Genomic DNA, 72,089 nt, shown 5'->3' with positions numbered 1-72,089 from the left:
AAAAGTAAATCTGTTAATAGGCCATAAATCTAAATTCTAAAAATTAATGTTGTATGTTAAAAATATTATATTTAAAAAAATAAATTTATTCTGAGATTAAGGAATTATGGAAATGCAAATAAGCCCAAGAGCAAAAAAGAGAGAAATCATTTTAAAAACTGATACCATGAGTCTTTTGGTTCATCTTACTCACCATAGAACTTTGTTCTATTTAACCCTAATTTTTCCCTGATCAGAGGCACTAGAGTTATGGTCTGGCTCAGCTGCACTTTTGCAGTATCATAAACCAAGAGTAATTCTCAATGTTAACAGGACACGTCTCATACACATGCAGCTGAAGTTTGCATCTCTCTGATTCATTAAGCTCATTTGTTACCGGATTTTAACTTCACAAGTCCAGAACTTTTAGTACCTCTTGCCAAAGTAATTCATATGGACACCAATCTGCCCAGCAGTTCCTCTGCAGGCTATGTCTGCATAATACTCTCCGTTCACAGTACAGCTTCATTCCATAAGCTGAAGGTCTTCTGAATCATTATGAAGATGTGTCTGCTGCTTGACTTCTCCTTTAGGAACTTCTAGGAAAGCTTCATAATGCCCCATCATTTCCAAACAGAAATAAATGATAAGCCAAGAATACAGACACTCCAGTTTCCTAGGATTTCAGTATTATATAACCACTATGTCTTCCTAAATTCCTTCTAGACAGCCAGCTTTAATTCTTCCAGCAATCATCTCCTTCACTCATTCACCATAACTTAGAATCTTCTACTAATCCTAGGAAATAGAGAAATATGGTCATGCCATATGTTTCTTTACTGGAAAAAAGTTTTGATGAAGTAATTCTATTTTCATTCTATTTTGCACAGGTGGCAGAAACCATGATTGTATTTTTTTTCTTTTTATGTGCCCTGTTAAGACTTGGAAAACAAAGATAAAATCTGAGCTTCCTGCAAGTTTTACCTACTCAGCCACTTACTTTCCAGGATCCTTCATCATGAAAACAATTGTTATGGGGTAAGAGATTGGAGTTAGTGCAGGAAACAAGAAAAGACAAAACTAGAGCCTCGCCAAGGGAACAGCCCCAGACCAGGTATATTGGGGGCAAGAGGAAGACGTTAAAGATGAAAAGGAGTTTAAAGACAAACAAGTTTTAGGTGCACAGTGACAATGCAGTGCTCCAAAGCCAGGCAAGTATGACATAACCCATTAAAGTTTCTCTTGCTTTGGTTGTTAGGAAGCTGAATGTTATATGTTTATCGTTTATTACCATAAATATTTCTGTGTGATCTCTCTTCCCAGGTATACAAGATGCATGGCAGTGGTGGTTGGAGAAAATTGCCATGGGATTGGCACATGGATTGGCACTGAGCACAGGGATATGAAACTTCATGCTCATGATTGCAATTCAGGAAGCCAAAGGGCAAAGGAAGTATTGTATGGGGTTTGTGATCTAAGTATCAAGAAACCAAAATGCAAATACTAATAAATATGGAACCAAAAAGACTTTATGTATGGAGCAGTGCAAAGCTGGTACAAGAGATGTGAATCCTCAAGAATGCAACCTCTACTGTGAGCATGCTGGAAGAAATTAATGATGCTAAGGTGGAAAGTCCTGCATTTTGAGACACTTACTAATTTTCCGCTACCTTTCATGGGATTTTTTTTATCATCTATGCCATGCTGTACCAGGAAGCAAAGGGAACTTTCATCTACACTGTTGACAACTTCTGTGCATGAAGTTGGCAACTTGCAGCACCTGGCAGCTCCTAGTGGCCCTGACACATTGAGCCCCTGCTGGTCCTTGCTCACGTACTATTTCAACAGTTTGTCTCTCCCAGCAACAACCTTCCTGGTGTTCCAATAGCTCTCATTTTTTAATGTAATTTTTCAAAACTCTTTATTATCAGCCTTATCAAATAGTCAATATTTTCACATCAATAGTAGACTTGACTCTCTCTAGGTAAGTTTTCGGCTGTTTTCCTCCCAACTGTTCATGTTTATGGACATCTATAGAGCTGTGTTTACAATCACCTTTAACCTAAAATCTCATGACTACTATTGGGCCCTACCGTAAATATTTACTGTTGATTAGGATGTGGGATGCTCCAAGCCCAGAACTCCGAGCTTGTAAAGTCATGATCCGGACAGCACTATTTTGAACTGAATAAGGTCATTGATGATTAGTGCAATTATAATAATAATATCTGCATGATGTTTTATATTTTATGAAATACTTTTATAATACTTGTGTCTCTTGAGCTACACAACTTACTAAGGTAGTGGAGCACAAATTTGTATTAATTTCTATTTACAGGTGGGAGAAATTGAGGCCCTACAAGGTTAGATGACTTGCTCAGGATCAACAATTTTTAAATGTCAGAGCAGGGATTCAGAACCAGGACATATGACTCCAAGTCTAATATTCATTCCACCATGTATCACCGTGGCCTTTTCCTGTCTTGAGCCTACATTAGAATTGAAGTCTCAAACTAAAGGGCACTCACCATTTTGCTGGCATAACTGAGCAGCTAAATGTCACTCTTGATGCTTTCAGTCTTGCGTCTTTATAGTTGTTTCACAATTGCCTGGTCTTTACATCTCCTAAATGCCTTTCATATATCTAATAAATGTCAGAGACAGTGGTTGGTCATTTTCATTTGACTTCTTAATGATTTGATGAAGAATATACAAGTGGCCTGTGTATACTCGCTTCAGAGGTCAGCTTGAAGCAGCAAGTCACTATAAAGATAAGCATTTAGCCATTATAGTCATTCATTTTAGGCAAGGATGGTAGTTTATCATTTACTCCTCTTCTTTGGAGCTGATAAAGAGATGACTCCTTGGGCTTAATTATCGTGAAAGAGGGAGATATTGTCCCTCTTTATAGGAATCAGAGCTGTATGTCACAAGGGCTGTGAATAAACTACCTACTCCAGAAAGTCCGAACAGGTCCCTAAGACTATCTCCTTTTATGTGTATTTAAGACTGATTTGGGGCCACCCTTTGAGAAGGCTAGGATGAGGATACTTCATTTTACATCAGACTTGGGCACTCAGGGCTCATATTAACTCCAGCTTCTTCCAGTACAAAATGAAATGAAATATATTGACTAAACACTGAACAGTTCTCTATTAACCACCTCACTTTCATGCATGTCCTCATTCCTCCAAAACATCTTTCCTCCAGAGTAGATGACAGGGTATGTTTTTTAATATAAAGACTTCTTTCCAATTAAGAAAAGGAGGGGGGGCTAGGCTCCCACATGAAAATAATTATAATTTTTGGAATTTTTATATCTCTTCAACAAGAAAATACAGAATAACAAAAGGCTTCTGTGAATTCAATACAGTGTTTAAAAAGACAATTTTATGTCTTATTCACCATGATATTATCAACACACTTTTGAGAAAAAAAGTAGGTAGTATATTATGCAAGACATATTTATGTTTCGTCTACATATGGATTCACAACCATCCTCCCACCCATATCTCCTTCCTCCCTTGACTCACAAGTTGGAAATAACTGATCTAGATATTTTGCTTCTCAGACTATTCCATTTTCTGAGCAGTCTTCACAGCCCTTCTCCAGGTAGAGGGGCAAACCTTTAGGACACACAGAGCGAAGGGCATCGCCTGGGCAGATGGAATAGTTTGAGGAGCTTTCATTCATCTCTTTAGCAAACGCTTCAAGCACCTTGAAGTGCCAAGCTAGGACTAGGTGGAGGTGATTTCTGGGGACTTCTCTACCTACTGATGTCTGAAATTGCACTAGTCAAAACCACATTCCTTTGCTATAAAGTTTAGATTTCTCAACGTTCCAATTTCCCTGACAAAGGTAATGGTAAGTTGTTAGTTGTTTCTCAATTCTAGCTACACAATAAAATTACCTGGGAAACTTTGAAAAGACTAGCAGTGTCTGAGTCCCAACCCAAGCCAATTAAATTAGATTCTATGGAAAATGGGAACCCACACACTGTTTTTTTGTATTGTTTCATTTTGTCTTTAAGTTTCCAGATGATCTAATGGGTTTCCAGATGATCTAATGGGTTTCCAGGTGAGAACGTCTTGTTTCTCAAAGTCTCTAAAGGACTTAAAGGAGGAGAAAGGTAACAAGGAGAATGTGGGGAAAGCCTGTAAATATGAACAGGCCCTGGAACTTGGATCAGTAGAGCAGGGTAGAGGAGGAAATCGTGAAGGCAAATCTCTTCAATCTCATAGCTCCACCCTCAACTTGTGGCCCCTCCCTAAACTGAACATTTCACTTAGGATATTTTCGTCCAAACACTTTTCCTTTGGTTGAACGTCATTTCCTCATTCATTTAATAAATACTTGTATGTGTTGGATACCTGACATTATTGAGTATCAGACATTAGGCAAAGTTCTCTTCTCATAGAATTTACATTCTAACTGGAGAGAAAGACAATAAATTCACAATAAATTTTGCATCGGCTTTGTGCCTCTGCTGATTATTTCTTTTCTTCTGTTTGCTGCCAACTTCTAGGTACTTGGTATTACTCTGACCAGATGTCAATGTCTCTCATATTGGGTTTTTTCCATGTCTTCATGCATATGTATCATGCTGAGGTTTTTTAAAAGAGTATCTACACTTGCATTCCACGGATGTATGCCTGAGATGACTAACTTCCATTCCACCCTTAAAACATTGAAGAACTTTGGTTTCAAATGTCTCTGCTTACAGGCAAAATTTGGAGTTAGGGTGGAATCTTAAGTCAGGGGACCTGAATTCAAATTCCGACCCTGTCTTACTAACTGTGTGATCTCAAACCAGTTACTTAACCTCCTCTTTAGGTCTTAGTCTTCTCATTTGTGAAATGAGGATAATAATATAAAAATCAAAGGTTTAAATGAGAAATAAACAATATATACCATCAACAGGGATCCACATAGAGCTCACACGTAAGACCAGTGGCCAAGATTGAACTGACCCTGTGACTAAGACCACACTTTCTAGGCTTTCTACTCCCAGCATCAAAAGTGAAGAAACCTCTTCCTCTTCACTAACAAACACACTCCTTCACCACCATTATCTGTCTTGATAACTGCCTCTTGTTTCTATGTATCCCTATTTATGTCAGGCACCACAAAAACCCCTGACTTTCTCTCTTCTCACACACTCTGTCCCCTTAAAGCTCTATACATACCCTGTTCTGTCAGCTAAACCCTCCTTCCACTGGTTCTGAAGCCGACCCATTGGGCCTTCTGAAATCCATAACCATTATTTGCAAAGCCCCCTTGTATCATCAATAGATTTGCTGCATAGAAATTTACTCCAAAGATTAGTGGCCTAAATCAGAAATAATCATGTACTATATAACATAGTTTTCACAATTGAAAATTAGGTAAAGCTTGGCTAGACAATTTGGGCGTGGAGTCCCTCATGAGACAGCAGTCAGATGTCTGAGGGAGCTGGATTCATCTGAAGGCTTGACTGGGAATGAAGGATCCACATCCAACATAGTTCACTCCCATGCTGGAAATTGGTGCTGATTGCTTTGGAGGAGGCAACTCTCCCTCTCCACTGGGACCTCTCTACAGGGCTGAGGGAGTGTCTTCATGACCTGCTAGCTGGATTCCCCAAGAGCCTGTGATCTAAGAGAGTAAGATGGAAGCTATAGGGTTTAATATGACCTTGTCTCAGAAATTACATGCCATTACTTCTGTGGTATTCTTTTGGTCACACAGGTCAGCTCTGATTCCATAAGGGAGGGAATCAAAAGAGGCTTAAATACCAGGAGAGGAGGGTCATTGGGTATCATCTCGGTGGCTGGCTGCCACACCTCTATTTTCACAAACCATGCCCTGAACATTCCCTTCACCTTTTTGCTCTCATCAAAACTTGACTTTTCCCTGAGAACACATTATCAGCCTCCCAAACTGGAGAGTGCCTTTCCTTTTGTAGCCCTCAGATCTTTGAGCCTGAAGATAGCCAGGTGTCATTCTTGCTTCTCATTGCTTCCCTTCCTTCTCCCTCATCCCCCATAATACCAGCTTTGAATCTTACATCATCAGATTATATCATGAACCAGTGATGCATCTGCCATTCTCCTCATTTCTCTGGATTCTGGCTTCTGGTTAATAGTCATACTCACCAATACTATTCTGTCCTAATTCCTAGGGCTATGGACACACAGCTAAACCATCATGCCCAGGCCTCTCAAATCCATGAATTTCTGTTCCCCATTGATCATGTCAACCATTCTACCACAGCCTCAAATCCCATGGTCATAGCCCAGCAATAAATGCAAAAATGCATTAGCAATAAAGGCAACATTTATTAATGTTAATTTCATGCATTGTACCCTCTGGCCAGCATTTCCAGTCTTTTCTTTCTACTCTCTCTGCTATCCTATCCCCAGTTCTCTTTCAAAGTCCCTGGGACCCCCAATCCATTGATCTACCATCATTCCACTGTCCCTCACTTCTTGATGTTATCATTCCCCTACTTATCAAGCTTAAATTCCATGGCCAATCTTTATGATTATTCCCTTACATATACCTTTGCCTCATTTGTCTCCTTTGGATTTATTGTACTTACTTGGAAAACCAAAATTCTGGTTAAAATCCAACTCTGTGCCTATGTCAAACCTCCACTAAACAACTGAATATTACCAGAGAAAAATATGCAATTATGCTTAATGAGCTCACTTCCAATTTATGAACAGATCCTAAAATGTGCTCTTAATGCTACCAGGATATCATACTTAATTTCCCAAGACGATTCACTTTCCCACTCTCCTGGACAACTGTTTTACACTTTCAATCTTCTAAAATACTCTAAACCTTTTTCTTGTCCTCATATTCCTACTTTACTGAAAAAATTAAAGCAATCAGAAGAGAATTTCCATAGACTTCCACCACCATATTTATTCACCTACCAGCATCTTCATCCACATACTCTGCCTCCATATTTGTTACTATTCATGATGCTACCCAAAGCCAACTCCTCCTCTTGTATACTAAATCACACTAAATCCCTTCCCCTATAGTCTACTCAAGGACATCACCTATTCCAACATTTCTCACCTCTTTCTCTCATACCAATTTTTCACTATTGGATCATTTTCATACAAATACAAACAACATGTTAATATTACTCCCATCTTTAAAAAAACTAAAGACAAACAAAAAATAATTTCTACATATTCCACTTGCCCCACTAGCTACTGTTTCATTTCTCCCCTCCCTTTTGCATAAAAACTTCTCCAAAAAGCTATCTACAGGTGCTTTTTGTATTTTCTTTTCTACCATTCCCCACTAAAACCAGTTCAATCAGATTTTTGATTCACTACCCCATTGAAACCACTGTGAACAATATGAATAATATCCACCATGCTGCCAAATCCAATAGCCCAGTCCTTCCCTTGCTTGTCCTATCAGCAGCATTTGGCACAGTTGATCACTTTCTCCTCCTTGATACACTTTCTTCCCTTGGCTTCCACATTATCCTTTTTCTCTCCTATATCACCAGCTGCTTCTTTTTAATCTTCATTGCTGGTTCTTCCTTTAACTCTTTTATGTTGCAGTGTCCCAGGGCTCAGTCTTTGATCCTGTTCTTTTCTGTAACTACAATTACTCTTTTGGTATCATAGCAGTATTGGGGCTTTCAGAACCAGTGATATGCTACTGACCTCTAAATTTACAAATCCAACTAGAAGTTGCTGATTTGTATGTCCTTGGATATAAAATAAGCATCTCAAACACAGCATGCTCAAATCTGAATACTTAATCTTACTGCCAAAACCTGCTCTACCCTCAGCCTTCTCTATTTCATTGGATGGCAACTCCACATTTATCAGATGAAAAACCCTAGAGTCCTCTTTGACTTTGCTCTTTCTTTCACAGCCACATGTAATTCAACCACATACCTTGCTGGCTGTTCTTTCAAATCTATGCAGAATCTGAATGCTTTTTACCACCTCTCTGCTGCCACGTGGTCTAAGCCAGCATCTCTCACCTGACTACTGCAATAGTCTCTGAACAGTTCTCTCATTTCCACCCTTGCCCCTTTACAAATTAGTCTGAACAAAGCATCCAGAATGATTCTTTTAAAACATGTATATCACTCTTCTGCTCAAAATCCCCTACTTTCTCCCCCATTCACACAGAGTAAAAGACAATGGCTTACGAGACCTTACAGGCTGACAATACCACCTCACTCATCTCTCTAACCTCATCTCCAACTATTCTTTCCCTTAATCACTCAACTCTGGCCACACTGGTCCCTTCCTACTCCTGGAACATGGACCAAGCAGGCGCCAGTTTAGCCACTATGATTTATCTGTTCTCCAATCCTGGATGTGATTTCCAGCTTGGTCAACTCCCTCACCTTCTTTTCATGTCTTTGCTTAAATGTCACCATAGCATGAAGTTTTTCCTTCACCACCTTTTTTATTACTGCAGTGACACACTGCAACAACACACCTGTACAAATACACACACACAACACACACAACACCCATACACACGTAATGTCAATCTTTACTTACCGTATTTCATTTCTATTTTCTGTGTCATTTATCTTCTTCTAAGATAATTGTTTATTTATTTATTCCTTTGCTGTCTACTCACCATCTTTCTTTTCCCTACCTCCCTATCCTATAATGCAATAGAAAAGCTCTTTAAGGGCAGGGATCTTTGTAATATTCATTGGCCAACTTCAAACCTACAAATTCATGTAACATGTTCAACAAATCAATAAACAATGTCCCCTTGGAATTTACAACCCACAGATTTCAGGCACAATTTCAGCCTGTATAGCTAATCAGAAGAGCTTGAACTCAGACATTCTGAATATAAATTCATTAATCTTTCCACTATATTGCTCTAACTTTGACAAGAACCTTTCTCAAACCCTTGAAACACCAAATACTTCTCAATATTTTTCAAGTTAATAAAATAAAATACGTTAATTTAATTTGGTCATTGATTATTAGCACAGATAAACACTTTTTCATGATTCTTTGCTAAATTAACTGTGAATTGATGGTGTATTTTGCACCTCCAACACTTCTGTTCTGTGGCTTAGAATCATTGCTTTCGTAGACCTCTTTACTTTCTCTTTACTACAATTAGCAACACTAGCAGATGATTTTCTTTTATAGCCCATTTTACACAAAGAAACAAAGTTTTTATCACTTCAGGAGAGCTAGTGTGCATGATAATGAGTGTAGAACAACACAGCCAAGTTGAAATTCAGAGACTGTTGCTGAACCCCTCCCTCTTACTTCTGTGAGTCATTCCAGACACATCAGTATTGCAAAGCCTGCAACCGAAATTCATTCCTCAGCAAAATTGCAAATCATTACATGTTAAGTTGCTTGAAAATAGTCAAAACTGCAAGTGTTTAAGCCTCAAATCCCAATAATCTACTGTAATTGGACTCAATCATTACAACAGACATCCATGAAGCAGGGGGTAGGACACAGATGAAGAAGAAAAATATATGGAAATCCAAATAACTAGGAGCTTAGCGCTTAGAGTTAGAACGTTTTCTGCTTTGGGCAACCCTCTACTCTTCCAGGTGGTGGCAGTAGGAAGGTAGTAAAAACAATGAAAACTGTGACAGCAGAAAAAAAAAAAAAAAATTAAATTAAATTAAATATTGTGACTATGACTTTTAAAGTGTGTCAAAATTTACATAATTTATCAATAAGGGAACCAGTAGGATGACAAAGCTCCAAAGAGTATTTGGAGAACTAAACAGTTACAGAAATTGAAGGAAGAATGTTGCAACAAGACTGCTAGGGTAAATCTATAATTGGTTGATAGTTTACAGAGCAATAAAACCATAACCTTTCGGGTTATATTATTCTATTAAACAGAAATCATTTGCTTCTCTACCAGACAAAACTCTATGCATTAACATGTAACTTCACAGAACCTGGGCCCTAATCAATAATAAATCATCTGTTAAACAAAGGATAATCTCCCAAAGAATTAAATAATCCTGCTAGACAGTGTTGTAGTCTGACACAGAAAGGACACTCAGCCATCCCTTTGCCTTATTTCTAATTTGTTGATACTTTTTTTAAAGAATTAAAGTATAAGAGCCTTCTCTTTGAGTTGCCTTTGGAGAAACACACTATTCTATTACATTAGAAATGTGTCTGGTCTGTTTTGAAAGACAAATTCCTCCTGGTTCCGAACTCTAATAAGATCCCTTCATACCACAGCCTATTTTAGTAATAGAGTATTTTGTTTGAATAGAGTATTTCTCCTGTAAATTAAGAACACAATTAATAATTGAATGAATTCCCTATTTCAGTCTGATTTGTAAATTCTCTGCATTCAAAGAATTCCTCAACTGTATTTGAGAAATGGAAAGCAATTTAATGAGGGATCTTGAAATAAAACAATGTCCAAAAGGTTAAGCAATTTGCCCAAGGTCACATTGTGAGTCTGAGGCTAAGCTGATAGAGAAATTTGAAGTTAAAGCAGAAAAGCATAGGGGGCTCCAACAGCTGGAGAAACTCTAGCTTCCTGTGGTTGGTCTATGGATACCCTTGATCTCATAACCCTCAAGTAATACTGTTGGGCCAGAATACAGGCTTTGTAGCAAGAACTCAGGTTTAAGGATTGTCAGGGACATTTTTGACTACTAGTAATTGAGAGAAAAAGTAAAAACCTTTCCTCTCCCATCACAAGGTTCATGGCTAACACTCCTGTAACAAAACACAGATTAACCAGGGAAAAGCATAACAAATTTATTTAATATAAGTTTTATGAGAAACAGAGACCCAAAGACCCAGGGAAAACTGTAATTTTGTGCTTAGGTTTGATGAGGAAAGGACAGTTATATAGAAGTACGATTGGACAAAAGAGGATATGATCTAATAGTAATAAACTCAGAGAAATTTAGCAAGGCCTGTTTCAATTCAGATTCTTCTCTGATTCTCTGTGTCTTTGTTCCTTTCCTCCAGGTATAGGGCAGGACACCTGTCACATGGGGGCCTCTCATGGAGAAGGGAGGGAGAAGGTCAGAGAGTCACCTTCCTGCCTCTGTGGTTTTTCTCAATTTCCATCAGCTTAAAATACTCCATATGTGAAGGGCCCACAATTTGAGGTATCATGTTCTGAGTCCCTATAGTAATTTTTTCCAAGAAGATGTACCCTGAAAAAAATAGGCTAATTCAACTGCAGTAAAGAGAGAGAGAAAGAAGACTGAAGCTTAGACACACGCTATTTAAATTGGCAAGTCTGAAATTGTTTTATCTTTTATAACTTAATTTTCTTCTTTTCTAATTTTTTTCTCACAAGTTTTTTTTCAAAGAGAAATCTGCCTTGAGAAAGAGAGACACTTTCACTTTAGAAAATAAGCCTCCAGTTTTAGAAAAGATAGAGTATACATTATGTACTATGAAACAACAACAAAAAAAAAAAACACAAGAGAATTTGACTACTGAATAACTTCTGACAGCAGATTAGAATGCATGCTATTCCTCAGCTTCTTTTTAATTCCTGTTTACAAATTGAATTTTAAATACAGGATGGCCTGATAGTGTTGAGAGAGGCAGTTTCGTTACTTATTTCAAAGTCTTTATGTCAGCCACAGTAATTATGTTTGGGCAATAGTATTCTTCTATTATTAACTTGTGGAATTCTGATTCTTCCCCTATCAAAGTACCTAAAATTATTCACTTAAAACCTAGAATTTAGGATTGGAAGGTAAGCCTCTATGAGTGTTTAAAATTGTTTGCTAATTGCCTTCTGGATTCTGCAATTCTTAAAGCATGTCTGAACAACAGACTTCACACAATTTAAATTAATGCAAATCTACATTAATTTAAAATAATCCATGTTTTTATTGATGGAGACAGAGAAAAGCTGTCAGAAAAATAGGATGAACCAAACTAGAATATTGAATTATGAAAAGTTTAGCAATAGCTGAAATATCAAGAGTACACTCTTTCAGTTACATTTCAAGTTTTAACCCCACATTTTCCTATAATTAACTTAAATCCAAAGGGCATGCATAATACTTACTATCCAACCTAAATAATTCAAAACCTATTTATTAAAATATCCTAAATATCCTATCCAAAGTACTGAATAAAAAGCTTTTTAAATGACAGCTGGCCATTCCTGTTCTGCTCTCTCAAGGTTGTTAATAAACATTCACCCTTTTTTTTTTCTTTTGAGACACAGTCTTGCTCTGTCACCCAGGCTGGAGTGCAGTGGAGCAATCTCGGCTCACTGCAATTTCCACCTCCCGGGTACAAGTGATTCTACTGCCTCAGATTCCCAAGTAGCTGCGATTACAGGCATGCGCCACCACACCCGGCTAATATTTGGATTTTTAGTAGAGATGGAGTTTCGCCATGTTGATCAGAATGGTCTTGAACTCCCGACCTCAAGCAATCCACCCACCTTGGCCTCCCAAAGTGCTGCGATTACAGGCATGGGCCACTGCCCCTGGTCAAACATTCACCTTTTAAAATACATGAATATATCCAAATACCGAACTACTGAACAGATTTTTCAATATAACTTGGAAAGCTTAAGCTGTCCAAAGCAGTATTTCCCAATAGTTTTCTTGGCACATTCAAATAATTTTATATTCTCCTTCACTCTGGCTAAATGTAAACTAAACAAAGAGAAGTATGACTGGCTTGACACAAGTGAGGGACCAGCGTTGGTGTCTTCTTGGAACTGACCTTGTGTTATCATATGACAAACCAAAGCCTTCAAACGGCAGGGATCCTTATGATTGAGAAACCACCCCTGGAATAGCCCAACCCATTCTTAAAAGCTTTAATCTTCTATGAGTAGTTATGAAAGAAGGAGGTTTAAATTACTATCTGCCACCCCAGGAAGCAGAAATACCTAGTCTCTAGAAAAATTTCTGTTACAAATCAACTTTTAATTATATTTTTTCTCTAAGTTGAGAAAACTCCAGCATCTCCATTACCCTAGAATTAAAAAGAGTTTCTAATTGTTCTTAAAAATATGACAAATGAACAATAGTTCTGTTCTGTTTTTTTCAGCATCTGAATTAACTCTGTGTGTAAGGGTATGCCTGTGAAAAACAAGAGAGCTGAAACTCACCGTGATCCCAAAATCCAGAAATCTGTTTTTTTAAGTGAAAGTCACAGTTTCAAAAATGTCCTTTGGTCATTGAATCATCTCTGTGTTCCAGCTGACCTTTTTCTTCCCCCTTTAGACCTTCTTAAAGTCACTAGAAATTTATATCTTGAGAGATATGTATCATTTTTAAAATAAAATGCCTTACCGGAACTCAGATACAAGGTCACTAAGGTCGTGCTTTGACCTACTCTAGTGAATTGATAGATTGGGCTGACTGTACCAAGCTGCTCTTCCCTGGTACTCCTTGAATTTCCTACACCGAGTGGTTACTTATACAGATTTAAATGTGAAAGCTGGTGGAAATTAGCTATGATTTTCTGCCAAGGGCACGAAAGGCCAGCTAAATACTACATTTGAACATTTGAAGGTTTTGTTGTATCCACCAGCTTCACAAAGAAGATGGAACAGAAATGGCAAAGAAAAATAGTTTTTGTTAAATAAAGAAAAAAGCTCTAAACTAGAAATGTCAAAGATAATCTAAGCCAAGGAGATATTCAAAAGCCAAGGGTGACATCATCACCTTTCACCTTACTATTATATCAACAGACCCTGGATATTTTCAAGTGGAATTACATTAAAATATGTTTATGTGATTTTAAAAGAATAAAATATTACTATTTCAAGAGTTAATACTATTTCCCAAGGTACATAAGTCCTCAAGGATTTTAGATTAGAATATGATATGTGCCTTACATATCTAAGCAAAGTAAAAAAAATGTTAGCTTAATGACAAAATTGAGCAAATACACTGGGAACATGACATGCCCTAAAGTTCGCTTATAATGAAAAGAAAAATAATCTGAAACCAAATACTTTGGAGAAATAGGAGGAATAAATTCATAATCAAGTAGACAGTCAATGGTGAAGCTAGAAATTGAATTTACGAACACATTCTATGCCCTGTTCATAATAAGTTCCAGAAGTCCCAGGTTTCCATATTACGTTTAGTGTTTTTATTATGGTTTTTATTGTTATTTTAATGAATAGAAACATTTTATATATAAAAGAAATGATAAATTAATGAGTATAACCTATTATAACAATATTGGTAGCACATGTTCAAGATAGAACATAAATCATTTCGAATATGTTTAAACTCAAATTCTAGCTTTGAAAAAAATAGGCCCACAGCAAGGAAAACACATAATCATACAGGAAGATGTGGAAAGTGGTGAGTAGTTTTAGGTAGCCATGTACACACCTTGTTCCTCCGCAGCCTCCCAGGCCCAGTAGGTCTGTGCTGTATTATTCTATTATTCCCTGGGGAGGACTGGTGTTCTCGTTTTTGTAGTTCACATGTTGCAAACTCAAGCTTGAATCCACTTGACGTTTTTTGCTTGTAAGAGGCAAGTCCCCTGTAACCAAGGCAACTGATATTAGCAGTGGTTACCTATTTCACATTGGTGTGCTGTCCAAGGTTATATTTTCAGCCATAATGTACATCTTTGATGACTTCAGAGCTCCAACCAATATTGAGAATCTTGGGAAGGCCTTTTCTAAGTGAGAAGAGATTCTTTCTCCTAGTGTCTTGTTTTAATTAAATAAAGTTTTTTATTTTAGAATAATTTTAGGCTTGCAGTAAAGTTGGAAAGATAATACAGAGAGTTTCAGTATACCCCTCACTAATCATTAATATCTTACATTACCACAGTACATTTGTCAGAGCTAAAAACAAAACAAAACAAAACAAAAAACCACCAACATTGATACGTTATTAACAAATCTCCAGATTTATTTGAATTTTACCAGTTTTTCCATTAATATTCTCTTTCTGTGTCAGGATTCAATCCAAGGTATCACATTTCATTTACTTGTCATGTCATGGCTTGTCTTCCTTGTCTCCTCTGGTCTATGACAGTTTCCTGCTTTTTCTTTTTCACGACCTTGATAGTCTTGAGGAGTACTGGCCAGGTATCCTGTATAATGTCCCCCAGTCTTGGTTTGTCCGATATTTTTCAGAACTAGACTGGGATTATACATTTTTGGAAAGAAAGGTAGAGAGAACTGCCCTCTTATTTCACCTTATCAGAGGATATGTGATATCGACATGACCTCTAACCACATAACCTTCATCATTTGGCTAAGGTAGTGTTTGCCAGGTTTCTCCATTATAAAATTACATTTCCCTCTTTCCATAGTCTGTTAATTTGGAACTACTCACTAAGTCTAGCCTACACTCAAAGAAGAAAGAGTTCTACTTCCTGGAGGGGGTGAGTATGTAACATATACTAAATGGAAGTCTTTTGTAAGTAAGATTTGTCTCCATTTATTTATTTATTCATCTGTATTTATTTCTATCAGTATTTATTTCTATATATCACATATGTTTATTTTATACTTTGGGTTTTTGATATTATGATTATACACACACATACACAGACACACACACACACACACACACAGATTTTCCTCCACGGTTCCTAGTTCATAACTCCCATAACCTTTGTTACAGTCCTTTGTTATAATGTTGGGGCACTTTAGGCCTAAGAAGCAGGCCTCAGGAGATAAAATCTTTCTCTCTGACCTTCTTCTGCCCTACTTTCACCTGCCCAAGGCAGAACTGTAATCTGATTGTGGGTCATAAGACCCTCATTCCAGAGAGGGTCCCTGCTTTGTACTCTCAAGGAAGGAAAGTCTCACAGAGAGACCACGAGGAATGCGAACAGACAAGCCTCATTGTGTTTAGAAAAGGCACTTTTTGGCCAGCCACGTTTCAACAAGGTTGTCCATGAAAAGACAGGGTTCTGGGAGCTTCCAGAGAGCTGAACACATAGAGGCTGACAGGAAGGTGAAGAATAACTCATCCATGAGCTGGGAGGGTGGTGCACCCCAACTCCACAGGGGCAGAAGCTCCTGCACTTGGGACCCCTTTGACCTTACCCTATGTATCTCTTCATCTGACTATTTATTCGTATCCTTTAAAATATCCTTCTTAATAAAGCAGTAAACATAAGTAAGTGTTTCCCTGAGTTCTCTGAGCCACTCCAGCAAATTAATCAAACCCAAACAGGGGTCATGGGAACCCCAACTTGAAACCAGCTAGTCAGAAGTTCCAGAGGCCTGGACTTGTAACTGGTGTTTGTGGTGGGGGGGGTGGGGAACAGTCTTAGGGACTGAGCCTTCAACCTGTGAGATCGGATGCTATCTCCAGATAGATGGAGATAGTGTCAGAACTGAATTGGAGAACACCCAGTTGGCGTCTGCTGCTTGGCATGTGGGGAAAATTCCCCCCCACATTCGGTCATAGAAGATTTCTGTGTTGATTGCTGTGGTGTTATGCCAGCAGAGAAAAAACACGGTTTGAGAGTTTTATCCTATACAGGGTTAAAATCCAATACTATGTTATCTATTTTATTACTCAAATTGTTCCAGATCTTTCAGGTTGGCACCTGTATTGCTTTGATGTGACCCCATTCTACTACTCAACTTACTTTATTTCCTTGATTTAATCTTTTGCATAGCAAACCATCAAACATGCTGTATATTTTGCTCATTTGTCTTTTTATTGTCTAGGTTTCCCCTTGAGAATGTAAGCTGCTAAAAGCAAAATTTTTCCTCTTGTGTTCATTTCTGTATCCTCAATTCCTAGAACAATGCCTGCCCTTTGTAAAAACTCAAAAATGCACGTTGAATATGTTTATTTCCCCTTGGTCATTTCAGGATGTCAATTCAGTCATTTCAAGGCTCTGGGCCTTCCTCCCTTTTCCCTGGGAGCTGCATTTTTGTTCTACTTGGACATATGTAGAGTCATGGCAACAGGGGAAAGGGGACCTGGTCCATAGTTGTCAGACATGATAGTCATAAGGCAAGAGGAAGTAAATAACAAGAAATACCTGTGCACTCATTATGATTTCCAGTTGAATAGTCTGTGCACTTTGCAGCCTCCTCATCCCTGTTGTGCTGTCCTTTTGGATTTTCTCGCTCTCTGCCCCAACTCCCAACACCATCTCAGAGACCAGGAATGCTCTGCTGCCTAAACACAGGAAGCTGCCTGCAAGCCCATTTTGCTTGCAAAGGCCTCACTGCCGAGCCACCACAGCAGCCCCTAGCCAGCCAGTGCATTCACAGAGAAGCTGACAGTCTCCTTGGGCTACACTTGAAAAGGAGTCACATGCAAATTTTTTTCTGTGGGATCTTCTATAGGATCTTCATGTAGGATTGTGATCACCCTTGCTGTCTTGAACCATGGAGAGTTGGCACATAATCAACTCTGGGAGTTTCTTTTCCTCATCTTCCATGCAGAAAGGGATTTTATATCTCTGCCTGGGGGAGGTAGAGGTGGGTGGTAATGTTATCTCACATTTGTGATTAATGGACCAACTTTACGGAAGATTTCCTTTGATGCTTGAGGCTTAAAGTGAAGATTATAGAACTCAAAAAAAAAATCCTTTTTCTCTCAAAAAGCTCTTGCAAACCAAAAGCACCGGGCTTTCAAGATGTAGTTCTACCAGAGATTTTTCAATGTATTTAGAAAAGTAAATAACTTTTTCTTCTTTCCTTACTCTTCTGTGTGTGGCCATGCCCAGGGCAAATGAATATCTTGAAGGGCTTTGGCTGGGTGAGGGAGTGGAGGGGGAAGGAGCAGAGTGTAGGAAGGTGGAGCAAACCCAGGTCAACAAACCCACCCTAATAGCTCCAGAATGTGTTCTGCCACGCAGAATATGCTGCTGGAAGTTTTATAAAAACTCGGAAATGCAGGCCTAGCAGACCTAACTTGTCTCTAAACAAAGCAGCCAGATAGAGCTTCTTGTATCACACCTGGAGTCAGGAGATGAGGCAAACCTGGCTATGGCTTACTTGCTGAAGGGCATGGCAGCCAATAAATGGCTTCATTGGTTTATCTCAGGAAAAGCTGTAGCAACAAAAACGGACCTTTCAGGAACTAAGTGCCCTGGAGTAGTGGTCTCCAAAGAGGGGGCACACAGTGCAGGCATTCTAAAAAAAAATACGATAAAAACTGTATTTTGATTATTTCTAATTCTATTATTTTTTTATTTTTTTATTTTATTTTATTTTATTTTATTTTATTTATTTTATTTTCGAGACAAGAGTCTCGCTCTGCTGCCCAGGCTGGAGTGCAGTGGCGTGATCTCGGCTGGTCTCAAACTCCTGACCTCGTGATCTGCCCGCCTCGGCCTCCAAAAGTGCTGGGATTACAGGCGTGAGCCACCGCACCCGGCCACATTATTATTTCTAATTCTATTCTATCTAAAGAAAAATAATAAAGTAGATAAGCTTCGCTATTATTTCGTGTACCAATTCGCCCCTGCACCCTGCCTCATTCTGTCTGTCCAGTAGCCATGAGCACATTAAATTCCTAGTGTCTTGACGGAAGGTGGGAGAATCATGAGGTCGGCAGTGGTGCCTGAGTTGTTTGTTTGCCTCCGGCATATTGTAATATATTGTCATTAATCTGTGCCTGATAGAGCAGCCAGGTTGGTCTGAAATTTGCTGACGTGACTATTCAGTAAGGAAATCGGCCCCTGGAAATTAATGCAGCACCGTATGTCAACCATCACAGAAAGCAAACTCGAGTCTCAAACAAATGGATAAATCCTAAGGTTTTACCTGACTAGCACTCCAGCCATGTTCCACTGTATCATCTTGTCTCGTTTTACCTAAATGAACCCTCAAATGTTGGGCAAGTGAGTTAAAGGAGTTGCCACAAAGCAAACCCGGATCAAAGATGACGCTAATAAGGCAAGCAGGAGTAAATTAGAACGTGGCAGTGGTGACACTTGGAAGAGAGCTCTGATTCAGCCGCATGCAGACAAAAACAAGCAGAGTCTTAGGCAGAGGCTACCAGACTTTCACAGTTTGTAACGTTCTTGGCGTCTCGGTAGTTTTTTCACAGCTCCCCTGGACAAAAAGTTTTAAAATACTCAACAGTTTCATTTATTAAGGAGTTAAGTTCAAATAACTTGTTAAATACCCACGTCCTGACAACTGAGTAGCCATTTAAAAAATAATGTACATAAATTGGAAAAAAAACGTATGTTCTTCTTTAACAATGACACACACTTACCAATAGGATATATGCACCTGTTGGGGACTGCACAGCTTCTCAAACCTTAGAATCAAATTGGACACACCACCTTCATTTTCTGTTCTACAGTGATTTCCGGAGGCACTTGGCTTTTATCCCAGTAACCACAAACACCTAATGCTGCAAATACGTGCCATCACTGAAAATATTAAAGTGCCACCTAATGTTGAAATGGGAACTCTCTTGTGCCAGTAGTTCATTGCCTGTGGACAGATATTGAGTATTGCTGTGTTCCGCTCAAAAATTTGAATATCTCACTGAACCCCTCTGAGTCTGTGGTAGCATCCTTGAAGAATATCTGAGTCCAAGTCTAGGGCAGAAATTCATAAGATAAGCCTAGAAAATTTTCTTATACCAAATTTGTGTTGGGGTGAGGGGAATCTATTAAAGACTGCTAGAATCATATCAAAGTATGGCATGGAGAGGGCTAAGATGTTAAACCCAAAATTATAATAGAAAATACTGAAATTTTGACCACATACAAATTTTAAACTTTTGCAGAAAAAGAAATACCACAAAAAACTTAAAAGACAAACAACAAATTGGAGAAAGATATTTGTAACACACATATCAGAAAATGAGGTAATTTCTTTAACATTTAAAGAACTCATAAATCAGTATTTAAAAACCACTGCAGTAAAAAATGTATGAAGACATGAAGCATCAGTTCCCAGAAAAACAATTACAAGATCTATTGCAGCTTTCTTCATAATAAGCAAATTCTGAAAATACATGTTTATTGATTATCAAAAGAGGGAAACATACAGATTAAAATAAAATTAAAATATATATCAATCAATTAGATTGTGTGGACATTATTTGAATCATGATTCAAATTTAAAAATTTCAAAGAAAAACATTTATGGAACACTGGAAATTTGAACATTGACTGAATATCTGATGATGATAAAAGATTTGTGTTAATATTTTTGGCCTGATATCATCGATGTTTTTAAAAGCACTTATCTTTTTGAGACTCATGCTGAAGTACTTACTTATGGATAAAATTAAATGATGTCTGAGATTTCCTTCAAAATAAATAAGGAGAGAAAAGCATAGAAGAGATATTAATGGCTAAGTATTGATAGTGGAGCTGGGTATTGAGTACATGTTGATTCATAAAATTCCTCTACTTGTTATTGTATATTCAAAATTCTCCTAATAAAATGGAGCTTTCTGTTTTGTAAATAAAAGCCATAGAGTAGGCAGTAGAGTCTGATATAATTTTAGGAGTGAAAGCTTCAGAGTCAACTGCCTAAATTCAAATTTAAGCTTCATGGAACAATTACCTGAGCAGACATTTTCTCAGTTTTCTGATCTGCAAATTGGAGAAAATAATACTCACTTCATTGGATTGTCATAAATATGGCTTTGAGATAAGATCCAAAAATTGGCCAACATAATGCCAGTGACTTTGATTTCAGAAAATCATGACATACAAGTAATTCCTTTCATTACATACATTATTAGTTCTAATTTTTTCCCATGTCATACCTATCAGTACAAGGAAGTAGTCTATCAGAGTCTCAAAATAGGAGGCGATATTTGAACAATTCCACATGGAAATTCTGTTACACTTGCCATAGGGAATCATGCTCCTGCATGAGACCATCACTCAAGCTGTTTTATGGAAAGGCCCATATGGCAAGAAGCCACATGCCAGCTATGTAAGTGAGCCACTCTGCAAGTGGATCATCCAGCCCCAGTTAAACCTTCACATGGCTGCTGCCCTAGTGAACAACTGACTCAACCTCAGGAGAAACGCTGTGCCAGAACCACTCAGCCAGGCCACATTACTGATCCACAAAAATAATGAATGCTATGTCAGATCATAAGTGCTTATTGTTATTTACAGACACAAAAATGTTGGGGCAATTGATTACACAATAATAGATAACTAATACACATATAATGTGAAAATTAAAATTCAGCTATAAAATGCTACCCTGGTTTGCAAAATTCTCAGAAAAATATTCTGAAATGAACTTCAGAGAAGTTTCTTGACAAAATCAGTACTCTTCATGGCAAATATATGGACCAATTAATACAGCACAGTACGTGTTGGCCCCAAAAATCTTTCTTTTTTGGGATATATAATTTACTTGTTTGAAAACATAGTATGTTCTTGAAAAAATGAACATTTGGTTAGAAATGATCCAATGTAAAGCATAAGATGTAAAATAGATTGTCACCAACAAACTGCTCCCCATGGCATGTGTATTTTTGGTTTGTGGTTAATACTTTTTTCTCAAGTAATCCTAGTATTTTTATTGGAACCATTTGGCAATATTATTTTCAAACATGCATTGGAAGTCCCAGTATGGAACTTTGCATGATGCTATGCAAATGAGGTCAGGGGTGGTTGGAGCTATAAACTATAATTGATGAACACTTTAGTTGAACAGAAGGTCTTCTATTGGCCAAGCACAGTGTTACGTGTTTGAAACAGAAAACTCATTCATGTGTGCATTTTAAAAAAATTCAAAGAGTCTGAGAATTCTTTTCCAGTAATTAAATGTTTGATATAAGGGACTGATCAATTCAAGAAAGATGGGAGGAGGACCAGAATGGAAATCATGGGCCACAGAGAACCAAAATGATCAAAGAAAAAGAAAAAGGCCAACCAAGAATTACAAGACTTGCCCAGTGAAAAGATACTGGAAGTTCAGTTAATTACATCGCAATGTGTATTACTTTTAGATTTTCTGTAGTGTAATTATATTAATTCAGTAAACTCATTAAAATTAAAAAAGAACTATTTAGTAAATGAACATATCCTAAACCTACTAATTCCCGTTCTAAGGAGATACCTCAGAGAAAAAGCTTGCACACATGAACATGAATACATGTAAAGAATGCTCTATTGTTTATAACAAGTAATATTAGAAACACTAATGAGACAATAAAGCATGGTTTGTTTCATTACTCTTTATTCCAGCATTTACCTAGTTGTTCTTCTTTTGTTTATTTTCCAAATTACCTTTAGATTCCACTTGTCTAGCTCCAGGGGAAAAATTCAGTGGCAGTTTGGCAGGGTAGTGGGGAAAATCCTTAAATTTATATATTGACTTGAGAAGGGACATTTCTGTGAGGTTAAGCCATTCTATCCAAGAACATAGAATGTCCTTCCACTTGCTTAAGTTTTCTCTCTTTTGCTTTTAGGTTTATTTTGTTTGTGCTTTTGTTTTTTTGCCATGGAGTTCATAGAGCCATCCCTCTCTCACTGTCAGACCAGTGGTGTGGGTGGGTTTGAGACTAATCTGATTGAGGGGAAAGAGAAGGTATTGACCCAGGTTCTGTTAATCAGAGTAACGGTGCTGGGTTCAGGAATGGATATACGTCCCAATCTGGACCAATGAGCATCAACTTAAGAGCTGTTTCTGGATGTAGCAGAAAAGAAAGATACTTCAGCTGGTGTTGCTAAGATGGTAGATTATAAGTGTTCAGCTGTTCAGAAAGACCCTAAAAATAAAGCCAACACCAAGCAAAAAACAAGTCAAGTTAATGGAGTGAGTCAGGTTCTTGATAGGAATCTCTGCGTAGAAGGATCCAGCTTTGCCTGATCATATACCCTGGAGTCAATATTTAATTTTCTTTGTTTAAGATAGTGCAAGTTGAATTTTTACTACTTACCACTGAACAAGGAAACAGGACTAATATAATATTTTGTATTATTGTCTTAGAATCATTTCTGTCTCCTACCAGACTGAGTCACTCTCACGTCACTTCATCTGGATTAAAGTCTTGAAGTAGGGGAAAGATATAGTAGGAAATATCCAAGCCCCTTCCTTTCAGAGACAGAACTCATACAAGCAGTCCAAACATGTCACTTTCTCTGGAAACTCTTTTGCCTATAGCTGGATGAGAGGGTCTCTGCTTAGGGTCATGAAATTAGTCTTATAGTAAGCATTTCCGTTCGGGAAGAAATAGCCTATCTGGATCTGTCTCTTTCTACCTACTACACACCGTTCCATATGCATAAGATTCCTGATAACAGTGTTTCTGACATGTCCCTTTTTTTCTGAACATAAAGATCAGCCTCCTAGTTATTGCTTTACAAAGCAGAGATAGGCTTTCTAACTGATTAAACACATATAAAGGACAGAAAGTATGAACCTGGAGCTACTGTTTCTAAGCAGTTTAAATATGTGCAACCAAAAGCTATATCTTTAATATACTTGTCCTCATTTCGCATATTCTGCTGCTTATTGCCTGAACCACAAAACCCAAAGAGCCTAGCAATACAACAAGCCCAGCAAATGTGCAGTACACCATTTCACAGCAGGGGCCCCAGCATCTCACAGCATGTGGCTCTGCCTCTCAATGATGTGAAAAGCCTGTCTCAGACTCACTTTCGAGCTGATGCTGCAGCCTCCTTACACTCTGGATAAGCAAGTTCTGTACTATTATTCTCTCACATGGATTCCAGAAATGGTTAATATGAATTTGGCTCAAACTCGCCATCTGAAATTTCAGAAGAAATGACATTTCTATCCCTGGAAATATAAAGTAATTTTTAAATGTATTTGAGGATTTTGCTTTAAATATTTTGTTACATATTCCAGCTACATTTTGTCTCTTGGCAATTAATAGCCTTGTTTCTCTTCATTCATTCTAAAATGGATGTTATGTTTACATAACATATATTCTCTTAAAAAGTATCAGAATCTCTAGAAAACTCTAAATCATTACTATCATCCATTCCTCGTCTTTCATTATTAAGCATTTATTATGTACTACTAGACATTTTGAATTGTGCACTAGTAATTCCTTCTTTATTCTGTTCCTCCTCCTTATTTCCCTCCACCTTTTCATTACCTCCCTCTTGTCCTTCCTTTTATTAGGCAATGTCCTTTGCTAGGCCCTGGATTAATTTTCTGTATGTATGTATATATATTTAATAGAATTAAATTAATCTGTTACAGGTGCATTGACTTGACCCTGAGGTGTGTTTACTGAGGGGTTTAGGATATCTCCACATATGTAAAAGAATGGTGGAGCAGGCAAGCCAAGATTCTATTTGCTGCAGGAAAAATAATTACTTTCCAGAGGAAAAAAAAAAAAAAAACTCATCCTAAGGGAAGAAAAAGTCAATATGTACGTTTTGGTTGTAGGATTAGGGGGCAGTGAGTCCTAGACAAAGGGGCTACAGTAAGAATGAGAAATGCTAGAACAGCCAGAAGTTTGGAGGAGCAGAGTGGTTAGCACTGAAGACATCCGCCTCAGCAGCATAAGAAGATGGCGCCCTCAGTACGCATTATGCATGCTCTCATAGCCCTGGCTGCCCTCAGCCCAGGCTTAGGGACAGACCCAGCTGCCCACTAGCACCCTCTGGCAGCCAGGGACATAGGTCCGTGGAATTGCCAACAAGAGAACCAACCAACACTGACAGACATCAGTGGGTACTCCCAGAGGTGTTGCCATTTGGGGCTCCAGCAGCAACAGGAGCTATCACAATATCCAGGGACTAGAGGGAAATCTCTCTCAGTACTCATTCTTAGAAGCTGAGAACAGGATTCTGCCTATCTTAAATTATTATCCAGCATCTAACACAGTACCTGACACATAGTAGGAATGTTTATAAAATGAATGATTAAACTAGAAAATATCCACATCACTGGATATACCTTTTCAGCCATGGGACTACACACCAAAGGTGGTCTTTAAAAATGTATAAAGGGAATGTTTGTGAACACTTAAAATTCCAGTCAAGGTTACTGAGAGAAATTTCAAGGAGGCAGAATGGGCATTTGGTCGTAAGCAGAATCCTAATCAAGCATATCAGACCTGAATTTGGAAGAAAAAACACATGAATAGAAGATGATCAGCCACAGAAGCAGGGGGAAAAAACAGGGTCCCAGAGGAAGAAAATGTTGACAAATAATTATGCAACTCTTGCCTAGGGGAAAAAAAATTTTGCTTAAGCACTAACATTTTGAATTTCTAGGCAACACCATCCCTAGAGTACCTCAATCTGTTTTAGCAAGGAGACACTTCTTGAATCAAATCAGTCCTAATGTTCAGATTCCTTGCTCACCAAACCTCTGCCAGTCCAGGCATTCTCATCTCTTGATGGTTGTATTGCTCTCTAAAATTTAACAAATGGGTCCATAGGAGACAAGCCTCTGAGAGCTAGGTTAATCCAGGCCCCGCCAAAGGGATAGCCCTGTCTTGGTATGCTGATGAAAGGAGACTTCTGAGCTCCAGAGCAGGGGACTAGCTACATCCTGATGGTGGTGTCACACTTCCAGGATGAATGCCACAAGCTACGGACAGTGGCTGTTAACTGGCTAGCCTCCCAGAAGTCACCTCTCTGCTTTACCGTGTGCCTTTGTAAGCATCACTGCCCCCACAGAGAGCCAGCTGAGGAGAGGAGGAAAATGGCAGATACCACTTGAAATCAGTGGTTTGTCATAAATACAAAAAAACTCCGGAGTCCCCCAGAAAGGTGTGAAGAATTTTTAATCCTCTGGATTTATCTACAGAGCAAATAGAAGCAGGACCAGAAAAAAAAAATCCATTTTGTGTCTGTCATTGTGACTATGTTTTGTTGGGCCAGTGTCTCTGGGTAACTTTGTTTATACCATATTTATCATAAACCTAACAACATTCAAAGTCACTTACTATTGGTTTTTATGCATTCCACCCAGTCACCAATAGCCTCCAAATTACCAAACTTGTCTTGTCTATTGATTCTCTTGGTGTCTCTAAAGGATCTGACATTGTAGTTCACCAGTTCTCTTCTCTCATTAGGCACAATAATGTGGCAATATTAGAGCTCACTTCGTATCTACTCCAGAGCCTCCTTCACTAGTGCCCACTTCTCCTGATCCTAAGTGACTTTTCAGTCTTCAGATCTCTAGTCTCCATCTTATCTTTTCCCCCAGCAAGTCCCAACCCATTCTGATTACTCAAAACACACTCAATTGATATTTACATATTGAGCAGCTCCTGTGTGGCATGCTACCATCTCCCTCCATGTTACTCAAGCCCATCCTCAGTTGGTGTCCTGAACTTTAGATGCACGTCCATAACACAATTGCCGAACATGTACATGCTGATGGCCTACCATCGCCTCCATCAAAGCACAGTACAACATTTGTGCTTTCTCGCAAGTCAAAACAGCCTAAACACAGATGACAATTATTAACTCAAGCCCAGATACAGAGTAGATTTCAGGATTCTGGCTTCTTTTCTATCTCCCTCAGCTCTGCTGTCTTCCATGGGTTGCTTTAATTCTCAGGCAGGCTTTTTCATGGTAAGATAATTGTTGCTGTAGTTCCAGGACTCAAATGTGCATCTCAGACGATGGAAGAGAGCCTTTCTTCCACAGCCACTGAACAGAAGCTAAGGGTTTTATTCTGACTGATAAATTGGGGCCAGTACCTACCCCAGTTTGCAGATGTATGATCCCTGTGATCAGAGAAATGCTATGAGCTGTTGGGTTACGGCATGGCTACAGGCTCATTCCTGGACTAGTTACTCTGGCAGGCAGATGTGGTTATCATGAGTAGCTTAGGCCAAGCACAGCCTATGTCTGGAGCCAGAGGTGTGGTCAGTCCCACCAAGAGCATGGCTTCTAAATAGTGGAAGAACGGTGGAATGGATACTGGGAAGAAACCAGTAGTTTTAACTATAGGATCTTGTTTATTTGTAACCCAGTGAAAAGGAATAATTCTCTATAGCTAGGTTTTCTAGACAGCTAAGGGTTCACTTCTTATGTTTTTTAACCAGTTTGAACAATATAGTTGAAAAGTGTGTTTTTTATATTTCTGACTTTTAAAAGATATATACCAAATTTAATTTGACCATTTAATGACAATTTGAGGTCATCAAGATATAAATGTATTATTACATCAGTTACAATGCAGTGACTGACCTCAGGATTACTGAGCTGTGCGTGACTGTGCCCATTAAATGACCCCAGAGCACTCTTCACTTTAAAAAATTATATCTGCCGGGCGCGGTGGCTCACGCTTGTAATCCCAGCACCTTGGGAGGCCGAGGCAAGCGGATCACGAGGTCAGGAGATCGAGACCACGGTGAAACCCCGTCTCTACTAAAAATACAAAAAATTAGCCGGGCGTGGTGGTGGGCGCCTGTAGTCCCAGCTACTCGGAGAGGCTGAGGCAGGAGAATGGCGTGAACCCGGGAGGCGAAGCTTGCAGTGAGCCGAGATCGCGCCACTGCACTCCAGCCTGGGTGACAGAGCGAGACTCCGTCTCAAAACAAAAGAAAATTATATCTACTTTTTATGACTTTTCTTTTTCTTCTCTTTCTCTAAATTGCTACTTCTAATCTACAGTGGTATTGAGAACCAGATAATAAAGCTTTTAAAATTTCATATAAATTTAAAGTAGAACTGAAATTGCCTAGGAAGAAATATGCAAAAGTGCAAACTATGCAGGCAAAGTGCATATTGCCTCTGCATAGGGACATTAACAGTTTTTGTTTGGTTGGTTGGTTGGTTGGTTTCTCTTTTTTTTCCTATAACGATTAAGAATAACTTTATGATTACATACACACACACACACACACACACACACACACACAAGTGAATGAAGTAAATAGGATTTGTGTGGTGCCTTCAAGTTCCCCAAGTGGAAAAATGTTCTAGCTATTAATCCTTGCAGTCTGTGACAACTCTCCTAGCAAATTAGAGGCCTTGTTGTTGAATTCGTGGTTGCCTGGTCTGTTTGGAGTTAGAGAGCAGAAGTGGTCATGGAAAAGCCAGAACATATCAGGAGGAAGGTCAGCCGCCTATCTACCATGAGGGCTTAGCAGGGAGCCTTGACCTGGTAGGTCACCCCCAGGCAGAGACTGGACTGCAGTCTTATAAAGAGAGAAATTCAGTCTTGCCTGCACCCCAGGGTTGGATAAATGGTGAGAGTGATGACTCAACACTGTGGAAACTCAGAAGTGACAATTTAATAACAGACAATGTAAAGGGATCTGCTACTCACAAGGAATTTTTCTTCTGCCCTAGAAACTACATGAGGAACCAAAGTATAATTAGAAGGTAGATTTGGTTAGGATAAAATTAGAACACATGATGAAGTGGCATAAGGTTAAAATAGACTGGTGCATCCATCCATCAACACACTGGGCCACATCTGGCAATCACACCAGACCTAAGCTGCATGCCACTAAATGGTGCTCTTGTTGAACTGCCAAATTTTGTCTCCATGACTCACCATTTTCTTTATTTCACTACCAAACAATTCCTTAAGGAGCCATTTTTTTCTTTACATATGTTAAGACAATCCCAGGCTATGGATAAAGGTCATTGTTCTTAAAGTTACTTTTCATACTTCTCTTTATAGCTATAGCAGTTTCTGAGTTCCAGGGCAACCTCATGGTTACATCCCACTCTACATACTACATTCAGCTTCTAAGAGAGCTGACAGCCAAACAGAAAAGGGCTCAAATACGTATAAAACTAAACTCATTATCTTCTCCGAAGCTCCTCCACTGAACAAAAGCAGTTTCCCAAACTCACTTTTTAAAACATCACTGTATGCTCATCTTTCACTTGTCTCTCTCCGTTGGTGCCCCATATTCTTGTGGAGGCCAAGTCTTATTTATTATTCCTCCTTCTCCATGTCTCTCCCATCCATCATTTTCTTTTCACTCCCATTGCCCTACTTCTTTATCTCATTCTGAAATATTGCAATGGCCCAATAGCAGGCATCTGTCTCTTCTCTTTTTCGCTCATCTGCATATTATTGCCCTGTTAATCCTCTAGAAGCTTTCTTATTCAAAACTTTTAACAACTCTCCATTTTGCAAAGAATCACATGCAAATACCTTGCACTGGTGCTCAAAGCCCTGCCACATTTGGTCTTCATGTTATGTTTTGGCTTTACCCTCTGTGAACCGTCCACATGGGTGCTCTGTATCAGCCTTTGTGTAATCACTATGGATAAATGAAAAAATCAAATATAAGCAATGTTTATGTTTTGCAATGCAAACCTATGGAAAAGAAGTCTTCGAAATTAATACCAACAGATGCAATACGCAGATTTTCATTTTAACAGCCCGTTCGGATTTTTTCTTTCTTTCTTTTTTTGAAGGAGTCTCGCTCTGTCGCCCAGTCTGGAGTGCAGTGGTATGATCTCAGCTCACTGCAAGTTCCACCTCCCGGGTTCATGCCATTCTCCTGCCTCAGCCTCCCGAGTAGCTGGGACTACAGGCGCCCGCCACCACGCCCGGCTAATTTTTTTGTATTTTTTTTAGTACAGATGTGGTTTCACCACATTAGCCAGGATGGTCAGGATCTCCTGACCTCATGATCCACCCGCCTCAGCCTTCCAAAGTGCTGGGATTACAGGCTTGAGCCACCGCACCCAACCCAGACTTCTTTTTTAATTTTCTGCATTGACTTTTATAGACACATACATACATTTATAGAACTGTGGTTGGTTATCAGGTAATCTACAGGCATCTATAGCTTCAGTCATGGTTTAGAAAGAAACCTGAAACTGTCCAGTGTAGATCTTCATCCAATGACATCAGACAGTCATCACATAACTCACATTAACTTGAGTCTACCATCATTCAGAAATATCATGGAAGGTAAATCACTCTGACAGTTGACTTGGTAGAAACCCTGCTTATTCCTCACACAGGGTGTGTCCTTGAGGAGCATAATATGATTGGGCAGATTTGGCCACCTCTCTAAAAGGACCCAACACAAAAAGTGATTTGAACAATAAAGGAAATATATTGACTCATTTAACTCAGAAGTCCAGGCATGGCTGTTTGCAAGTGTTCAAACATGGTCTTGGGAAGCTCCTCTGTATCTTAGCTTTTCATTTCTCCATGCTTTATTCCCTAGAAGAATTTTTCTATATGGGAGCAAAGATGGTTAACAAGGTTAGCATCTCCTAAGGATGCTAAGGATGTAAAAGGATGATGACATTTTCCTAATCAGTCAGTAAACATCCTACAGTGGGTTCTCATTGGCCCAGCTCAAGTCACATGTCTATTACTGAGCCAATCACTGTGTCAAGGAGCGGAGTCGGGTATGATATTTTTATTACCCAGGACCACCTCATATACTTTTGCTCCCTTCTGAAGCCAGAGGATAGGATCAACCCCATTGAACTACATGGACTGAGAATGGGAGCAAGGTGTTTCTCCAAAGGAAAACCAAGGTGCTGTTATAAGAAGAAGACAGAACAGAGAAAACAAACAAGTGAATAGTAGGGGCAGCTTCTTGCATTTGTGGACATGCCTATTACCTCTTACTATAATATGTTCATTAATGAGACCCACAACTTTATATTCAAAATTTAAAATAAACTTTGGCAATATGCATCAATATTTTTACATACACTTAAGCCAGCAATCCTATTTCTAGAAATAATAATAATAGCTATGCTAATTAAGTGCTTTATTATGTGGCCAACACTGGCCTAAGCAATTTGCATAGGTTATTTCAATTAACACAGAACAACCCTAACATGCAAGTGATATTGTCTCTGTTTTTAAGCTCAAGAAATTGAGCTTAGGGAAGGTAAGTGATTTACTCAAGGTTGCACAGCTAATAAGAGGCAAAGCCGAAATTCAGCCTCCAAAGTCTTAACCACTATTAGTAACTTTTTTCAGAAGTCTCAGTGGCAATACAGTCTTATTGATCTTATTCTAAGAAAAAATACTATAGGTGAGAAAATATGTACATCCCAGGATGTTATTTATAAGTATTTGGTCACAAAACTCAAATGTGAAATAAAGTATCAATAAATTATGTCAACCTACATATGTCCCCCCATTATCAGTAAATACATACAAAGTTCCTACTTTATAAAATGATAAAAAATTAATGACTTTTTTTGTAAGGCTGTGAATTTGCAAGTTTGTTCAAACCAGCTGCCTAAGCTACAAAAGCATCCACGGTCAAGGTTAATCAAACACAATATGGCCTTGTGCATTGTTTCAAATCTAACACAATGTTAGCTTATTATTTAGGAAAAAATTGAATACTTAATCTGTACAATCACTCAAAATGAATCTGTATATGTATTACTGTCTTCTATCAGGCCAAACGGAGCTTTAGGCTAAAGTAGTTAACCTTGGTGATGCTCAACACTGAATATTCCATCAAATGGGAACGTGATTGACTTGAGAGACCAGAGAGCTGATGATTTTAACCACTGTACCTAACATGAGAAGTTTCAATTAACAGTTGGAAACCTACACTCTGCCGTAGTCCCCAACTCAGGGCAAAAGACAGACAAAGCAGGACAGCAGCAGCCCTGAAGCTAATAAGGAGCTTAGACCACTAGGAAGGTCAGCTGGAAAAATAGCCATACTACTCTATACTTCTGACACTGCCTAGGCTGGCTGTGGGGAAAGGGAAGCTCAAAGTGTATATGTCACTAATCCATTATTGCCACTTTTTTAAAAAGATGGATATTAATGTAAACAAGGTGAAGTTCTTACTGGACTTCAGATTTTTTTTTTCCTTTTAACCTTTAGTAATACTTAGATCAATTAGTTTATAATCAGCTTCTTTCCATCATGCCTCCATTTCTCATTACCTTCACGAATGTATCCTCAGCAAATATAGCCCTAAAACACTCCTGAAAAGCACATGAAGGAGAAGCTCATTTGCACAAGAGTAATGATTTAGTCCTGTTCACTTCTAATTTGCATAATCCCCTTTCCTTTCTCCCTTCATAACTGTCTTTGATATTTTTTCTCCAAATGACATGGGCTGGGAGAAAAAATTAAGCAAGCATCAAAGTTCTGGTGCCTGTGTTCTCAGCTATTACATTAATCTTTAAGATTTTCTTTCCTGTTTATTAAAATCAGTGACTCATCCAACTTTACACATAAATCCATATCAAAGTTAATTAGAATCTCGGAAGTGTAATGTTTGTCTCTGTCTTTATTAATTCCTGGAAGCTTGAAGTCAAGGCTCTGTGTGTGATTGTGGAAGACAGGAAAAAGAGAAGCCAGTAGACACGACCTGCCAGGATTAACCAGCAGTGTTTGCATGGCAGGTTTCAGAATTTTGCCCAAGCCCCCTTGGTGCAAGGAAGGACCAGGCCTCTAAGCAGCCCAGCTGTCAGGCCAGCCTCCTCTGAAACTGGAATTAGCCCTGTCCCCAACTTGAAACAGGGAAGATGGAGGTAAGAAGTAAACAATGAAGAATAGATCCCCGCTTGCTGACTTATGTTTCTCTCCCTCCTCCATAATCAGAAAAGCAGCCAATTCTTATAAATTAACTTTCTCTCCTTTCATCATGAAAAGGTTAAAAAAATGTATCTCACACAAAGTTGCAAAACTTCTACTGGAGCAGGAAAAAGAAAGTGCAGGAAATAATGTGGGTACAAGGTGGAAATTATCATCATATAGCAAGACATTTTTACATTTGGTTTTCTCAAAGTATACCTGGACACAAATGTAGGCGAAGGTGCATGAGTAGGACAGGGGATTAGGTCTAATACACTTATTAGTGAGAAACTGACGGCAACAGCTCCAGCACCCAGGATTTTATTGCATATTGATTTTGCTTTAGGAGGTCTGTGTGGAAATCACATAAAATGAACCGAGAAAACTAATTTTCTTCTCTGAAACTGCTCTTGAAAATGTTGGAGAATCTTCCAGTGAATTTTTTCTTATTTTAAAACATTAGTTTCATTAATAACGTCCCAAAATCTAAAGAAAATGCTACAAGAAAGCCAAGAAACCCACGCTTAGACCACACAAGAGGCTTAAATCACCCACAGATAAGACAAGTTACAGTTTTAAAGCACAATAAATTTATTTTGCATGAACACATTTGAGACTACTTTTTATGAAGTCGTTTAATTCCATGGATGTGTAAGGAGATAATTTCAAGCCCCAGAAAAATGTAAAACCAAAAAGTTAATACTGACTTTAACTCACCATGGAGGGCTCCTTCAGGCACTCCAGCTCCCTGCAAAATACTCATCCAACCCAAGAGTTCCAGGAGCCCTTCACAATCCAGGGGGCCCCCACTTCTCTGCATGTGCACCCCTGCCTGCTCCGAGCTCAGGAGCAGCCCTGATGCTCTCACAGGTCCAGCAGTAAACATACAAGTTAGCAACCTCCTGAACCCTTAGCTGAGTCTAGCAGGGCAAGTGGATGAATAATGTCTCTTTTGGCTCTAGGTGTTTGAACCTGTGCGAGAGGACTCTCAGAGCAACCTTGCGCTCTACTATGTTACATAGGTTACTGAGTCAGCCCTTTCCCTTTATCTCCAAAGCTCTCTCCTTCCCCAGGACCCAGCCAGCATGCAGGGATAAGGATGGACTCTGGGAATAGTCACTGCATTGTACTCAACACCTCCTCTTGCCCTGGTAAGGAAGGCTGTGTTCTGGTCAAGTTCCACATGGCCCGATCTTTTTTTCCTAGGATGTTTCTCACCCTTTCCCACCACCTTCCTCTCCCACTCAAATCACATCTATTGGGCAGTCTCACCAGTGGGCCCTGCAAGGGCAGATGCTTCTGAACCCCAGCAATGGGACTAGCTTGACTTCTCTTCCCAGGAAGCTCTTCTGCCTCCAATCGACAATAAACACAGACAAGCCTGAAACCCTAGATATGTTGACAATCCCAAAGAAGGATCCAGAAAAAGAACAGGGAAGGTAACAGGCAGCACCAAGAGCACTTTCACTCCTACTGAGCAGCGGCCACCAGGTTGCTTTGGACCAACAGGTGCTTCATGCCATTTCACAGCACGGCTGAAACGTAGGGGGAGGTCTGCACAGACGGCTCAGATGTGATAAACAATTTGTCACGTAAGAGCAGGTAAAACCAGACCTATGCTTCGGAATTTATATAGCCAAGTTCATGTTCTCTGACAGCTCTATCACGTTTCTACCCCTACCCATTACTGTTTATTCCCTTTGGGACACTACCAAGAGTTATTTTCCCACAGCCTTTGGCCCTTCCTTCCCCAGATGCTGCATTTAAGCTTCATCTTCACTTTTCAGTGCTCTCCCAACCCTGTTCTTAAGGACTTACTTTTGTTTTGTATGAAACAAAATAATAAACACCGAATTTTGACACACCCTCTGTGCCACACTGATTCACCACATTCAAATGATGCATTTGTTTTGATTCAATGTGTATAATATAAATCATACAGAGGACTCATGTTTTTTGCAGGGATAGGGTCTAAAGTCAGCATATAAAATAAAATCATGCATTGCCTAAATTTTTTTTAATTTCTTTAAATTAACTTAGGATGCACAGTTTTATGTATACAGCCCTATACATTAAATCACTTACAAATGATTCCACTTACTATAACAGAGACATGAAAAATCTAATTTTCAAAATTTTATTTTTATAGAGTGAGAGTTAGAAGTGGGTATTCTTCACTGAGTTCTGGGTAAGGCAGTTGCTTTACGTTATTTTAAAAACAGAAAGATAGATGTGTTTTCAAGGGCTAGAGTCCCACAGAGCAGCAAGATGCTGCCCTCTAAGAACCGTGTCAGAACTGAGACAACCCAGGGGGGTGCCAGTTGTTGGTGTCATGGTGGATGCACTATTAAAATGAATATTTTTGTCTTTCTTTCCCACTTCTGTCTTGTTTTTATTGGGTTTTGTTGGTTTTCTTGTTTGCTAAGCCAAGTACTCTTAGTGAATTCTCATAAATTAAATGTGTATGAAATGCAACCTCACTGTAGAGGGAAAAATATTCATCAGGTTAATTATTCAGCAATGTTTGCTTACTCAAATATTTAATCTAAATATGAAGTTAGGCTCCTTTTTACCAGGGGATTGAGTCCTCTTGTTATCACTGGTGCCGCACAACCGGATATCCATACAAACACATACACATCTGCATGCTCATGGTACATACACGCTCTCACTCAAGCAGCCACACAAGCACCACCAAGAAGGCAGTGAATGAAACACCATCCTCCAAAACCTCCAATCAATGATGAATCAATGTATTCCCCCACTAGTTGGTAAACTCTTTGGTGTCTGTGACCCCCACATTAACTCCCTCCTATGTGGCAAGTCGTCACTCCCACTCTCCTGTGTCCCTGTGGTGCCCTACTGGCACCAAGCTCCTTGGCTCCATCTGCACCGCTGTCTCGCTAGGTCCCTGCCGTGCACTCTGCTGCCTTCCTTGCTGCCAGCATTTTGCAGCCGCCACCTTTCTGCCTCCAGCGCCGCTGGCAGCTTCTATTATTGCTGCATTTGCTGAGAAAACCAGTCCTACAACTGTCTCCCTTCCCCAGAAACACAAAAAAACGGAGGGGAAAACAAGGCACTCTCAGGGACTAGTCAGCTTTCTGTCCCTCAAAAGTCCAAGGTCGGAATTCCCGGTTTGTATAGTCTCAATAATACCACCTCACAAAGGTAGGAGGAGGTCTTCCCAGCACTAGTGCTTATTTCAGAATGGCTGATGATGGGGAAATCATTAACATGAAATAACAACAAGAACAATTTACATAGCACTTAGAACATTCTAGGAACTGTTTAAAATGCTTGGCACACATTAATTTAATACAATTATTATGCCAGTCCCTTTCAATGTTAAAAGCATGCTTATACCTAAACTGGCTTCCTAGCCCCAGATCTAAACTTTCCAACACAAGGGAAATCCTTTGCTCTCCCGTCATCATCCAGAGTGATAGTTCCGTCTTCCCACTCAGGATATAATAAGATTGCACGAGGTTAATACCTGGCTTGTCCCAAATTCTGAGCATCCCTAGATTGTTATATATAGTATAAAGATTTAGCTTTCTCAGGGCAGATAATGTGTCCATTCGAATTTTTAAACTTTTCTTAAAATGAAAATAAATAGAAGACAGAAAAATATAATAAACCCTCTTATACTAGTCCACAATCCTTAATAATTATCATCTTATGAATAATCTTACTTCATCTATACTCCCACCCACAGGACTATTTTGAGGTAAATAACTAACATCCTATCATTTCATCTTGTGTGACCAGGTGCCTTGTCAATGGACAGCAATATTTTGAAAATAATCCTTTTTTCTGAATAGTAATTCTGAATAGTAGGTTTAAAATATTCAGTAAACCATGCTATAAACAGATGTGCTGTCATCCAGGCTTTGTTTTCCCATTTATAGAGCACAGGCAGAGTAGAGTTAGCATAATTCTTAAGGGCCCTAAGATTTTTGGAACAGTAAATGAGCATTGGCTTTAACTTAAAATCACCAACTGCATTATCCCCTAACAAGAGAGTCAGCCTGTTCTTTGAAGCTTTGAATCCAGGCATTGACTTCTTCTCTCTAGTTATAAAAGTCCTAGATGGCATCTTCTGTCAATAGAAAACTCTTTGTCTAATCATCCTTCAGTATTGCCTCCAGGACCTTCTACACATACCCAAATACACACATGCCCAAGTCCCGCAGTCAGCTCTGTGAAACCTGCATATATGAAAAGATGGCCCTCTATATATGTGGGTTTCACATCCCATGAATACTGTATTTTCAATCTGCATTTGATTGAAAATAATTAATGTAAAAGTGAACCTGCACAGGCTCAAACCGTGTAGCTCAAGTGTCAACTGTGCATTGAAAATCTGTTGTTTAATGTAGCCACCTCTCTTCCTCTGTTTGTGTTGCTATCAAGGAATACCTGACACTGGGTAATTTACAAAGAAAAGAGGTTTATTTGGCTCATGGTTCTGCAGGCTGCACAAGAAGTGTGTTGCCAACATCTGCTTCTAATGAAGAGCTCAGGAAGCTTCTCTTCATGGCAGAAAACAAAGTGGAGCTGGTGTGTAGAGATCATGTCAAGAGGGAAAGCAGGAGAGAGGGGAGGTGCCAGATGCTCACAGAAACCAATAGAAAAAGAACTCACTCATTTCCACAAGGATGGCACCAAGTCCTTCTTAAGGGATCTACCCCCATGACTCAAATACTTCCTATTAGGTCCCACCTCCAACACTGGGGAACAAGTTTCAACATAAGGTTTAGGGGGACAAACATTCATACTATAGCACCACCTTCTTCAATTAATTATCTTAGCTAGATCTTCTGGAGAACTTGCTGCAGCTTCTACGTCAGCACTTGCTGCTTTACCTTGCACTTTCATGTTATGGACTTAGCTTCTTTCCTTAAATTTCATAAACTGACCTCTGCTAGCTTCCAACTCTTCTTCTGCAGCTTCCTCACCTCTATCAGGTGAGGAATTGAAGAGAATTAGGACTTATTCTGGATTAGGTTTTGGCTTAAGGGAATGTTATAGGTTGATTGATCTTCTATATAGACCACTAAAACTTTCTATATATCAGCAATAGGCTGTTTCACTTTTTTATCATTCATGTATTCAGAACAGAATTCTCTGGTTTATTTCAAAATGGTTACTTTTCCCTTCCCTCTGCCAGAAGCAGGAGAGGATTTTTCTTTGATATTCACTATCAGAATCTGGTAGAGCTCCAGGAGATAAAACTCACAAAAGTGTGGGAGCCCCTCAGTGACTGGATTTTCCTGGTGTTTTTAATCTCTTAGACTTGTCGCCCTGAGCCTCCAGCAAATCATCCACTACAGTTCAAGTTTTCCTACCCTGCACTGGTTCCCATGGAGTTTTCTGCTTCTGGGTTTTTGCTCTGGTAAGTTGTGATTCTTTGTATTTGCCTGACTCTACAAATCTGTGGGGCAGTGGTTTGCTCTATGGCCTCACTGCTGTTACAGATCTAAGGAGAGTTGTTGACTTTTCAGTTTGTTCAGCTTTTTTAACTTGTCATTAGGGTAGAGTGGTGACGTCCAGGCTCCTTAAATGTGGAACTGGAAACTAGAACAGGACACAACAGGTATCTCCAAAATATTAGGACTCTTCAACATAGCCAACAAGCCATGTCACATTGGGAAAAAAGTGACCCATTTCTTAATATCATCAATATCTAATCACAGTTCAGATTTTCCCAAATGTCCTTTGAATACTTTTATCCAGTGGATTTTTTCACAACAAAATTCAAATAAGGTTCACACATTGCATTTAATTTTTGTTTCCCTTCAGAGGACTTTCCACAATCATCACCCCTTTAATTTCTTTGTAATTTATTTGTTGAAGAAACATGGCTGTTGGTCTTATAGGGTTTCAGACATTGTTTCCCATGGGATTATTTAACTTGTTCTCTGTACTCTAATTTCCATAAACTGGTAGATATAGACACCCGAATACAGTCAGGCTCAATTTTTTTTGAAAGAATACTAGTGTTAGTTCTTCTTATTGCTTCATATCAGGAGGTGCATAATGTATGGTTGTCTAGTGTTTTGTGATTGATCAAGATGGTTCTGAATTGTCAACTAGATCCATTTATTAGAAAGCATTCATCAATTTTCCAAAATGATTTAAAGGACATTGGTGATCATTTCATAGATTCATTATTTCATTAGAAGTAGCAAAATGGTGAAATTATAATGCTGTCATTCCTTCTTATTAGCTGGAATTTCTTATAAAGAAGAACTTTTCCATATCAACTATTAGATTACCCTGAGGCATAGTTTTTATAGGATAGACAATATAAATACTCTATTCTTTTTATTTATCTATTTTCAGAACAATGAGTTTTCGGTGTGTGTTTTGAGTATATATGTGTATATATATATGTATATATATATACATATGTGTGTATATGTATATATATACATATATATGTGTATATATATATATGTATATATATACACATATGTGTGTATATGTATATATATACATATATATGTGTGTATATGTATATATGTATATGTATATATATATATGTATATATGTATATAATATACACACACACACACATATATATATATATATATATTTTTTTTTTTTTTTTTTCTTGGAGAAAGGGTCTTGCTCTCTTATCCAGGCTGGAATGCAGTGGCACGAACATGGCTCACTGAAGCCTCAATCTCCTGGGCTCACAGGACCCTCCCTCCTCAGCCCCCTCAGTAGCTGGAACCATAAGCATGCGCCACCACACCCAGCTAATTTTTTTAATTTTGTGTAGAGATGGGATCTCGCCATGTTGTCCAAGCTGGTCTCAAACCCCTGGGATCAAGCAATCCTCCAATCAGCCTCACAAAGTGTTAGGATTACAGCCATGAGCCACCACATCTGGCCAAGTTTAATTTTAAACTCACAGATTTTAATATGAATTTCAATTTATTGCAACTGTTGTTTTGGTATACACAATTTCCCATCTTCGGCAAGAAATAATCCCTTCAAATTGGCTCCTAAGTTCTTAAAAATGCAGTATTTTTTAAGGGTTTCCTTTCTTTCATGTTCAACAAGATGTTTTCAGCTCATCTCATACATTTGTCATTTCTCCAAGGAATTCTTATTCCTTTTAGCAGAAAATTGCATTTAGAGACTATAATCTGGGTTCTAAGGGTGCTCATTACTGATTTTCAAATAACAGGGCTAGAAAATGTGCTTCTGTAAAGGAAATACATTATGATTGTATAATGATATTTCCAATTCAAATTTGTAATTATAAATACAATTTATAATTTTACTTAGCAGCTTTGATTTTATATATATATAGTTTCTTGATTCCTAATATTAACAAAATTGCATATTTATCCTCCAAAATATATATAATAGATCCAGAGTAACAATATTAACATATATTATTATTTAATATTAATACTATTAGTAAATTAATTTTATTTTTAATTCATTTTTATTTATTTTTAATTTATTTTCATACTTTAGGGCATATCCACTAAAAATGCATAGACAAGTGACTGTGTTTTAAAAATACTTGAAGTAATTCTCCTCTGTGTGTTTAGGACACCAACACAATTAGTTTCATTTATTTCATTTTGCTTTTCCTTTGGATATATAGTTATGCACCTCATAACATTTCAGTCAACAATGGACCACAATGAACCATGTATGCACCAGTGGTTCCATAAGGTTGTAATGGAGCTGGACAATTTCTATCACCTAGTGACATCGTAACTGCAGTGACATCATAGCTGTCTTAATGGTATAGCACAATGCATTACATATGCAAATCTATGATTAAAAAAGAAGCAAATTGAGTAAACCACCATGGACATATTTCTGAAAACAGTGACACCTCCTCAAGAAGAGCCTCAGGCAGGTCCTTCAGGAAGCCTTCCAGAAGGCATTGTTACCACAGGAGATGACAGCTCCATACATGTTATTGCCCCTCAAGACCTTCCAGCGGGACAAGATGTGGAGCTGGAGGACACTGATATTAATGATCCTGACCCTGTGTAGGTCTAGGCTAATATGTGTGTGTCTTACATGTTTTTTTTAAGCTTTAAAAGAAAAAAATACATTTGAAAAAATTTTAAAAAGCTTATAGAATAAGGACATAAAGAAAATATTTTTGTACAGCTGTACAATGTGTGTTTTAAGCTAAGTGTTATTACAAGAGTTAAAAACCTAAAAAACATTTAAAAAGTTTATAAAGTAAAAAAGTTAGTGAGCTAACTCATTATTGAAGAAGAAAATGTTTTTTATAAATTTAGTGTAGCCCAAATGTTTATAAATTCTACAGTAGTGTAGAATAATTTCCTAGGCCTCCACATTCACTCAACACTCACTCACTGACTCATCCAGAGCAACTTCCAACCTCTGAGCTCCATTCCTGGTAAGTGCCCTATGCAAGTGTACCATTTTTTGACTTTTATACTGTGTTTTTACTGTACCTTTTCTAAGTTTAGATACACAAATGTTTACCATTGTGTTACAGTTGCCTACAGTATTCAGTACAGTAACATGCTATACAGGTTTGTAGCTTAGGAGCAATAGACTACATCATATAGCCTAGGTGTGTAGTAGGTATATTCTACGATGTTGGCACAGGGACAAAATTGCCTAACGGCACCATTTCTCAGAATATATCCCTGTCATTAAGTGACACATCACTGTATAAGTATTTTTTATCTTGATTATAAGTGTGATGTGTGTAAAACATTTACATGGTTCTAAAGTTCTAGCTACAAAACAAAGTAAATTTAGAGAAATCTAACTTCCATCTGTGTCCCCTCGCTTTCTTCTAAAAAATCATTAGTGGTTTCTTATTCTTTCATTTTTTAAATAAAAGCAAAATACATATTTATATTCTCCCTTTATTAAATAAGAGGTAGCATACTCTATTAACTATTCTGCACCTTGTTTTTTTCACTTAAGAATATATCCTAAAGATCATTTTATGAAAGTATACAAATTTCCTACCCCTGTTGGAGCTGCTTAGTATTCCACGGGGTGAATGCACTGTAGTATGTTCAACCATTCCTGAGTTGGTGGACATCTGAGTCATTTCCAGTCTTTTAACTATTATAGGCAATGCTTCGGAGAACATGTCTTTTCATGTTTGTGCCATTGTATCTTTAGTTTTGTATCAGTTAGCTTTTGCTATGTATAGCACACTACCTCAGAACTTAATGGCATAAAGCTACAATCATTCACTAGCTCAAGATTCTGTAGGTCAGCAATTTTGGCAGAGCTCAGTGCTGTCCTTCTGTTGTTCTCACTCATGTGACTGAAGTCAGCTGGCAACTCAGCTGGAGCTGGATAGTCTAAGACAGACTCATCCATGTGTCTGGTGTAAGCAGGCTGTGAGCCAAGGTTTCTCAAGTGACCTCTCATCCTCCAGCAGGCTAGCTAGTGATCATTTATGTGGTCTCGTGGCAGTCTCAAGGCTCCAAGCACTTCAAGAGAGAGCAAGCTCAATGCCCAAGCACTTTTCAATCTTCTGCGGCCATCAAGTTTGCTATTGTCATTTTGATCACGCAGGACACATGGACAAGCCCACCGTCAGTAGAAAAGAAGAGGACTAACCAGACATGCAAACATACTTCCCTGCTTCTATGGGAGGGGTATACCACCATCAATTTGCAAATCATCTACCATACTTCCCTGCTTCTATGGGAGGGGTATACCACCATCAATTTGCAAATCATCTACCATAGAGAGACATTCCTAAACGTGGGTGATACGGTTTGGATATTTGTCTCCTCCAAATCTCATGTTGAAATATGATCCCCGCTGTTGGAGATGGGGCCTAGGGGGAGGTGTTTGGGTCAAGGTAGTGGATCCCTCATGAATGGTTTGGCACTTTGTCGGTAGCAATGCTTTCACGTTAGAGCTGGTTGCTTAAAAGAGCCTGGTATCTCTCTTGCTTCCTCTCTTCATGTAATATGCTGGCTCCTCTTCTCTTCCACCATGACCAAAAGCTTCCTGGGCCTCATCAGAAGCTGAGCAGATGCTAACAGCCATGCTTGTATACAACCTGAAGAACCATGAAAAAAATATACCTCTTTTCTTTATAAATTACCCAGCCTCAGATTTTTTTTATAGCAATACGAAAGGAATAATACAGCAGGATTGCTGGGTCACAAGGCAAATTCAAATGTAAAATTGCCAAATCCACCTATATAGAGATTATACAGTTTTGCATTTCCTCCATGAGTGAATATTCCTATTCCAATAGTGTTACCAAGAGAATTTTTTTTTTTTTTTTTTTGAGATGGAGTTACACTCTCGTCGCCCAGGTTGGAGTGCAGTGGTGCAATCTCGGCTCACTGCAACCTCCACCTCCCAGGTTCAAGCAATTCTCCTGCCTCAGCCTCCCAAGTAGCCGGGATTACAGGTGCGCACCATTATGCCCAGCAAATTTTTGTGTTTTTAGTAGAGACCGGGTTTCACCATGTTGGCCAGGCTGGTCTTGAACTCCTGATCTCAGGTGATTCACCCACCTTGGCCTCCCAAAGTGCTGGGATTACAGGCATGAGCCAACGCCCCCGGCCAAGAGAGTGTTTTCAAACTTTCATATTTTTTCCAATCTAAAAGTGAAGAATGGTATCTCAGTGGTATTTTAATTTACATCTTTCATTATGAGTGAAGTTAAGCATCTTTTTATATACTTAAGGGCCATTTGAACTTTTTTTCTGTGAACTGTCCATATCTTTTGCCCATTTTTCCATAGTGTGTTTCGTCTTCTCTATTTATACAAGTTCTTTTTGTGTTAGGAATATTAGCCCTTTGTGATATTACACATATTTTTCCCAGTTGTCATTTTATTTTTTAACATGTAAATATAGTCAAATTGATCAATCTTTCCTTTAATGCTTCTGGACTTTGAGCCATTTTTGGAAAATTTTCTCCATTCTTAATAGAATTCACCCATGGTTTTTTACTGTTTGTGTGGGGGTTAGGGAGAGTATCCAGTTATCCCAATACCCAAGAGTCCATAATTTCCCTGTTGATCTGATACCACTTCTGTAGACTTAAATTTGACTAACTGGGTCTGTAATAAGCTGACATTTAAAGTATGACTAATCTCAGGTAAAAATGTAAATTAGTCAAATTCCATATTTTGTTCTCCATCTTCCCCTCTGCATACACTCCCTTTCAAAACTAACTCCAATTCTATCTCCCCTATGGAGCACCATCCACTGTCAGCAGCAGACTCAATGTTTCACTATTGCTCAACTGTAATAGTATAGGCTCTGGTGTGTTGGACTCAGTCACTGCCTAGTTGTGTGATCTCATGCAAACTACTCAATCCTTCTCATGGGGATAACAAAACCTCCCTCTCAGGGTCTTTCATAGGTAACTCACTAGCATAGTACTTGGCATATAGTTAGTGCTCAACAAACTATAGGCAGCCCATTAAAGAAGTGGAAGGAGAGGATCCTTAAACAATTGATGAGAAAGGAAAGCAAAGACCTGATATGCAAGTGACTCAGATATGTGGAGTTCAATGCAGAAACACCTCTGATGGCAGTGATAATGTGTCATGTGTTCGTGTACATACGTGCACGTGCACATGGACTGGGAAAGAACACATGACTATATTTTTTTAGTCTGTTTCACTTAGGAATGTTTCCCTGTAGACACAGGATGGGGGGTTGTAGCAGGGGGAAGGGTGTCTTTGCTTGACAAGTAACTTACACTCTCTGGCTATGCCGATTCTGAACGCCAACCTAGGAGTACAAAATCCTAAGGAGGAGAGGGCACTTCAGTTCAGCTCATACCTTAAGAAAATTAGAGCTTGAGAATCAGTATCTGCCGAAGAACTGAGCACCCTACCTGCAAACACTGAAGTTCCAGGATACCCCCTCTACTCTTGGCACTCTATCTCTGAGGACTTCATATCACGCCCTGCCACAGGCTCCTCCTCTTGCTTAGAGCTGTTCAGGGCAGAGGAGTGGTGTGCTAACTCCTTTCAGCCTGTTCTTTGATGGCAAGTCCTTCTTCATTTCAGCAGTTTCTGCCCCAAATGTCGAGGATGACAGGTGTAAATCTTGAGGGGAAAAAAAAAAAAAGAGTTGGAGCTAAGTTAAAACAGGGAAAGAATAAAATACCAAGATCTTGGAACTTTATTTGAGATGCATGAAGGGCTAGGTTTGGCTGTACTCTAGCATGGTTGAGAGTTATAAGACTTGGTGAAATCTAGAGATGACTTTGGCACGTATGAAATTTTCCCTTCAGATAAGAATGTTTTTTAAAGTATCGAAAGAATGATGGCTGCTAGGGCCATAGAAAAAGAGATTGACTGGGGAAGGCACATTAGAGAGGCTTGTAGAATGACAGCAATGTTCTGTATCTTGATAGAGGCTGTGATATAAGCCGTCAGGTATTTGTTAAAACTCACTAATGCACAACTAAGATTTCCACATTTCTTTGTAAATTTTGCCGAAAAAAAAAATCCTGAAAAATACTGAATTCTAATGAATAGGTATGTTGCAATGTTTAGGGAAAATTGTACGATGTCTGCAATTGACTAAAAATATATTAAAAATGCATTAATGGCTGGCTGGGCACGGTGACTCATGCCTGTAATCCTAGCACTTTGGGAGGCCGAGGCTAGAGGACCACTTGAGCCCAGGAGTTCAAGGCCAGCCTGGGGCAACATGATGAAACCCCTTCTTTACCAAAAATACAAAAATTAACCAGGCGTGGTGGCTCCCTCCTGTAGTCCCAGCGACTCAGGAGCCTGAGTGGGAGAATCGCCTCAACCTGGGAGGCAGAGGTTACAGTGAGCTGAGATTGCACCATTGCAATCCAGCCTGAGTGAAAGAAACTCAGTCTCAAAAAAAAAAAAATTAAAAATGTATTAATAGGATGCACAGATATGTGACAGTGGCAAAATCTAGGTGGTGAGTATATAGATGTGTACACTAAAATTCTTTCAACATGGCTATATGTTTAAAATTTTTAATAAAATGTTGGGAAGTTATCCAATACTATAGTTATCAGAAGCCAATAAATTACTCTGCACCTCTGGATGCACAGCAATCCCGAGGGCTGTCACCGGGAACACAGAATTCCTTCCAACGTGCCCTCTGCCTGGCCCTAAGCAAGCCACTGACCTCCTTTCTGACACAAACCTGGACCCACAAGTTCTCTGTACTTTCATCATCTTGTCCCTGCTGGGCAGAGGTGAATGGAAAAACACCAGCGTACTCAGCTAGTAGGCAGATCTTTGTAATGACGACCCAACCCTACATGCTGTCACAGTAAACCATCAGCATAAGTGTTTGTCTGTGCCCAGACAAGACAGGAAAAACTTGGTTTGACTGTTTAAAAAAGAACATAATTGTAATAATTCATATAAATTGCTTAACATTTCAGATTTTAAATTATAGAAGATTGTCTTCTAATAATGGCATGGAGAAATGAACAGTATTTTATCTTATTTCCAATGCTGATGGAGAAAGGGCTTAACATTTGTTGAGCCTTAGATATGGAGCAGATGTTTTGCATACATTAGTTCACATATTCCGCCTAACATTATGAGTACATAGCCCCACTATCATTTTTATAATGAGGTTCATGGTCCTGGAGCCAGTAAATGGATCCAGGACTCAAACCAAGATCTCCTCAGCCCAAAACCATGTTCTTCATGGAAGCACATTCCGGCATTTAAAATGGTTATGTTCTGCAAAGCTCACATAACTACAACAGCAGCAGTCATTTGGCCAGGATTTTACCAAATACCATTGGGTAAAGAAATGAAATTTCTAAGGGCAGTGTCATGTTCTACTTCAATTGTTTTTACCAAACCACCACTCACCAAAAGGCATTTTTAACAGTTTACACTTCTCACCAACAATATTGACAAATGTGATGAGAATACAAAACTTGGCAACCTTTCCCATATTTTCTATACCTTTAGGGGCAGTTCAGGGTTTCATCTACTTAACTGAAACTTAATGTCAGTATTGATTGTTCATAAACTAAACAAATGGCCCAACTGCCCCTTAAGGATTTTCCATATCATACTTACACCACTATCAAGCAAAAATCGCTATTCAATGGAACAGAACCATTTCCCCCACGTGTTAAACCAAGCCAGATTTCTAAACAGACAGAAACTATGCAGTAATGACCCAGTAGATGGCACTAGCTGTACTGACTACCTTTCTATTCAAGTAGTCCAGCAACTTAGGTCAGAAGTTTGTTTCCTACCAGGGCTATAAACATTTAATACTGAACATTAGAAACACATGGCAATCAAATCATGATTTCCATGTTACTTGCAGAAAATATTCATTGTAGTTGCCTCTCTGTACAAAACAGAAGTGAGATCTTTACGTGGAAGATGAAGGGTGGTTTCTGTATTTTCAAAAGTATTTATCAAGTCTCCAACTCAACTACTTTTCAATTTGGCCAGCCTTCTTTTAGTAAAGTAGGGAATTGAGGGACAGGAGGAAGGCAGAAGATGCTGATAACATGAATTTGCTGAGATGAGCAACAATGAACTAAATTTTTAAAAACGTAGGGAAAAAAAGCATTTTACTTTTATCTAGATAGGCTCAAGGAAAGTCATGTGACCTCTCAATTAATATCTGATCCTCGCATTGATATGTAATCTAAATAATTTTATTTGAGCCTAATTCAAAATTTGCAATACTCCCATCCACAGGCCATACTGAACCTCTTATTCTGCTCTGCGCTATATGCTTTACCCAACAATTCTGCCCTCTGGAGGGACATGCTTTTAAGCACAACTTTTTGTTTTACAATCCAAAACTTCAGTATATATTAGCCTCACAAAGGTAAAAGAAACTGAGAAAAAAAATACATATATATATCATTTCCATACAAAGGAAGATCTCAAAGGCAGGAGGCAGACAACCTCAGGGTTTCAAATGTGGATCTCCCAAATGTACACCGATGTTATTCTAGTAATGCAGAGGTGCAACCTGTACTTTTAACGAGTTCCTGGGAAGCCTCATGTAGATGGTTTCTAAATCATTAAGAATTTTACTCAATATGTATTTAATATACAAACCAAGAAACTAGACTACCCTATGCTGAAAAGCATAAATTTTGATGGAGTAAGAGACATAACTTATTTGAATTTCTGATTGGAAATAACAGGTTTTTTTAAACATCACTAGCCCTTCAACAGAGGTTGAGACATATTGTGGGGGGTCTGATCAGTAGTGTGTCAATAAACTCTCAAGAGACCTGTGCTGTTCTACAGCTCAACAATGATCATCGAAGCCCACACATTCTCAAAGCCTAGGGAGCCACAATAAAATTGTGGGTTGTCGACCAAGACCCTCCACAAGACTTAAATGAAATGTCTACCAATCAAACTTCTTAAAATGTTCGTTGTCTTCACATCACGCTGGTTATCTCACAGTAGTAAAAAGCTCTTAGTAATATCTTTGGGTCCAATGTTAACAAGGAAAAAAGTTTGTCATAAACCAGACTTGATTTCCTCTTTTCTTACTCTCTGATCTATACTTTGAGAAACATCAATAGATCATTTCAGTTCAGAAACCTGGAGTAATCTGGTTACAATATTTGAATTCCAAACTCAGGCAGTCTCCAGTAAAGCACACTGAAATATTTGCATATAATTTAAATACACCTGAAAAGTAAAATGTTTGTGTAGCTTTTCCCTCAGGGCATAACACCACACCATTCATAACAATGCTATTTTCCAAAGGTCACAATTAGATTTCCTCAGAAGCATACCTGAACTGTTAATCATTACAACTCCTTTGTGAAATATGGGACTGGTTGATTACCCAGTGTAATCACTGGCTAAAACCTCAGCACACTGTTTTTCACCCCAGTGAGGGCAGGTTTTCACCTCCCCTCTAGCTGTACCTCTCTCTTTAATGCCCATATTAGAGAACTGTGATCTTCTTTCTTCACTAGAAATGTTCAGACTTTCATCAGGTAAGGAATAAAACAAACACAAGAAACAGAGATCTAAAAAAAAAAAAACAAAAAAAAGAATAGTAGTAGTAGGGCAAGTAAACTCAGTGAGGTTAGAGGAATTTGTTTGGGGGCATTCCATGTTGTTACTGTTTCATATCATGTTCAGTGTGTTGTCTCTAGAACCCTTTGAAATGCATTAGAAGACCTTAAGAGTCATTCTCAGCCTAAAACGGCTTGGAGCAAACAGCCAGTATGTCAATGACACCAGAAAAAGTCATTTCAGTAACTAAACTGAAATGTTAGAGTTATATGTCTTCAGACTGATGTAAAACTTGTACCTTCTGAGAAAACGTTTTACGGTCATTTACCTACTTTCCTATAGTTTAGAAGTTCTTGTATCATAAATTGTAACTTTAATCTTTTACTAACCTCACATCTATTTGTTTTTAGCATCATTCCCTTGGCATTACTCAACCCAGCAAATTAAACATTCATTTAAAATGGTAAATGATAAAAATACAAATGACAAACAGTACTACACATATTCAGGTTATCCTCAAGTTAAACTGTCATCAAAGTTAAAATTACAAACGCTATAGGGACAAAGTATAAAGCGTTAGTACACTAGGAAAAAGTGAGTGTTTAAATGCCTATAGGAAAACATACTGTAGCCTTCCCCACTAAATATCATTATCATTATCTAGCTTTACAATTTCATCTTTCAGTTTTGTATTACAGCAACTTCTCCTAGAACCTGCCCAAACAAGAAGGGGCAAGCTGATCTGATGAGACTTTGATCCACTCCAGAACTGTTTTGTAGAAATGATATGGGGGACCCAATTCTGGTGGGGGATATTTTTATACTAAGTGGTTTTTGTTTTCAGTAGGTGTTGTTTAAACTTATTTCAAAGTCGATAGCTGAGAGTACCAGGAAGGAGGAAGGCAGAAAACTTTCTTCCTCTTAAGTTCTTGATGAGTGTGTTCCAGTACGCTGGTAAGGCAAATATTCATTATGGATTGTAACTCACTTTGCTTTGATTTTGGAGGCTTCCCTTAAGAAAAAAGAAATTTGTTAATAAATGATAAAAACACAGAACAAGGTTACATTATTGAAGCAAGTGTCAATCACAAAAGTAAAAGCTTAGGTCTTTCTCCATTTAATCTCAACATGTTAAGCAGGGGTCCCCAACTCCTAGATCAGTATCAATTCTGGCCTGCTAGGAACAGGAACGCCCAGCAGGAGGTGAGTGGCGGGCAAGGGAGCCTTACTGCCTAAGCTCCACCTCCTGTCAGATTAGTGGTGGCATTAGATTCTCATAGGAGCATGAACCCTATTGTGAATTGAGTATGCAAGGGATTTAGGTTGCACGCTCCTTATGAGAATCTAACTAATGACTGATGACCTGAGGTGGAACAGTTTCATCCCAAAACCATCCCCCCCCCATCCCACGGAAAAGCTGTCTTCCAGGACACTGGTCTCTGGTGCCAAAAAGGTTGGGGACCACTGTGTTAAAGGGTAACAATACTTTCATACTGAATTGTGCATTTTTTTGCTACTGTTGGGGTATAAAACAACATTATTGTGTCAGAAGTCATTATAATTACTTACATGGAAATCTTAAACAAGTCTAGAAAGGATACTGTTGCTTACTTGTTTTCATAGTTGTGGAACCTAAGGCTTAAAGACATTTCAAGTGTAATAACTCATCCAACATCACAGGTGAGGAGACAATGAGGCCAGGATTGGAAGCCCAGCATTCCATACCTGACACTATTTAAATTTTCTAAAAATTCAAAATTTTTTCTTTTAAAATCACCTTTAATGCCATATTCTCCCACGAATAATTTAAAGTGTTGCTCCTATCTTACTTACATAAAACAATCATATACTAATTTGTAGAGTTTTTAAAAATTCTAAACATCTACAATTTTATGAAACATACTCTCTAACCCAATCCTTAGACAACTTCTTCTGAGGTATTCTATAATGTGAAAATCTTAAGAAAACATTAATCACAAACAAAGCCAAATTATAATCATGAATATGCATATGAATAAAGGAAAAAAATTTCTATAATTTTTGTAACCCCAGTTACAAAAGTACTATAGACCACAAATAAACTTGTGGGGATTATTCGGTATTTTGTCGACCCCTTAACACTTTCCACACAGTGCCTAATACATAGTGTGTACTGAAATATTTGTTAAACACAATGAATTAGGGCAAACAATCTGGCACAACTTTTTGTATTCAAATGCTATGGAGTTTTCAGAAAACAAAATCTACTTATTTTGTGATTTGAAGTGGAAAATAAACAAAGCAACAAATGCAGAGCTAAGTAACCATAAGGTTGACACCATCACTACAACAGTAGTTAAGATGTACTGGCTCTCCACTTTAAGTCATTGAAAGGGCAAAAATTAGGTAGGTTTGTTAACATTATTAACACACGCTTTATTCAAGAGATAATATTCAAAGAGTTAAATCCTAAGAGTTATCCACCCTACAGTAAAAAGGGGAAGTGGGTATCACTTATAACATGTACATAAATTCCACTTTTATATTTCTGAATAAAGCTGTAATTGCTTCTTTGATAGAGCCATTTCTTAAAACTTTTGCTAATAAGGCTACATGAACTGTGTTCAGAAACTTTGACAACACGCACACTCACCCCTCTCAAAGTCAGTACCCAGGATTTTCACTCCAGGCTAAGTACCTGTTAAATAACTAGGACTTAAGACTGCATGTTACTATATGAATTCAATTTGACTCACCTCCAGTATGTTTACTACCACAATTATTTTTCAAAATAATCAGATCAATGTTTATCCTAACTTTATAACTCCCTCAAATTATACTTCAGTATTTAACATGGTAGTTTCAAAAAATAAATATTCAAGGCCCCAGTTTTAAATTTTCCTCCAATGTAACCCACAAAGTTGATAATACATCTTAGGAACACTACTCTAAAATAAATGTAGCTTTCTTTTAAAATTACTTGTTGCAATAGAGATCACATTCTATTCCAAATTCTGATAAGGAATCTGTTTTTTTGGTAATACAACAAAAATTTGGGATGAGTCAGTCCTTGGAAAATCTTAATGGTAGTCACTCAATGAAGTCAATCATTCCCAGAGCCACAAACACTCAAAAATTACTGCTAGCATTGACAAGTTCTTGTGTTTTTTGATGGTTATTGCTTTAGTTGGCAATATCTGAATACAAGACAAAAGAACATCTCCCATTAAGCCTTATGTTAAATATTACAAAACTTTTACAGAAGATAGACTCATAGAGGCTATAAAGCTGATGTCTTAAGTAACTCACCCATGAAATGGGTGCAGGTTTTTTTTTAGAGGCTATCCAATAATCTTTTTGCTCTAAAAATAAATGCCCCTACTTTTCAATGTTCCCATTCTTCAATGGGAGACTCGAGCAGCTTAACAGTTTTGCTATAAAAACAAACCATTCTTCTTAACAAACCAAGAATATAAAAGGAAACCCAATAAAGGACATACTTTTCACAGTTAACAATAAATGAAAGTGCAGTAAGTGTTCAAGTAGAGCATGTAGTATAAAAACTACACGTGAGTATTTAGCATAGGTCATCTTTTAAAGGCTCTCCGAGGGTCCCTGCCATTACTTATTGTGGTCACCACTGTTTGATTACTAGCTGTTCCTTGTAGTTGTGGATTTATAAGTCCCCGGCCATTGCTTCTGCCAGCATGTGAAAACTGGTGTTCCCTTGATTCAGGGCCAGTGTGAACACCATTTCCTAAAAAAGAATACAAAAATTCATCACTATTTTCAGAGGCAGTCTATAGAAGTAGAACTATCTTAAGTGCCAACATGTTATTAATGCTTAAAAATATTAAAGCACACACTTTTATTTTTATACTGAAAAAAGAAAACACTCAATGTGGGCTCTAAGTTTTTCCAAATGTATTGCTATAAATACGCTAACTTGATGCTGTATTAATAGAGAGAAAAAAGCCAACTTGGGCACCAAAATTAGAAATTAATAGAGTAAAAAAATGCATTGCCTACACTATAAAAGAAAAAGGGCAAAATAGTGAATATTGGAATTTGGCTCAAATATGATTAATATCTCAAAACAGACAATGTTATTCTAACTTTTTAAAGGCAAAGGCAGCGTTTCCCACAACGTGATCAGCAATGCCAAGACATGTAGGCTTCAAGTCAAACAAAACATGAGCTGGCCAGGCTCAGTGGCTCACGCCTGTAATCCTAACACTTTGAGACGCCGAGGTGGGTCATTTGAGGACAGGAGTTCGAGACTAGCCTGGCCCATATGGTGAAATCCCATCTCTATTAAAAATACAAAAATTAGCTGGGTGGTAGTGGTGCACATCTGTAATCCCAGCTACTTGGGAGGCTGAGGCAGGAGAATCACTTGAGCCTGGGAGGTGGAGGTTGCGATGAGCCAAGATCACGCCACTGCACTCCAGTCTGGGCAACAGCGTAAGACCCTGTCTCAAAAACAAAACAAAACCAAAACATGAGCCATCCTAATGAACTCCAATCACAAAAGACTGACTTTTCCTCATATATTTAAGAAAAAAGACTTCGGAAGACCTTTAAGAGGGCTACACGGATCATGAACATGATATCTGGGGGTCATGTTAAATGACATTTGAGGGTCACTAGCCTTTAAATGGCTCAGCTCATCTTTTAATGCAGGAGCTACTTGTACGTGAAAAATTAAGGTGAACTATGACTCTAAAGATAAAATGCTTTCAGTGCACCAAAATAACCAGTAATTCTGCATCTACTGTAAGTAATCACTAGATTACAGAAATTTTATAGGAATCAATAAAAAAAAATAGCATGGTATCTCTTCACAGACATCACCAAAACTTAGAATTCTCAATAAATTGGCTTAAGTTTATCGACTTTCTAGAAAATCAGCCCTTTGGGGATTCCCTGTTTACTGGTAGTTCACCTTTATCATTAATTTATGCCTAAAGACACTGCTTTTCATGTGAATCTTTACAGCTCTCTTCATTCTTACACCTGATCACAAATGAAACACACAAACAAAATCTTACCCACTGGTCCAAATGTACCTGTACCCATATTACTATTCATGGAATTATTCTTCTGTTCACTCTGTGCCTAAAAAAAAGTTTTTAATTTAACCAAATGAGAATAAAAACACAATTATATTATCACAACATTATTATATCCTTTCTTTTTTAAAGTTTTGGGTTTGGTTTTTTTTTTTTTTAATTAACAAATTTTTTAAAGATTTTTCCTAGGTCATTCAAGGTTAAAACGTTAAGAAATGTTTCCCAAACCTTTCAGAGCTCTGTTATATCCTATTTCCTGATAATTACTCACCACACCACAAAGTGCAAAATGGCACATATATCTAGTAGATGACACCTCAGATATATATCCTCACAAAACATACAATAAAAATTAAGTATTCTTTTAAAAATTATCTTCTTTATACTGAGTATCAACATGGCTAGCCTAGTCATAAAATTATAACACAGTCAAAATTAGCCTTATAAAAGTATACTACATAATTACCCCTTTGTTCTGCTGTCCTCGATAATCTGGGTTGGGTTCACTGAAATTTGGCACTTCTGAATAAACCATACAAAATCTGAAAGAAAATAAAGAACAAATTAAATGACTTCTGAAATAAAGTCATCAACCCTTCTTTATATAACATCTCTAACTTTTAGGAATGAACTTATGTGTCAAACAAATTAATAGCAACAAACTAACTCTTCATTTACAACAAAAACTTCCCAAATGATTATGTCCCATAAAACATCAAATATTTGACTGTCTACAAGATATATAACATTCTATTTTGTATTTAAATTCTTCTTTAGTGCTGAAAAAAATAAATCACGTCAAAAATCAAGGACACAAAAACATCTCTGTCCTTTTTTTCCACAAAAGCTGATCAAAGGAAAAATAACATGAGAGTGAACCATGTTTAGGGTTCCAGGGTGGTTTCTCCAGCAGTGGTAATGGATTTGCACCGATCTATTCACCCACTCCCATTCAGTCCCTCTTTTGATCGATCACTGTGGATCTGCAAAGATAATCATTTAGGGTTAAGAGTGGTTTCTAGGCAATAAATAATAACAACAGGCTACACAGCCACCAGTTTATCCAAGTGCTTCCTGTAAGTTGACCATATAATGTGTACTAACATTACACAGAAGCATTTTATTAGCTCCTCACCATACTGAAGACAAATCAGAACCAGTTTTGGTAAATACTAGACTGACCCTGACAAAGAGCAGTCATTAAGAAATGAGTGACCTCTAATGGTTTTTCACGTAACTGACCTCCATTATTATCAACACCTCTGTATGAATACATGAAGGTCAGGACAGAATCCTGAACCTTTCAGTAACAGACACTAAGACCTTTCATAACACATAACTCTATTAATGCTACTCTAAGTGAATCCTAACTTCCCTTCTAACAAAGGCAAAGCGTTAAACGTTTCTGATCTTTAAAAGCTAGCATGATCATTTCTTTTCCTTCATTATTAACCACAGGTTCTCCAAATAAGCATCTTATTCCCTCAGTGGTGAACAGTCTTCCTTTTTTATTTGGTGCCATTTGTGGCTTCTCTCTTTAAATATCTTCCAACTTGACAGGCATTAAGTAGATGGCTGAGCATTAACCAAACAGAATGGACTGATGATTTGGCTCATTGCCTGTACCATACTTTATGAATACAACCCAATGTCTAGGCTAACATGGAGGCTGAATTACCTTACACCCCTAGAGAGGATGGCTCCTCCAGGTCAGGGTGGAGATCATTACCAGGGTAGTAGTGTATGGAATCTCGCATTGCGGCTGCCTGCACCGCACCTAGACCGTGGATAAATAGAGGACTTCAGTTTTCATTGCTGCAAGTCCTTTTTAACATGAGTACATATTCACCCATAACCATAGAAAAAGAAAACTTAAACTTATGGCCTGAAACTTGGTGAATCACTAGCTTCGTATATGGTGAATCACTACAAAAGAGAATCTACTTCAAATGTCTCTTGTGACACCTAAAAAATGCACATTTCTAAAACCTACAGAAATGCTTCCACTAGGGCTGGTCTCAACTGCAGCTTCTTCTACTGCTCTTTGCCAGGAAAAATTGACACTTTCAACCACTGAAAACAGTACTGACAAGTGTTAAATTTGTACACACACAGTTATTTTTTCAATTAAGCTACCAAAGACATTCAGTTTACTAGTCAAAAAAGCCAAAGAAGAGGTTTACAATTCATACCTACCAATTATTCCGTAGATATTATTTATAATGTATGCAATTATACAAAATGCATTTTAATACTTACTCCCCAATTTTTTGAAGTTCACCACCCCTTCCAGTATAAAGTGTCAGACATCCTTTCCACATGGATGCATACCTAGAGAGAAAAGAAACATTAATTCTTTAGAAATATATTTTCTTCTATTTAAATCAAGAAAATCTTCACACTATATATTTTTTGTATTAAGGTAGAAGTGAGGATCAAGCCCTCTCTATCCACCATAGTAAATCAAATACAATAAATCTAACTTTGATAACTTGCTATTTACAAAAGAATACAAAAATTCTGTCGAATTTTGACATAATTATCTAAATCATAACTCTGGAAAGTCTTTTCGCAAAGCAAGCATTATTATACCCGATGATCACATCTTTAGTCAATTAACAAAACAAAAGCTTTTAATTACAGAAATTGAAACAAACTATTTTTCAGCCACAGGATATGTAAAATCATCCTAATATTTCATTTACAGTCTAGTCAAATAATGATATAACAGTTTTCCTTCTGCCTCCATAAAAGACACAGGATTCCTAAGCTACCGAAGATCTGGTAGAATTTTAAAGTGCTAAAAAAAACACTAAGGTCACAAATCTTCACCTATCTGCCTTTCCAAACATGCGATTTCTGGGTTTGTAGTAAACAAACTGGCAATTGTTTACTCTGAACAATTTTGAAAGCAGACAGCATCACTACATAAAATAATCCTAGATATCTAAGAAAAAGGTAAATTAATATTATGAAATAAATCCAAGGTTTGGTCCTCAGTGGTTCTCTGTACAACTACTATGTAACTTCATAACTTTAACTTACTATACAGTTCTCTTTATTTTAATTAAAGGGTTATTTACTAAAGACACCATTCACCACTCTTAAGTTATATAAAGAGTGGCTTAGGATACAGTGCATTAACATTTCACCTTACTAAAATAAAAATTAACGCATACTTTGAGAAAAAATTTGGTTACAATTAAAATATTTAACATTCACTTTAAGAAATGAGAACACTGAGGTAAGTTTTCAGGGTATTCTGATAAACATGTTGATATTTGAACCATTATTTAGATGTTAGGTATGTTTTTCTTCAAAAGCTACTTTTCTTAGATTCAACCAGAATTTAAGGGCCTTAGAATGAGTCAGACTGCAAGCTGAGTGTGTTATTTTGGTAAATAAGGTATAATTATTCCCATTTCACAGAAGAGGAAGCTGAAGTATGAGGTGTAGTAACTTCTCAAGGTGATACTGAAGTAGTAAACAGAGTTTCCATAGTTTTTAATTTTCGTTAAAATTGTACTCCCAGGTAATCGTTCCCCTTAAAATTCTATAGATACCTAACTAATAAGTTTAATTTTCCAATAATTTTTTTGATGGAAACACCTATGATTGTCACTACAGAACATGAAATACTTGAAATAAGATGCTGTTTTTAGCGTAAAAAATACTTTCAATCATTGGGTGAAAAATATTTGGGGAGTCAAAAACTCCAATTATACTAATCAATCCTCACCATACTTCCCTAAGAAGGAATTCTCTTTTGTTTTTTAAAGATGTGGAAGTTTAAATTACTGTCATGAGTCAGTGTATGAGAAGAAAATGTCTAAGTCCTGACTCTCACTTCCTGCTTTGATGACACTTTACCTCACACTTCCTGAAGATGTTGTAAGCCTGCAAGGTAACACCAAGGAGCTCTAAGCTCCTACTCTCAGTGCTTTCCAGTACTTCTAAGATTCTACTTATTAGGCCAATATCAATCTCCACCACTTTCCCTGCAGTTAATGATAAATTATTACAATTTTATTGATCTCAAAAGCTTCCAAATTCTGTTTTCAAGATCCTTTTCTGCCTTTTTATCTTCCTAAGATAAAAATTTGGTAAATTTCCAAAAGCAATCTATTTTTCTAAAAAAAAGTTCTAGTATTTTTTAAAGCCACCTATCCGCCAACTGACTCTTTTGGATGGAGGTATTGCAGATGCCTTTCTGCCAAACATTTCCTGTGTATCCCTTTGGTTTTTGCACAACATCCACCTTACAGCAGAAGACACAAGAAATCATTTTGGAGAATGAGCCTTCCAGATACTGTAAAGTTTCCCTCTTTTTCCAAGTACAAATTTCACATATCACAGAAAATGCTAAATCCTTTACCTATAATTTTCATTTATGTCCACATTGTCTAAATAACATATATAAAATACTGGACAGGATTTCAAGTCATTAAAAATGGAGGAGTGGGAAACAACTAAGTGGCAACATACTAGAGAAAACAACTTATAAAAAAGAAAAAATATGGACTATACCAGTCTCCTAAAAAGACTCACTGACTCAGAATAGAACTAAAAATCTATGCCGGGCGTGGTGGCTCACGCCTGTAATCCCAACACTTTGGGAGGTTGGTGCGGGCGGATCACTTGAGGTCAGGAGTTGGAGACCAGCCTGGGCAACACGCTGAAACCCCGTCTCTGCTAAAAATACAAAACTTAGCTGGGCGTGGTGGCACACGCCTGTAGTCCCAGCTACTCGGAAGGCTGAGGCACGAGAATCTCTTGAACCTGCGAGGCGGAGGCTGCAGTGAGGCGAGATCGCGCCACTGCACTCCAGCCTGGCGACAGAGCGAGACTTCGTCCCAAAAAATAATAATAATAATAATAATTAAAAATCTACTTAACCTGTAAACCGGGGTAGAGGCGCGGATTTCCCAGCTGAAACCGACTGCCTTTAACTGCAAAGGTGTGTTACATCCCAGCGCTGCCCACCACCCAAAGTTAACACCAAAGGAGCTCAAAACTCCTCAGAGTGACCCACAGAAAAGGCGCGGGACTTTAGGGCTTGCCAAGATCCCAAGAGCCGGCCAATCCCGATTCTGCAGACTGTTACGTCCCCCGACTTTTTTGCACACCTACCCTCTGGTCAACCGAATAATATCCCCTGGCTGTATAAGACCTCCGATCTCATCCCACACGGAAATAGTGATGCTGCCCGTTTTATCTGCTACTTTGCACGATCTCACTTCATGGCCGTCTTTGGTTTTGGTCACGCGTCCTGTGAGGATTTAAAAATCAAAGGGAAGGGGTGTTAGATAATGAGGACATTCAGAAAGGCTAACTCCTCCTCCGGTATTATAATACATCTGGAAGGTGGGAAGTGACCAAGCCCAGGGCTCCCGCCTCAGGTAGGATCCGATCTCGGGCGGAGGCCACTGGAGCCACGTGGATGGGGGAGGGGAGGGAGGGGAAGGAGGGGGAAGGGAGCCCCGGGCGCGCAGCGGCGGCGCCCCTGTCTCCCGCCCCGGGAGGCACAGCGGGCGGTGGAGTAGGCTGCAAACCCCACTTACCTATCTCCAGGACAATAAAGACGACATTTAAGTTTTTCAGTCCGGGCTTAATATCTCTTATAAAAATAAGTGGGTCGTTGACCCTATTCATATTGGGACAGGTGCGGCTACGGCTGCGGAGACGCGAGTGGGCAGGGCAGGGTCAAAGCTTCCCACCCTCCCGGGACAGGGGCGAAGGTAGAGGGGCGACCTTGGGCAGGGGTGGCGAGAGAAGGGGCAGAAAGCGGTTAGTCAGGGACCGGGGAAACCAGCCCGGACAGCACTGAGCCTAAAAAAAGAAAAAAAAAAAAAAAAAAAAAAAAGTCTCACAAGTTCTAAAGAAAAAAAGGCGAACCACTCCGCACACCAACCCCGCTCCCAACCGGGCGACAGGAAGGCAAGCGTACTAACTGCCCCGTTCTTTGGATAAAAGGAAAAAAAACGCAGCGAGGGGACACTTCTGCCCTGAGTCCCGCTCACTCACACCGGCGCGCGCCCAGCCTGTCCCGGGCTCCGGGAAGGAACGGGCTGTGACAGCGAAACGGGAGCGGAGACAGAACACCGCACGCCCAGCGTCCCAAACAGCGACTGATGAACACGCCCGAGCGCCGGCAGGACCCTCGGCCCGCCCCTCCCCTTGTGAAGTCACGCTGCGTCGGCACGCCTGCCGCCCCGCCCACCTGGTGCTGGGAAGGGGAAGCGAAGGGGCGGGACCCGGCCGCCGCTGCCCGCAAAGATTCCCTCGCTCCTCCCCGGGGGCTGTCAGCGCGGGCTCCGCCCTCTCGTCCTTCCAATCGCCCTCGGCCCTGCCTTCCCCGCCCTCCTGTTCTCCGCCCACTTCAGCTGTCGCCGCGCAGCGGCAGTTCTGTTCCGCCTCGCCTTGCTGCTGCGGTCTTCTGCCGCTTACTGTCCAACTTTGGGGTTTTCTTGCTTTTTTTCTCTCAGAGTTGAGCCCCTGCCGGGCTGTTTAGTCCCTCGGTCACGAGGAACGGTAGAGTTTAGAATCTGTGAGTACGTTAGAAAGTTCGCAGTCGAGTAAGAACAGGGTTCGGGCAAGGGCAGCTGGTCCGGTACCAAGGGAAAACAGGCTGGGGTGGTGAAGGGGTCAGTGGCTACAAGGCTGGAAGTTTAGCACCAGAAGGGAATTTGGAGATCAATTCAACCGCCTCATTTCAGGCATACTTAAATTGAAACCCAGAAAGATGAGGTAATTTGCAGAAGGTCACCCAGCAACCCCTGAGCAGGCAGGACTGCAACACAGATGTCTGACGTGGCCTTCCACTGTGTAATACTAAGCAGATAGGACGTAAATTCCTTTGCAGACGTCTCATTTTTCCTTACCCCCTGCCTCTCATATTACACACCTTCCCCATTTTGCTTTTCTTCTTTTACTTTGCACTTGTTTTTGTACATCTAAAAGGAATTAATTATTCAACAGCAGTGGGAACCCTTAAAACATAATCTGGAAAAAAAGATCAATAAAGTTTTCTTTATGTCGCGTAGTGAAAAGAGCATGTGCTTTAGAGACAAACCTGGGCTCCAGCTATTTACTTGTGAGATCTTTAGGTCAATTGGCTTTTATTACAGCTTTTAAACCATAATAAAATGGGGATCCCTGCCTCGCAGAAGATTGATTAAATTGATCATAAATTGTCCAACTAGTGCCTAGCAAATAGTACATACTCAGTATTTTCCCCTTTTTAATCCCCGTTTTACAGGCGATGGAACTCACCAGAGACCAGAGAGCTAGAGAATAGCTGAACTGCGTTTTAAATCTAGTCAATCTTGACCCCAGAGCTCTCCAGCCTAAAGGTAATGTTTAGACTTAACTTGCAGTGGTGTCACTATGAGTCAAAAACAGACTGAAGAAATAAAATAGCAGGATAAAGTAGTGGGGCATTAAAGAATCATCTAGTTAACTCTTGATGGTGGTAACAGAAATGTTGGGAAAAGTGTCAGAAGCCTTAATTTTTTTCCCATTCTTTCTGAGTATTTTTAGATCAACCACCACTTCCCAAATATTTGCAAACAAGCAGCATAGATGTTATAGCCCTACAAAGAGTTGCAAAAATTATCACAACATTAGCAAGAGAGTCAAGGCATTTTTAAGGAAACAGAAGCTTCCATTTCATGAATCAATAAAGCCCAAGGTGCCAAAGACACTGATGTCATACTGGAAAGTGGTGTAAAATAAAATTATAAGCATGATTTCAACATCAAATAAAACAAATGATGAAACATGCCAGTTAATGGCAGAGCCAGCGTCCAACCTCAGTCCCAATCCAGATCAGAAGCTCTAATTCTACCATGGTTATCTGGCAGGACTTGGCATTTCAACTGAATTGTACTCAAAGCTGTATTTTCTTAAAACAGGCAAAATATTCTCACAGAAGCAATATTTAAGGCAGAACTCTTTTTCTTTTTTAAGGTTTGACAAGATCTTCAAAAGATTAAGAATAGACAGGAAACCAATTAAGAATGTTAAGAGTTACGGCCAAGAGTTTGGGCAAAGAAAGTTTGCCACTCAACTCTCAATCATTTGCCCCCAGAAAAGGGATTAGGTTGGGCTGTTCAGACTAATTATATGAACGTTTTATAAAAAGAAATCAGACACAGAAAATCAAGTCCCACAAAAGCAGAAGCTGGTACTCCAAGCTGTGGCTCAGCCCTTCCCTTCCCCCACAGGACAGAACTCAGCTGAACATCTACTTCCTTCCCTACTAACTCAGCAGTTCTCAGAAAGGAAATGGCAACCATATGCTTTCTCATTAACCAAAACGAAAGGCAGCCTTGAGAAACAAGATGGTCTGGGCAATACAGAAACCCTTCAGCCCAGGCTAGTTGGTTTCAGGTACCTCTAAATCACTCCCAAAGGTGTGGTTAATAAAAAGAAAAAGGAGATGTCAAGGAGACAATTATTGCTATGCAGATATCTTTTCTTATATTACCATTCAGTGAAATAGATCTGCCACTCTATTCATTTAGGTCATGATTAGATTGCTGATTCTTTAATACATACACAAGATTACTTCATGGTCATCTTTTCTCTAAGGCTGTTGTTCTTTAAGCCTTCATTTTTCACAGCCTAAACATAAGCTTACTCTGAGATGATGGACTCTTCCACTTTACGTCCAGAACCTCAACACCACGTTTTAGTGTAAAGATGCTTGGTGAGATCCACTATAATACAGAAGGGCATCCATTAGCATCCTGGACATAGAAGGTTCTGTTATCTGGGTCCTCACTAATAAAGGTTTCGTTGTAAATTTTACCCAGCACTCAGTACCCATGCTCACTCCCAGGTTTTGGTTTCTGGAATTACCAAAATTATTTTCACTTTGTTTGCACAATCCATCTATTTAAAACTATTACAACATCAGTGAAACAGTTGTTTGTACCAAGTACTGTTTGATTTTAAATATCTTGTATAGTGAAACTTAATAATTTTAAAAATAACAAGAACCACAGTGTGCTTGCTCACCTTACAGGTATAATCCACTTTGTAACATAATTGGCAACTAAAAAAAAAACTCAAACAAATGGTATTTTCTTAATTTTCCTAAAACAATTTAACCAAAAGACTCAGAAGTAATGTTTAGTAATGATTGCAGCAATAGCCACACAAATCATCCCTATAGTGATAAATGCAAATACACTGAGCACTTGTCATGGGCCAGGCATTTTACACTTAAAAGCACTTTACACTATTTTGGGTTTTGTTTTTGTACTGGAGACAAGGTCTCACTCTGTCACCCACCCGGGCTGGATGCAGTGGCTGCACCATAGCTCACTGTAATCTGGAACTCCTCTGCTAAAGTGATCCTCCAGATTCAGCCTCCCAAGTAACTGGGACTACAGGTGTGCACCACCACGCCTTAGCTAATTGTTTTATTTTGTGTACAGATGGAATCACACTGTGTTGCCCAGGCTGGTCTCAAACTCCTGAGCTCATGCAATCCTCCCGTCTCAGTCTCCCAAAGTGCTGGGATTACAGGCATGAACCACCAGGCACGGTCTGATTTACACTTTTTCATGTGTTACTTATGTGAAGTGATTGATCTCATTTTATAATAAGTTATGAAGCTTGCATTTCAAAATAACTGCCTGTCACATGTAATAACTTTTTCTACAAAAAAAAAGGTTATTTGCCCTAAAAAGTGCATGTCTTTGTTTATCTAAATGGGTAATTGGATTTTTCAAAGGCTTTGTAATTCAGTGATAAGTGCAGTTAATATGTTATCTGATCCCCCAGATCTGATTGTGTGGGGATAGTGAAATCTACTTGTGAGGAATGACTCTGTAGTTTCCCTTGGGAAAAAATGCATCCCTAAATGGGTTAATTCAACTCAGCTACATTTTCTTTATTATTATTATTATTATTATTATTTTAGACAGGGTCTTGTCATCCAGGCTGGAATGTAGAGGTGCAATCACAATTCACTACAGCCTCGATTTCCTAGGCTCAAGCAGTCCTCCTGCCTCAGCCTCCCATATAGCTGAGACTGCACGCACATGCCACCACACCTGGCTGATTATTTTTATTTTTTTATTTTTTAGTAGAGACCAGGTCTCACCGTGTTGCCCAGGCTGGTCTCAAACTCCTGGGCTCAAGCAATCCTCCTGCCTTGGACTCCCAAAGTTCTGGTATTATAGGCATGAGCCACTGTGCCCAGCATCTTTTTAATGATATTTCATGATACAGTGAACAACTTTGGCTTCTGTGTTCTAAAAAGCTTTTCAAATGTATCATACCTCAAATAGCTACCTGGATTTATTTTTTATTCAGATTAAGAAAATATTATTAGCAAATGAACTAACTGAAGACTGATGGGACAACATATGGTGCCAAAATGCTTCAGAAAGAGTTGCTTGCTACTGTTTTCTGATGTTTCCCCATGTCCTATCTATAAAATGAATAAATAACAGTTTTTAAAAATCCAGCTGGCCCAGTTGCAGAGCCCTGTTCCTTAACAGGCCCTACAAGGAGTATGTGACAGTATGTGTAGGAGACTAATATCATTCCTGACATGTTAGAGCAGAAGGCTTGGTATCTCTTTTTAGAATTCTGATTTACTATTGTGGTTTCTCTATAATAAAGATGGATACCTTTTCTTATTCTGGAGCATTATCAAGCTCACATACATGCACACAAACATACGCCAGTAAATCACCAGGAAGAAAGAGTAAATGCTTTCGAACAAACCCCTAATTAAGAGTATTACCCATAGGAGCACAGCGTATCCCAGTGGGAAGGATGCTTACAGGTAATGTACGCTAACCCTTTCACATTGTGTATGAAAATAATACAAGCCCAGAGATGTTAATAAGATTACCACCTAGAGCCCCTAATGAATTAATGGATCTCAGTAACTTCACCAAAGGCTGCTAACATCACAAAAAGAGAGACAACCAGTCCAAAACAATTAAATCAATATCTCCCAAGGTAGGACTCAGTCATCAATGTATTTTTTTATTTTTTTAATATATATATTTTTTATTATACTTTAAGTTCTAGAGTATATGTGCACAACGTGCAGGTTTGTTACATATGTATACATGTGCCATTTTGGTGTGCTGCACCTATTAACTTGTCATTTACATTAGGTATATCTCCTAATGCTATCTCTCCCCCCTCCCCCCACCCCACAACAGGCCCTGGTGTGTGATGTCCCCCTTCCTGTGTCCAAGTGTCCTCATTGTTCAGTTCCCACCTATGAGTGAGAACATGCGATGTTTGGTTTTTTGTCCTTGAGATAGTTTGCTGAGAATGATGGTTTCCAGCTTCATCCATGTCCCTACAAAGGACATGAACTCATCCTTTTTTATGGCTGCATAGTATTCCATGGTGTATATGCGCCACATTTTCTTAATCCAGTCTATCATTGTTGGACATTTGGGTTGGTTCCAAGTCTTTGCTATTGTGAATAGTGCCGCAATGAACATACGTGTGCATGTGTCTTTATAGCAGCATGATTTATAATCCTTTGGGTATATACCCAGTAATGGGATGGCTGGGTCAAATGGCATTTCTAGTTCTAGATCCCTGAGGAATTGCCACACTGACTTCCACAATGGTTGAACCAGTTTACAGTCCCACCCACAGTGTAAAACTGTTCCTATTTCTCCACATCCTCTCTAGCACCTGTTGTTTCCTGACTTTTTAATGATCACCATTCTAACTGGTGTGAGATGGTATCTCATTGTGGTTTTGATTTGCATTTCTCTGATGGCCAGTGATGATGAGCATTTTTTCATGTGTCTTTTGGCTGCATAAATGTCTTCTTTTGAGAAATGTCTGTTCATATACTTCATCCACTTGTTGATGGGGTTGTTTGTTTTTTTCTTGTAAATTTGTTTGGGTTCTTTGTAGATTCTGGATATTAGCCCTTTGTCAGATGAGCAGATTGCAAACATTTTCTCCCATTCTGTAGGTTGCCTGTTCACTCTGATGGTAGTTTCTTTTGCTGTGCAGAAGCTTTTTAATTTAATTAGATCCCATTTGTCAATTTTGGCCTTTGTTGCCATTGCTTTTGGTGTTTTAGACATGAAGTCGTTGCCCACGCCTATGTCCTGAATGGTATTGCCTAGGTTTTCTTCTAGGGTTTTTGTGGTTTTAGGTCTAACATTTAAGTCTTTAATCCATCTCGAATTAATTTTTGTATAAGGTGTAAGGAAGGGATCCAGTTTCCGCTTTCTACATATGGCTAGCCAGTTTTCCCAGCACCATTTGTTAAATAGGGAATCCTTTCCCCATTTCTTGTTTTTGTCAGGTTTGTCAAACGTCAGATAGTTGTAGATGTGTGGTATTATTTCTGAGGGCTCTGTTCTGTTCCATTGGTCTATATCTCTGTTTTGGTACCAGTACCATGCTGTTTTGGTTACTGTAACCAAAACATATACTACATATACTGATGTAGTCCCAGTGCTGGCATGTAGTAGTAGTTCAATAAAATTTTGTTGACTAAGTTAATGAATTATGTTTAATGCATATATACAAAGGGCAAATGGAGTGCAAATCTCTTTTGAAATTCCTAAAATGTAATTTGATAATACATATCAATATATATACTACATATACTACAATATACTATACATATACTACAGTATATGTAGTATAGTTTGAAGTCAGGTAGCGTGATGCCTCCAGCTTTGTTCTTTTGGCTTAGAATTGTCTTGGCAATGCGGGCTCTTTTTTGGTTCCATATGAACTTTAAAGTAGTTTTTTCCAATTCTGTGAAGAAAGACATTGGTAGCTTGATGGGGATGGCATTGAATCTATAAATTACCTTGGGCAGTATGGCCATTTTCATGATATTGATTCCTCCTATCCATGAACATGGAATGTTCTTCCATTTGTTTGTATCCTCTTTTATTTCACTGAGCAGTGGTTTGTAGTTCTCCTTGAAGAGGTCCTTCACATCCCTTGTAAGTTGGATTCCTAGGTATTTTATTCTCTTTGAAGCAATTGTGAATGGGAGTTCACTCATGATTTGGCTCTCTGTTTGCCTGTTATTGGTGTATAGGAATGCTTGTGATTTTTGCACATTGATTTTGTATCCTGAGACTTTGCTGAAGTTGCTTATCAGCTTAAGGAGATTTTGGGCAGTCATCAACATATTTTAAAACTCCCTAAGTAATGACAATGTGCAACCAAGTCTGAAAACCAGGCTAAGATTTTTTAAAATAATTTTCTTTGTTTTCTAAATACCTATTAATATGCTGGAGCAATGTTTCCTTTATATTAGTTAGAGGAATCCTGCACTGATAAATTTCTAGGAGTGAAATTTTTAAGTATATATTTAAGACTTCTGATATATATTATCAAATTACATTTTAGGAATTTCAAAAGAGATTTGCACTCCATTTGCCCTTTGTATATATGCATTAAACATAATTCATTAATTTATTCAACAAAATTTTATTGAACTACTACTACATGCCAGCACTGGGACTACATCAGTAAAAAAAAATACAAAAATCCCAGACTTCATGGAGCTGACATTCTAAAGAGATAGACAATAAAATAAATAAGTAAAATTATATAGTATATATTAGTGAAAAATAAAGCAGGGGAAGAGATGGGGATTTAGCAGGTAGGAGTGTAGAAAGTGGTGAGGGAAGGTGATATTTGAGTAAAGAAACAAAGAAGGGGAGGGAGGGAGCCAGGTGGGTATCTAGGATAAGGCACTCCAGACATAGGGAGAGCCATTGAAAAGACCCAAGTATCTCTGGCTTTTTCCAGGAATAGCAAGAAAGCTGCTGTAGCTGAAGCAGTGAGTAAGCAGAAAGTTTAGAAGATGCAGGGACCAGGGGAGAGGGCAGGGATATCATATATGAAGATTTTGTGCTGATCTTGGCTTCTTAATTCGAGACAGGAATCTATTGGAGTGTTTTAAGCAAAGACTTGACATGCTAACCTGACTTAACAGAGTCACTCTGACTGCGGGGTGGAGAGCAAAAGGAGCAAGGGTGGAAGCAGGAAAATCAGGAGGTATCATATTAATCCACTTGTGATGAGTGGTGGCTTGCACTGGGGTGGTAGCAGTGACAATGGTATAACGTGATCAGCATCTGAATCTGTGTGGAAGATAGAGCCAACAGGTCCACTGTCTGGCTGCAGTGGATCATGAGACAATGAGATGAGTCAAATATGACCTCCAGATTTTGGGTCTGAGCAACTGGTAAGATGGAGTTGTCATTAACAGAAATGGGGAGGAATACAAGTGGAGCAGTTTAGGGGATATGGAAAGATCGGGGGGATCATTTTAGACATAAGAAGTGAGATGGGAAGAACACAGCAAGGTGAGTGGTGTGTTGGATGCCAGGTGAATCAAATGTTTCTGGGAAGAGGGGGTGATAGTTGTGTCAAATGCTGCTGATCAGGTGAGATGAAACAGGATTGATCACAGGGTTTAGCAAAAATGAAGATCATTGGTGACTTTGACAATGAAGTTGGTGAAGGATGAAAGACTAAATAAGTTGAGTTCAAGAGAGAACAGAAGTTCACAAATTGGAAATATGAAAGTAAGTGCATATAGTTCCTCCCAGGAGGTTTTTTTGCAAACGACAGCAGAGAAATGGGCTAATCACTTGAGGGTAAAGTGGGACAAAAGAGATTTTTTTAAATGTAAAAAATAGTAACATGACCCTAGGCTGAATGGCATGATTCAGTAGAGAGAGGGAAAAGTCAAATTGCTGAAAACAAATCCTTGTCCTTGAGTAGGTGAGAGATGATGGGAGCTAGGGCTGCTGTGGAGAGGTGGATAGGAGCGTAGAGGGATTTTCTGGAACAGGAGGCTGAGTTGCTATGATGGTAAGAGTGTGTGGAAGGTCTTTTCTGATAGCTACTATTCCCAATGAAATAAGCAAGATCATCAGTTTAGAGTGAGAATGGGGAGGATATGCTGGAAGTTTGAAGTGTAAGAAGAGGTTAGAAATAGTCACTGGGGATGTGGGAGACTGTATTAAATGGGGAAATTTATTACAATTTTAGAAGCCAACTAAAGTCTCACATGAAGGAAGTTAACAGCTAATTTAATGTTGACCAACGCACGTGGTTTTGTATTTTTCCTTAGACACATTCATCTGTGAGAGTTTAGGCACAGACCAGGCTGAGAGTTGGATTTTACCAGTATCAGAGTTTTGACAAATGATAGTAATTCTGGTTTTTGCAACATTTGTTGTACACATCTTTCCCACTTGTGATTTGCCTTTTCCTTTTATCTGTATTTTTAGAGTAGAAACTTTGTGTATTTATATGGTCAAATTTATTATCTTTTCCTAGGATGTCTTCCATTGCTCTTTTGCTTAAGGAAATCCTTCCTCATGATGAGATGATATAAACTTTTTTCTATACCTTCTTCAATTCTTTATGACTAAATATTTACCTCTTACGTATGCTGTGACGCAAAGCTCTAATAAAATATGCATCAAAAAGTTACTTTATTTGTCCAGTGTTATTTATTGAAGAAACAACTTCTCAGATTTATTTTTTAAAATATTGTCTATTTTTTCTATTTTATAAACTCGAGTTCCAGTTTATCACTTTTATCTTACTTATCTGTCTGTTCTTAGTATTTAACATGCTTTAACTATTGTATGTTTATAATTGATAAGGCAAATACCAACCTCCAGACCCCTTTTTAATAAACATTCTTTAATCATTCTTGCTTACCTTATTTTCCTAGACTATTTTGTCATGATTTAAAAACAGACTTTTCTCAGGGTTTGTTTGGAATTGAAAGAAGGGTATGTCCCACTAACTTGGGACATACCAATTTCTTTATAATATTCAAGTTCCCCATTCAAGAACCAAGCTATGATCCTCTATTCCTGTCTTTTAAATTTTACTGGATTGATTACTCAGTCACATTTTTAATATATTTTAAATCCCCTTGAAATCATAGTTTTGCTTTGATTTTCATTTTGCTAGAATGGTGATTCCTCAAGTAAGTTCCCCAGAAGAAAAGAGGAAGAAGGTACCTTCTGATACTTTACATATGCAAAAATTTCTAACTTGTTTCTCACATATTTGGTGCAGGTATAGAATTTCCACTTGTAGTTTTTTTTCTCTTAATATTTATCATTAAATCCAATGGATAGAATGTTCCTTGAAACACCAATTTTAGAAGAGATAAAATGAAAGAGGCCGAGCACGGCGACTCACACCTGTAATCCCAGCACTTTGGGAGGCCGAGGCAGGCAGATCACAAGGTCAGGAGTTCGAGACCAGCCTGGCCAATATGGTGAAACCCCGTCTCTACTAAAAATACAAAAATTAGCTGGGCATGATGGCACATGCCTATAGTCCCAGCTACTTGGGAGGCTGAGGCTGAAGAATCATTTGAACCCGGGAGGTGGAGGTTGCAGTGAGCAAAGATCGTGCCACTGCACTCCAGCCTGGGCGACAGAGCAAGACTCCATGTCAAAAAAAAGAAAGAAAGAAAGAAAAAAACCTAAGCGTCATAAAAGAGAGATTAAGTTAGTGAACTATTAATAGGGAAGTATATGTAATTTTATAAATGAGGTCCATATACTGATAAGGAAACAAGTACATGCAAAAAAAGAAGCTACAGAATAATAGTATACAATGATTAGCTACTACAAAATAAAAACCTATATATCAATAGGTTTTTATTATAGATATATATCTATAGTAAATATAGATATTTATTACCTATAATATAGATATATATGTTACTATAGATGTATAGATTCATTTTCATACTATATATATTTATATATAGATGTATTTTCATACTATATATATCAATATATTAATATATCTATTTTCATACCGTATATCTGGAAGAACACACACCAAATAGTAACGAATCACTATGGGGATTAAGATGTGGGAGAGAAAGAACTTTCACTTTTAATTTTATATACTCTGAAATTATTTGAAGTTTTAAAATGATGTTTTATTCATAGGTGTACAGTTTTTTTATAGCCAATGTACACATTTATTTCACCTTTTTATGCCTTTATTTCACTTGACATGGTTGACCACATCCCTTTTGTACAACACTGGATCAGGCACCTCTCCTACGTATTCCCATAACACACTATACATATCCCAATTACAGGAATTTTCACTTTAATTTATAATTTCCTCTTTATTTGTGTATTCCAAGGAGACCAAAAAGTCAGGTACTTTTCCTGTTTCTCATTTTATGTTTTACCTTACAAAGTACATGTTCAATAACTATTGTTTGAAAGCGTCTGTATGATTTGAAAGGGAATGTGTATAACGTAGCATCTGAAAAATAAAAGAGGTAATGCTCAGAAGGCAGAAAAAGGAAGTGAGCTAGGCAAGGTGGAAAGTCCTGAGGGTGAGCTATGCCCATTCGTTGAGCAGCCAAACCACCAAGGGAGCATTTCTTTAACTGCAGCCTAAGAAGGGCAAAAGGAACAAGTGGAGAACAGTGAAAGAAGCTGTGCAAGAGCAGTAAGAAGATAACTGGCCTTCTCCATTTAGGGGAATTTCACGCCTAAGTGGAAATGTAAATGTCCTTCTCTGGTGACCTCGTAGCTCAGCTATCCCATGTGGGTGGGATAAGTAGGAGTAGCATGGAAACTTTGAAGGGGAAATTGGTAGGCAAATACCACTGCGAAAGCAAGAGAAAGCTGGGTTCTTGCTTATTAAGGTAAAGCCTAAACTATTCAAAAAAGGAAACACCAAGAAGTGTACATCTATATGCAGAGGCTTAAATAAGATGGAAGTTCATTTCTTCCTCATGTTATAGTCCCAAGAAGAGCAATGCAGATTTGCAGGGAGACTATGAAGTCACTCAAGGACTCAAATTCCTTCCATTTTCCACCCACCATTCCCTTAAGTGATATCATTAGTGGGTTGTGGTCACACTCACTGCTTCCCATCTGTGGAAAAGAAAAAGAGAGGAACGCCAAGGCAAACAGCTTATTTTTAAAGGTACAAATGACCCAGAAATTGCACATACTTTCAGCTTACATGTTACTTCAGCTCACATCCTATTAGCCAAAACTTAATCACTTGGTCACATTTAGCTGTGAAAGAGGCTAAAGATGTAGTCTCTTGGTGAGTAATCATGTACCTAGTGTAGCCTTTATTTCTATGGGAAAAGGGAAGTATGGATTTTAGAGGAAAACTATAAGTCTTTGCCATATGAAGAAACCAAATGTTGTGTTGTTAACCTAACTAGTAAAACTTAAAAGGCTAATGGCCACCAAATGCTGTTCTAAGACTACTATACATGTACAGTACAAAAACCAAGGACAAGGGAGGAAAGCATGCAATTTAAAGGTTTGTCCTTTAGTATGAGATAATATTCCTCCTATTTTATGTTAAAATATATTTAATGAGATAGTGATGATGGTAGATAGTATTTCAAATGTCCTTTCTTAAAAAAAAATGTTAACACAGAGTATTGGCAACAATACATCAGTATACCCATTCCCCAATTTATGTGTGTGTGTGTGTGTGTGTGTGTGTTGTTGAGATTTTACTGATTCTTGAAATCTTTATCTGGGAACTAATGCTCCATGTGACAACCAAGCACAGAGGGTCAGCAGAGAAGCCAGTACTATCCTTACTCCTCCTTTAACATCGAAGATGGTATCTCACCTCAAGGATAGGTTTTGTAAACTCTCCTCACTGGACCCACCATCATCTCCTTCTCTATACCCAGTTAGATCCTCCCACCT

General features: G+C 38.5%; 1 protein-coding gene and 1 long non-coding RNA gene across 4 annotated transcripts; both read right to left on the bottom strand.

Annotated features, from left to right (window-relative positions):
• Window positions 1–28,332: 28,332 nt before the first annotated feature.
• On the bottom strand, window positions 28,333–47,426 carry LOC101178511. 2 transcript variants are annotated; one of them, XR_004027945.1, is made up of 3 exons: window positions 47,406–47,426; window positions 44,182–44,395; window positions 28,333–29,999 (listed from the first exon to the last, which is right to left on the bottom strand). It is a non-coding gene; the product is annotated as an uncharacterized LOC101178511 (long non-coding RNA). The 2 variants fall into 2 exon arrangements; XR_180132.3 differs by lacking the exons at window positions 28,333–29,999; window positions 47,406–47,426 and adding exons at window positions 41,206–41,944; window positions 42,003–42,379 and having other exon boundaries at window positions 44,182–44,396.
• Window positions 47,427–50,698: 3,272 nt separating this feature from the next.
• On the bottom strand, window positions 50,699–59,558 carry NABP1 (nucleic acid binding protein 1). 2 transcript variants are annotated; one of them, XM_003253869.3, is made up of 6 exons: window positions 59,389–59,558; window positions 58,495–58,633; window positions 55,624–55,695; window positions 53,831–53,906; window positions 53,344–53,410; window positions 50,699–52,049 (listed from the first exon to the last, which is right to left on the bottom strand). In XM_003253869.3, exons 3-6 carry the CDS (start codon window positions 55,683–55,685, stop codon window positions 51,880–51,882), a joined length of 375 nt encoding a protein of 124 aa, XP_003253917.1. In that variant the 5' UTR covers window positions 55,686–55,695; window positions 58,495–58,633; window positions 59,389–59,558; the 3' UTR covers window positions 50,699–51,879. The 2 variants fall into 2 exon arrangements, with proteins under 2 accessions (XP_003253917.1, XP_003253916.1); XM_003253868.4 differs by having other exon boundaries at window positions 50,700–52,049; window positions 58,926–59,494.
• Between the last annotated feature and the right edge of the window lie 12,531 nt (window positions 59,559–72,089).

Source organism: Nomascus leucogenys, chromosome 22a, assembly GCF_006542625.1.
Source record: "Nomascus leucogenys isolate Asia chromosome 22a, Asia_NLE_v1, whole genome shotgun sequence".
NCBI classification, from domain to species: Eukaryota; Metazoa; Chordata; class Mammalia; order Primates; family Hylobatidae; genus Nomascus; species Nomascus leucogenys.
Note: the sequence above shows the minus strand (reverse complement) of the source record. Positions and strands in the feature narration are given on the sequence as shown.

What these genes read in the sequence shown, in the direction of transcription:
- NABP1 (XM_003253868.4), bottom strand. Translation starts at nt 59,016, where the DNA reads ATGAATAGGGTCAACGACCCACTTATTTTTATAAGAGATATTAAGCCC. An exon ending in ATTATTCGGTTGACCAGAGG is followed by an intron (nt 55,696 to 58,494) that starts GTAGGTGTGCAA and finishes TTTTCTCTCTAG; the next exon opens with GTATGCATCCATGTGGAAAG. An exon ending in AGGTACATTTGGACCAGTGG is followed by an intron (nt 52,050 to 53,343) that starts GTAAGATTTTGT and finishes ATTCTTTTTTAG; the next exon opens with GAAATGGTGTTCACACTGGC.